The sequence below is a fragment of the Bactrocera tryoni genome, chromosome 2 (assembly GCF_016617805.1).
Source record: "Bactrocera tryoni isolate S06 chromosome 2, CSIRO_BtryS06_freeze2, whole genome shotgun sequence".
NCBI classification, from domain to species: Eukaryota; Metazoa; Arthropoda; class Insecta; order Diptera; family Tephritidae; genus Bactrocera; species Bactrocera tryoni.
The window spans coordinates 44,010,311-44,082,399 of NC_052500.1; the positions used below are offsets into that span (position 1 = coordinate 44,010,311).

The following is a 72,089-nucleotide window of genomic DNA, read 5'->3' on the forward strand; positions in this document are numbered from 1 at the left end:
CCAAAAGTAAAAGTTTTTTTTAAATTTGAAGTAAGCGGAAAAGATATCTCGAGGACCATATTGCTTAGTACAGTCAGTTAAACAGTATTGTAAAATTGTCTCCGTATATATTTCCAAACAAATCAACGAATTCTTCCAAGATTTGTTGGGCAACATCGGCTTCAGTGCTATAAGACTTCTTGCAAGATATTTAGTAGCCTTATACCTGCGTGCAATAAGAGAGAGAATGATAGTAATGGTCACCACAAATGCGATTCTTTAGGACAAATGTACCTATGTAAAATAAGAACTGCCTAATTAAAAACTAATTTGGAGGGAAATATTATTTCTTCGTTAACTTTGCTTATGTTTATATTGCCATTTCTAATCAACAATTGAAGCAACTTTTTACATACACCAAGATCTACAAGGTGCATAGGATATAAAGGAAAGTGAGAAACTATTTTGAAATTTCCTGACTCTAAAATGCTTTCTCTAAATTTAAAAGGATTAATGTGAAGTGATCTGTGATTTCTATTTTTAAAACACTGGTCAGTCCTTAAATGTTTTATTTGTTTTGAAAAACAAACTCTCAGAAAAGCATCCAATGGCAACTGCAATTCGTTTGGAAAATCAACTATGAATGCTAAAATAGGCCACAATATTCCACTCGAATTCTTGAATAATTTTAGGCCATCTATTCTCACATCAACCACAATATTATTTTCATGTTTCAGCCACCGACTAAACCTCGTACTGAGCAATTGAGTTAGCGTCTTCCTCTGAGTTTATAGTTATTCATATAGCTCTCTTTTGGTGTTCTTTTTTTTGCACTACGGTCTGCTTACTTAAGTAACGCGATTAATACCTATTTTAAGTGAGAAATATAATCCAATACTTATATCAGTGTATTATAATTTTTCCACTATGCCCCCGGCGGGCTTCCAGTTCGGGGACAACAGGTTTGCTGCGCTGGCCCAAGGTCCCCAACCAAAACGTAAAAAATCGTATCAAAAACTGCAAGATGCTTTTCCTAACTTACCGCCAATAAAAAGTGATGACCCAAAGTATATTGTGATTAAATCCGACAAGAATTCTACACCTCTTTCGAAGGTTTCTTGTTTTCGTGTTCACAATGCCTTACTTACCGTGACCAAAGATATAAACAAAATTAGTGAATTACGCGACGGCAGCCTATTACTGCTAGTGAAAAATAAGCAAGTAGCAGAAAAGTTTATAAAAACGAAATGTCTTTTCAACATTGGCGCTGTTAGCGCTAGCTATCATCAACATCTTAATTGTAACAAAGGCACCATTTATGCACCGTTTTTAAACGATGTGCCTGAAAGCGAAATAATAGAAGGACTGAGTTCTTACGAAGTTTCCGCGGTTTATAAGTTCACTCGCAAAGTTGAAGGTGTTATAAAGCCTACTGGTGTTATGCTAATATCATTCAACAGTTATTCCCTTCCAAATAAAATAAACATCGCATGGAGGATGACCTCTGTGCGACCGTACGTGCCTAATCCAATGCGCTGCAGGTCGTGCCAAAAATTGGGTCATACGCAAAAACATTGTAAAGGTTCCCCAACATGCGAAATTTGCAATTTCCCTTCTCCACACGATAATGACTGCATCCGAGTTATGTGTGCGAATTGTTCTGGCGAGCATCGTTCTTCGGACTATAATGCCCGGTTTCACAGTCCAAACTTAAGTTGTGCCTAAATAAAATCTTAGCTAAGTATTGTTGCAAACTGAGTGGTCGTTTGCGTTTCACAGTCAATGCTCAATTTCTATAAAATTTTATTATGATATATGGCAACGTTATGGGCAACATATGTTTTACAAATGTCATTCATAAAAATATGTTTGAAATATTTAAATTATAACAGACAATACATAAATTTGCGAGGAAAATTATATCAAAAATTGATGAAAACAACAAAAGAACCCCAAATTTCATCACTAGCGAGTCGGAGCACCTATGGGAACTGAAGGAAAAGTATAAGCTGTTATTGAGTGCAAACGAACGGACACTTGCCCTACGCTACGAAAGATGTCGCTGAAAATTCAAAGCAAATTCAAAACAAAAATCAGCTGTTATTTAAGCACTGCTTAAGTCTCCCCTTTTCAGTACTTAAGCATTACATAAGTATGAACTGTAAAACAATATTTTCCTGTTTTATCTTAAGTACAACATAAGTATGGACTGTGAAACCGGGCCTAAGTGTCCAAAGTATATGCAAGCCAAAGAAATTTTAAAAATAAAGACACTAGAAAAGTGCAGTATGCACGAAGCCCTTAAAAAGTATAAAGAAAATACTTCCCTCCTTTCCCTCACTGCTAGCTTTGCACATGTGCTTCAACCTACAAAAGAGGTATCCTCTGTATCCACCACACCAACAAAAATTTCAGCCATCAACAATTCCACAAAATCTAAAAATACTCATAGAATTGCCGACAATGACTTGCCTAGTACATCAAAACAAAACGCAGAGGTCACCTCTGCACCCAACTCATCAATAAACTCTTTAACTAGAAAAAATCACTCATCAAACGCTAACAACAAACATATTTCCATCAACAAGCCTGCATCGATCAGTTCAGACTACAACAACGTCTCACATTCAGCTAAAAATATCAGCGACAACTGTACCCAACAAGCCTCTTTCTTAAATCCCAAACTTTTCAGTCCAACAACAGCCTCTCTCATTTCTAACTTAAACAACTCCTTAAACTCGCTTAATAAGTATACTGACTTCAACAACACTACTACCAACACTACCGTGCAGTCTAATCCACCTAATCACGAAAATCTCTTTCCAACAACAAGCAATTCCAACGATAATCAATACTCTACTCAACATACTGAACAAATAGAAATTGACTCTGAATAAATACGCTTAGCTTTTACTCTCTTTTGAACTAGTACTCAATTGGTGACACTCAGCTTCAACTGACTGCTCATACGAGTTGATATTCTAGCTCTTTTCTGTTTCCCTTTTTCTTTTTTTCCTACATAGATCTTATGATTCCATTATTACAATGGAATCTAAACGGCTACACTAATAATTACAATGAGCTTCAATTATTAATACAAGATCATGCCTCAGCTACTAACTCTTAAATGAAACTCACATCTCTTTCAACTTGTCGGCTTTTACTCCTAAGCAGTACATTGGCATGTTTCACAATCTTCCACATATTAGCACAGGTAAAAGAGGTATTGCGATTCTCATAAGAAGAGATATTCCACACAAAATTAATGCCATTCAATCCAACTTGCTGGCTGTGTCGATCGAAATTATCTTAGTTAAAAAAATCACCATTATCTGCACCTATATTGCACCAGATGAACATTTTACCAGTACAGACATCCTGCAATTAATCAACCAAGCTTCTACTCCTTTAATTTTCGCTGGTGATTTTAATACATGGAGTCCACTATGGGGCTCTCCAATAGCCAACAAGAGGGGCAAATGCATTGAAGACGCTTTACTTTCCTCTAACCTAATGTGTTTGAATAACGGATCCGCGACACACTTTTCCACTCACTCCACTTTTTCCCATGTAGATCTTACAATGTGCACCGACACACTTGCCACAGAGTGCGAATGGAGTATACTCGATCACCTGCATGGAAGCGATCACTTCCCCATTGTACTAAAATTGCACCTAGGTTCAACAACTAAAAACCACAAAATAAATAAGGTATTCAAAACTGATTACGCTGATTGGGAGAAGTTTCAGACACATTGCGAGATAAATGCCAATAATACCCCAATATCTGACAACCCTAACAAAGAAAGTGCGAGGTTAACAAAAACTATCCGTTCAGCAGCGAATGTTAGCATTCCTCATACAAAGCCAACAGCAAGTTCAAAGAGTGTTCCTTGGTGGAATAAAGAAATCGCTGAATTGCAGGCAAAAAAACAGACAGCTTAGTATGAATACAAACGCGCTCGATCACTAGTCAACTTAATATCTTTCAGGAAAGCCAATGCTCTTTTCCGTCGTTCCGCGAAACAGGCCAAGCGTAAATGCTTTCAGGATTTCACAAGCAAAATAAATCCTTCGTCTAGTCTTAAGTTAATATGGAACGCTTTAAAAAAAACTTTCTAGAGTGCCTAGAAATCTAACCATTCAATGCGTAAAGGGGCCAACAGGTTTGGTAACCAATCCATCCGATATTTCCGGTTATTTGCAAACCACTATTCTGAAACAAGCTCAGATATTTCATTCAGCACACAGTTTCAAACCTCTAAAACCACCACACTGTCCGACACTTCCTACTCTGTCTTCCCTCTTTCTTTTTCTGCTAAACAAATAGAAACCAGCATTTCACTATCTGAATTCGAGTTCGTTGCATCTACCGCTAAGGGTAAGTCCCCGGGGCAAGATAAAATTTCTTATCCAATTATCAGACATATGCCAAAAAGTCTCAAGCTCCGATTGGTAAAGCTTTATAACAAAATTTTCATTACTGGTGTCTACCCCCAATTTTGGAAAACGTCCTGTGTTATACCAATACTTAAACCACACAAATCCTCCGATGAACTTGCTAACTATAGGCCGATTTCCCTCCTTCCATGTATGGGCAAAATTTTGGAAAAGATCGTGGCTAACCGCTTGATGTGGTATGCTCAGCGAAACAAGTTCATATCACCGAATCAAGTCGCCTACAAAAAAGGTCAAGGCACGTTAGATGCTTTAATCCAACTAGACTACTTCATTACTAACGCTTTGTCCAGCAAAAACCACGTGTCCGTACTATCTCTGGACATTCACAGAGCTTTCGACAAAATTGGAGCCCATATTATTATTCGACAACTTAGAAAATGGAAAATAGGCCAGAATATGAAACGTTTTATTACTAACTTCCTCACAAACAGAAAACTCAAAGTCAACGTAAATGGTTTTCTATCTTCAACACTCCCGCTTTCTAATGGTACGCCGCAGGGCTCACCTCTTTCAGCCCTCCTTTTTATCATTGCTTTCGATGATATTAGTAGGATGATAAAAAATTACATAGGAGTTGAGCACCAGATCTATGCTGACGATGTCCTAATCTACACAAAAGTCTCTGACGTTAATTTAGCTCAATCCTTATTTCACTAATATACTCGCCAGCAATTGAGACTTGGTCACTGGAGTCTGGTGCTTCACTTTCCTTAGACAAAACACATATCCTTCATGTATGTAGGAAGCAAAATTGCAAAGGTATTTCACTAACCACAACCAAACTAACATCGAATGTAAAACACAGCTGAAAATACTAGGATTAATTTTTGACTCTAATTATAATTTTAATGCTCACTGTAAATATGTCAGAAACTCGTTAATGTCACGATTAAATATTGTTAAATATCTCTCGTCTAAGCATTAATTTATTCATCCGAACACACTAGTCAATGTTGTCAGAGCTTTGCTAACTTCAAAAATAGATTATGGGCTCCCCATCTATGGCAATTGCTCCAAAAGCAATATCAACCTTTTAAATGCACCTTACCATTGCGCAATACGGCGAAGTCTCCGGGCCTTTCCAACCTCGCCAATAAAAACGATAATGGCTGAATCTGGTTTACCAACTATTCAAAATAAAATTATAGATTCTTCGCTTCAAATTCTTGCGAAAACGGCTTAGAATACCAACCCAATACTAAATACAACTATCACCCATGCCACGAAAAAAAGAAAAATTCCAAGAATACAATCGGCTATTTCGAGGTGCTTAAGTTTCGCTGCAGAAAATAATATTTTACGTAACGCAACACGCAAATTCACCACTCGACATCCTCCCTGTCTGATCAATGATAAAATACTACAGAATAAGCTTATGTTTTTGTCCAAGCAAAACACACCAAACGAAGTCTTTCAACAAACCTTTGCTGAACTGGAATCTAATTACACAAATAATGGCTGGAAGTTATTGTTTACGGATGGCTCCAAGTCCATCGATTTCACTTCGTTAGCAGTTGTCACTGCCACAGGAGAAATTATTTGCAATTGGCTTCTTCCCTCAACGAGCTCTGTATTTACCGCTGAAGGATCTGCTATCCTTCATGCAGTTAATTACGCAAAAAAGACTAAAGGAAAGTTCCTCATCTGTACAGACAGCAAATCGTGTATGTCTGCAATAACGTCTCCTTCCAATCGCAATCCCATAATAGAAATTATCAGGGACGCGGTCATTGGTGCCCCTCAGAAAATCCAAGTAATGTGGATCCCTGGCCATCCCTGGCCATGCTTACAGGCAACCACTTTGCAGACCTCGCTGCGAAAAATGTAGCCAGGACTCCTGCCTTAACATACTACGTCTTCTCCAAGCAAGACATTCTTAAACTTATTAAGCACAAAAGGCATCAAAAAAACGCAAGCGAATGGAAAACATTTAAACATCACTACGCGGTCATAAACCCAGCCAGAAATCGTACAATCTACTCGTCAACAGTTCCAACTAGCGCAATGAAGACATATACTCGATTAAGGATTGGACACACTATCATAACAAACGCCCACTTACTATCGGGTAAAAGCCTATCCATTTGCCCCCTTTGTGATGACACCGCTTCTATCAAACACTTACTCACACTCTGTCCGATGCTTCACCCAACAGCCCACAACTCTGGCAACATTGACCTCATAAAACTACTAAGTGAACCTTCAGAAAAAAACGTTATGATTGTATATAGATTCTTAAAAACCAACGATTTGTTAAAATATATTTAAGCAACTTACATCTTTACTAACCCTTAGCAAATAGAATTTTTCACCTAGTTATAATTACAAGACGGCTGAAGGCCTCGTAGCCAGTGCTGCGTTTATGTATTTATATAATAAAACTCTTTTTGTTATATGAATTATTATAAACTAGCTGACCCCGCAGCCGTTGCCCTGCGTGAAATTATGTGTTTTGAAATGAAAAAAAGTTGAAATTATATTCTGTCGAAAATGATTTATTTACGATTTTTCTACATTTTTTTTATGTAGCGCAACTTAATAAACATAATTTTTTGATTTCTGTTCTGGTGCGTAAATATATAGAGAAGATGGGTTTCCAACTCGTCAACACACCACATATATCTGGCCGTGTGAAAAACATAGCATTTCCCGATTTCCTTGTGTCCTGTTGATTGTCAACGCAAGGCCAATTTTCCCTGGAAATTGAATACGTTTGAACTGAAATGGCTGCCCTTGTATTCGATAACTACGTCATAATCATTCGGGTTCCATTACAAAGTTTCGGCGCATGAAGATGGTGAAACATAATAATGACAGATCCAACTTTAAGACGCAAATGATGCTGGGGTAGACTTGGTATGGTATTTGGAAATTCCACTGGATAATTTACGGTTTCGTCTTCCTTGCCAAGACGATCGATCGATTTATATGAGCGCAAACCTCCCGGAACTTGACTTTGAAGATTCCAGTTTAAATCACTAACATCGGTAATTTTGGCAGCTAAAATTGCTCGTGCACTCAAGCTGTCGCAGTTACGATAATTTGGCCAATGTTCGGATAAACATTCGTGATGAGTTCATCTTCTGTTGAAGTGAATTGACAAAAGGGAGGTGAAATTGATATCAAACCACTGGAAGTATCAACCGAAATTTGCCCATTTCCAATTCTTAGCGAATACAATGTAAAATGTCATCGGCAATGTCATTTTTTCGAATCCCATAATTAACGCGAATTTAAAGGCTGATATGTCGAAATGATCTTCGCGAAAAGTATGCGAACTTCAGTGGCATGCGAAGTACTATCGCATTGTCCTTCGTCTGTTTCCAGTGATTATCATGTTCCAGCAAATGCAACTGCTGGCATGCTTTTCAAAAAGTTGCACACACTGTACCATTCACAATACGCGATGACTTAAATGAAGTTGAACCGCGAGACGCTAAACAGTCGAAAAACTTTCATGAATTGCAAAAGTAAATATCCTACAAAGCGCTTTATTGCAGTTCACATATCGACCCATTTGATACTGCTGATCTCATATCGTTCAAGGCCAATAACCGCTATGTTGCTTTCTTTGGTGACGTACTTGCAAACGTATTTAATCGATTACACCAATCTGCAATATTCAACATTGACATGAGTTTTGAAAGTGAATTAAACAAAAGGGGCGAATATGGTACGACCCATGTGTTGTCAACTTCGATGTGTTGTTAACGTCGATATTCACGCCTCTAAATGCTAAATATTCTGCCATTGTCGTCTGGTGAGTGACGCCGATACAGTTAATATCCATCATTTCCCATTCCCGTTTCCGAAAGAAAAGCACATGAGTAGTGTTTCGTGCATTTATTGTCAAACATACAAACCAAAGTGGGATTGTAAGGTTCGCAAGGTCCATGAATTATATTGGTTTTCACCACTTCGTATAATTCTGGATCTATCTCTGAATCAGGAATTTCCGCTGAAATGATTTCATCAATTTGATCTGGTGTAATCACCATCCGCATCCAAAGAAGAATGTGTGCGTGCGGCAAACCTCTTTTTTGCTACTCAACAGAACACATTCAGCATCTAGCAGCATTATATATACCATAGGTTGCTTCAAGATAAAGACCATCAAACATCGCAGCTATTGTTTAAAAAGTCGTGCTGTGATATCGTTACGATCGCTAGCTGATTGACCGCGATCCATAATTCCGCACGTATGTCATCGCATTTTGGGAGTACTTCTTGCCTTTCTTTGGGCTGCCATACGTTGATGGCAAAAAGAACGCCGACCAATATTAGCGCCACCTCTTCGTGGCTTCGTAACAAATTTCAATCTGTAATTGATCACATCGTCTCAAACATACATAAAGTTTTCACTGAATAATTTTCAATAATTTTTCCTTTGGATAGCCGGAATAAAAAAGTAAGCGACCGCAATTGAACGATTCAAATAATTTACAAATCAAAATATTGAAAAACAAAACAAACAAAAATTGAAAAAAATGTGTATGGAAAATGTTACATTTTGGAATTGTCCAATTTTCCGACTTCTCCTCATGAAAAGTATAAAGTATTTTGTTTCTAAACCTTTCCCGATCCACAACAAACAACCTTTAAAAATTTCATTAAGATTGGTTCAACCGTTCTCTTAGTGTTACTAACAAACAAACATTCATATTTATTGTAACGTGTGTATGGGGAAAAGAAAAGGGCTGTTTTCAGGGGTTTTCCGGAAACTATTCGAATTTTTCTCGCCGTAAAAACCATCCTTGAACTTCAACAAACATTTAAGAAAAAGAATTGGCAAATTGGTCCAGGCGTTATTGAGTTATGCGCGTACATACATTTTTGGTATTCATTTTTATTTATATAGATAAATGAAAAATAAATAAATAAATATTTTCATTTTCAAGTTGAGGAAATTAATTTTTCTCAAAATGATTTTGAATTCCTCTATATAAATAAGATCCACTTGGAATCGTTTGAATATTTATCTTTTTTTCGGGTGGTGCCTAGAAGACTTTTAGCCGTTAAATGTAAATTTTTCGCAACGTTTGCAGAAGATCGGTTACTGTATTGTGGAATACCCCATTTCTTAAACTCAAGCTTTTAACTCTGGTCGAGACCAACGGTCTGATACACTTAGTCGAGACCAATGGTGCTTGGCTAGGCCAAGTGGTGTTTACATACGTTTGTATGGAAATACGTGTTGTATTTACGCTCATATATGTACAATATATACATTTTTGAAATTTCTTACCTCTCGATTTGGTTGAAATCAATTTGACTGCCTTGTTCACGCTTGGCGTGGCAATAGCGTTCACAAAACATGTAACATTTTGAGAAAAATTACATTTTTTCTTAACCTTTTAAAACGCTCTAGCGGCTAAAGTATTTGACCTAGATAAACATACAAACAAATTTGGACATGTAACGAACATGAAAACAGATAAATCAACCGTGCGAAGAGAAAGAAACATACCAAAGACCTAGGTGGGTCAAATAAATTGCACCGATTAGGTAATTTAAAGAGCTTTCAGGAAATGTATAATTCGCCCCCAAGGCCCCACCGGGGGCGTGGCAATAGGCGAAAATAGGTTCTCACCATGTCCCCCCTTTTGTTTCACTACAGTTGGGAGGTATGGGGCCGGTGGGGATCAAAACCATTTTGCGAGTTAGTTCACCCCTTGAATTTTTTTCTGAATTCTATAGACAATAAAATTCTAGGAAGCTACCTGGAAGCGCAAGTCGTTTGCTACACTCTAAATATATTTAAATAACATTTAAAAACAAAATATGCCTGGCCAGACCCAAGGGTCTGGATGAGGGTTAATTATGAACTAAGTGTATTACACTAGTTTACAGTATTGAACTTTTTGTCTGTTGCCGCGAATTCTGCGATTAATATTGTTCACTTATTACTTGTTTTTGTCAAATCTACCCTCAAAAATTTTTGAGCATCTCGAGTTACTTTGTTTTTCATTTTTATCATTTAAGCATATATATTAATCGCAAACAGGCGTATTTTACTGTGTTAAGATTAGTTTCTCAAGTTTTTGCGTCATGAGTAGTTCAAGAAGACGTTGTTTAAATAAACTAGATCATTTTTGCTACATATGCGGAGAATTTGTGTTTAAAAATTGTAGAAAAGTTATATCAGAGTTGGTGAAAAATACCTATTTTGAGTAATCCTGTGGTGCTCTTGGATAAAAATAAGAATTCTTGGGCTCCCAATTGTGTTTGTAAATCTTGTGTGGAATATTTAAGATTATGGAAAAGTGGTAAAAGAAGTGCCTTTAAATTTGGAACACCGACTATTTGGCGAGAACCACGAAATCATCTCGTAGACTGTTATTTTTGTAGTGTGAACATAAACGGTTTAAACACTACAAATCGAGCTAAATGGCAATACCCAAGTACTAGTTGTGTTCAACGTCCAGTGCAGCGTTCACCTAACTCTTTAGAGCCTAAAAATATATCTGAACCATTAGAGCAAGACATTGAAGGACCAAGCTCGTCACAAAATGATGCTGATTTTGAAGGTATGTCTAATGAGCCAAAACGCTATTCCCAAAATGAGTTGAATGATCTTGTAAGAGATTTAAATCTTTCTAAACAAACTTCAGAATTGTTAGCATCAAGACTAAGAGAAAAAACTTGTTATCCTCGGATACTAAAATAAAGAAAACGGCATTACTTTTTGTTCAGATTTCAAAAACTTGTTGATAAAAATGGGCTTGAAGCGATACGAACCAAACGACTGGCGTTTATTCATTGACAGCTCAAAACGTAGCCTTAAATGTATTCTATTACATAATGGAAATAAATACGCTGGGGTACCTATTGCCCACAGTACAAAGTTAAAAGAGGAATATTGTAACATTTCGCTACTCTTGAACAAAATAAAATACATTGACCATGAGCGTCAAATTTGTGTCGATTTAAAAATGATCAACATACTTCTCGGTCAACAAAGTGGTTATACCAAGTTTCACTGTTTTATATGTCTTTGGGAGAGTAGAGCTAAACAAGAGCATTGGGTGAGAAAAACTGGCCCTTGAGAGAAAAAATGGAGCCAGGAAAGCACAATATAGTCCACAATTCATTACTAGCTCGTAACAAAATTATCCTTCCACTATTACATATAAAACTGGGCATCATGAAACAGTTTGTAAATTTATTAACAACTAATATAGCTACCGCTGCAATTTGAGAAAAAATCAAGAGAGCTTTCTTAACTGTATCCCTGCGCACCGGGATAAAATGAAAACTTTACATCTCTTGTGTAAAATATTATTATTTAAACAAATTGACCGTGAAAAATATGTATAATATAGAACGCGCATTTTTCTTTGAAAACACAAAATTTCATCGATTTATCTGCAGTTTATGAGAAAATAACTATCCTTCTTTACAGGCGTAGACACCGCTTATGCGATTATAGCCGAATTAACAACAACTCGCCAAGCGCTTCTTCTTTTCGCTAAGTGGCGCCAATTGGAGACCCCAAGGGAAGCCAGGTCCTTCACCTGGTCCTTCCAACGGAGTGGAGGTCTTCCTCTTCCTCTGCTTCCCCCGACTAGGGATGCAAACGATGCATCGATGTTTCTGAAACATCGATGTTTTTGTCAAAAAGCATCGATGTTTGCCATCGACTGCATGTAGTGAATCGTCTCCTAGTACATGTACTCCATCAGTACTGTAAAATAAATCGGATCAGTTGCCTGCGCTGATCCAACCTAATGTGAAAGACTTTTTTGAGCAGGTCAAAAGTATTTCTTACCAAGATGACCCTAAATCAAGGAAAATTACTGAAGCAATTGTAAAATATATTATAATGGACAACAAGCCATTTTCCACTGTAGAAGGAACAGGTTTTCTGCAGATGATAAAAGAACTGGTTCCGCTTTTTAAAGTTCCAAGTAGGGAAACAATAAAATTACGAGTGGATGAAAAATATGAAGCGCTGTCTTCAATTTTCAAAGAGTATATTCGTAAGTGCGACAGTTATTGCCTAACGTATGACATATGGACGGAGACAATGAAAAATCAGTCGTTCCTTGGGGTAACAATTCATTTTTTGGACAATTTACTTTTGTTGAGTGGGACGTTAAGAGTAATCGAACTGTACGAAAGTCATACAGCAGCTTATTTAGAAGAAACTATGTTTAAACATTTCAACGAGTGGAACGTTTGCATAAATAAAGCTTCTGCTTGTGTAACAGAACAACCATGATGAAATTAAATAGAAGCTTGTTTGGCGAAAAAAAATAACACCCTTCCAAATTTCATAAAGGATGCAAATAATGGCGTTAGTACGTCGGAATCTTCAGATGAGTGTGCAACAGAAAACCGGTTTGATATTTGGAGCCTTCATAAACAGTTGGCCCACCAAAATATGAAATGTAAGTTTTCCAATTTATCTGCTATAACAACAACGGAAGTTGAAGTGCAAATGTATCTTGGATTAGCTGTTGCTTCTATCAATCAGAATCCACCAGAAATGCGGGATGATATGAAAAATGTATTTCCTGTATAAACAAGCTTCCAAATATTTATCCATTGTGGCCACTTCAGTCCCTAGTGAACGAGTATTTTCTAAAGCTGGAGCAACGATCACACAGCAAAGAAATCGCTTGACAGGGAAAAAACTTTCCAAATTGTTATTTTAAAATTCTGTTTAAAATAAATAATTTGTTGTTTGTTCAAAAACTAATTATATCTTTTATTTATTGAGAAAAGGTTTTAATAAGTAGGTAAAATATATATCAATTAAAGGCGTACTACTGTATTTCACTTACTTATGGTTATTAAAATACACACGTTCTAATGGACACAGTTATTTAGATAGCTGCACGACTACACGACTGCAGGCCGGCAGTTGTCGCTCTCGCTTAATTCAAAATATTCTTATATTTGACAACGACAGTAGGACGACAGTAGAGTTGACAGTAGAGAGGAGTGATGCCACTAATTTGTAAAATGTAAAATTGTTCAAAGCTCTAACAAACCTGACGTTATTTTACAAATAAAAGCATAAAATAGCTCTGTTATACCATTTGTAATAACAATTTATAATTTAAAACAAATAAATTGACCTATTTACTTATTTTTTGCATACAAACTTTCACTTTGAACAAAATATTAAAATTTCATGGAACTAAAAGGTATTAGTATGGCCACAACGAAATTGTGTACATGCAAAATGGACAGCTGTGTTGTCTTGTGTACATGCCGGCCATTGTTATGTCGCTGCCTTCTTACAAATGTTCATGTAGAATGATTTACGACGCGTTTTACAGTTCACTGTCGCGCTGCCATGTCGTGTCGCTCTCTATGTGTTCAGCACTTCATATAGCTCATCGTTCCATCGAATGCGACATTCGCCGTGGCCAACGCGTAAAGGACCATAATCTTTCGCAGAACCTTTATCTCAAAAGCTCGGTTTTTGTTCGACGAGAGAGGACTTTACTTCTCAATTGCTTACTCAGTCCGTGTGACCATAATCCACAAAAAGACTTCGAGTAAAAGAGACTTCGAGTTATGGAAGTTTTCATTAACACTTTTCAAAAACTGTAAAATATAGAAATATACACAGTTTTATTTATTTACTTCGCATAAAGTTTTTTGTTCACCTACATAAAACATTTGTGCTCTTTGTTTCAATGAAAAGAGATTTTAAAAGGCTTAGTGCTTTGTAGTGATCGCGAGTTGTATTAATATTTGTGTTTAATTAGGAATTTAAAAGAAATGCGTTACACATTTCTGGATGATGGTTGAATAACTTCGTTGAGTTTAAAATATAAATATTCAATTCTTCAATATCATCTGCTACAGATCCGGCTAAAAAAAATATCATTTTCCACCTCAATATAACTTATAATAGTAACGTTTGAAGGGATAATATGCGCGGCGACTACTACGTGTGCAGCTGCTTACAAGGTGAGATTTCCCTGAAAAACGCGACTTTTAAAATCATGTGTCAATTTAAAAGTTCGATTTATGGAAGGAAGTTTGTATGTAATTTGACTTCTATTGCCAATTCAAGAGTTCGAGTTAAGAAGAATTATAAAAGTTCAACCTTTCTTACATACTTGCATCATTATGTCACTACTTAAAGATATGAACGACTCTTTTGAGAATATTTTTGCCTTAATCCTCTTATTATATCTGAGGATATCATAAAAATCTCCTCGAGCCCTTTAAAAAAAATGTTTAAATTTAAACTTTTCTGCAAAATTAAATTTTTTATGTATTAAAGATTACATTCTATATACCTATTTCAAACTTTTTTAATGATATTTTCCATTCTAAATGAGACCTTACTAATAATTGTCCAAAAAAACCCACACCTTTAACTTTTCACCAAGAGTTACAAAAATAAAAATTATAAGCCGTAGTTTTATAGGCGTTTTATAGCGGGCCATGCTTCTTCAGTGAGACTTGTAGCATATCCAAACCTTGATCACTGTACTTTTTTTTAATCTAAATAAAACTAGCTCTGGCATTTTCATATACATTCCTTATAAAAATTAGCCTCTTTATATGATTCTTTTAAATAAAATGCAAATAACACTATTATCACACTATTAATGAAATTTTATTAGTTAATAACATTAAATGTTATAATTAAATTCCTCTCTTCGTGAATGCATATCTGTATACATTTTTATAAGCTGTCTTTCGAATTCAACACCCAAAATTTTCCAGATTTCACTTTTATATGCCAGAATTTTATTTTTTCTAAAGTAATATTGTACATATACCATTCGTGGTGAGGCTTTATGCCAAACAGTAACTCCCGAGGTAGGTAAAATTTTGCCAACTTATAAGTATTTATACAAAGCTTTCATGAATAAACGTATTAGGGGTATTCTCTTTCTCTTGCAAAACACTTGCCAATATTTCCTCTTGGTGCACCGGCACAACAACAAATATACGCAGAAAATTATTTGCAATGGCTGTAAAATATGTCAGACCAAAACCTATGTATATTTGCATGCAATGTCACGTAAAATATAATTGCAACCCTGTTTAGCTGTCATTTTACATAAAGACATATTATGTCGTTAAATTGTTGAGGAAGTAAGTTTTAAATAGATTTTATGATTTCTATTTAAATTATAAGGATTTGTTACAGTTTTTTTTGTTAAAAATTTATTCAGAAGGTGCGCCAATTCTCAATAGCCATGCGTAATAGTCATTCACAATAAATTGACCGAATTAGCCATTCATATATCACTAGATTCTGCAATGGGTGCTCTCGTGCCCTTGTATATTTCGGTATAGTATTTTTGCAATCTGCAATCTTGCAAGAGCAAGCGAATACCCCTATTATGTTATAAGATATGTTAAAATTATACTTTACGGGGCATCTCGACAGGATAGGATTTAGAGAATACTAACTGTCAAACGTACGGTGCAGAGTCTTGGACGATGTCAACAACGGATGAGTCCACGTTGCGAGTTTTCGAGAGAAAGTTCTGCGAAAGATTTATGGTCCTTTGCGCGTTAGCCACGGCGAATTCCGCACTCGATGGAACGATGAGCTGTACGAGATATATGACGACATTGACATAGTTTAGCGAATTAAAAGACAGAGGCTACGCTGGCTAGGTCATTTGTTCGAATGGACGAAAACACTCCAGCTCTGAAAGTATTCGACGCTGTACCCGCCGGGGGAAGCAGAGGAAGAGGAAGATCTCCACTCTGTTGGAAGGACCAAGTGGAGAAGGACCTGGCTTCGCTTGGAATATCCAATTGGCGTCACGTAGCGAAAAGAAGAAACGACTGGCGCGCTGTTGTTAACTCGACTATAATCGCGTAAGCGGTATCTTCGCCAATTAACAAGAAGAAGAAACGGAATATCAATATGCTTGCAAATATATTTATTTTAGTTATTTGAGGTGTAGAATCCAAAAAAATGAGAACAAGTGTTCACATTTGTCTTAATTTTAACTTAATACTCATCCAAACAATCTGTAATTTGGTTGGTTCACATTTTCATCTGTCAAAGTGAGGTTTCTTGCTTTTTACCTTGCTATGCTGAATGAATAAAAGCGATGAATTGGCAATGCCTCTAGTTCAATATACAACCCTGGAAGACGGAGGTAACAGATTGCACAAACACATTGAAACATTTTCAGCTGTTCACTAACACTGTTACATTTTCTGGAATTCAATTGAATGGGAGATTACGTAAGTAAGATAGAGAAAAAACTATCCACATTCTAAACTTATTGTAATGTTAACTTGCTAGAATAGGAAAGACGGATACCCAATTTTTCAAGAAGAAGAAAGCGAAAAGCGCAGTTTATTTTGGACATACATAGATAACATGATACGAGACTCTTTAATTCGAGAGAGAGCTGTCAAAACTCGCATTTTTTATAACATTTGTCAATGATGCAACTGCTGAAAAACATATTGAGAATGTAATAAATTATACAAAACACTAAATAAAACACTTTGAAAATGCATACATATATAAAAGCTATAATGCAAAATCATTAATAAATTTACATAAACATTTATTTTGCCAAAATATGTTCGCACAGTTCAATTAAATTTCATTTCACACTTATATCGTCAAGTAATTATAGCGTTTTACTTCTGGCATCCCGCCTTTTCTGAAATCAACTATCAAAAATTCCCTGATCTCCTTGGCTGTCAAATAATCAGGGAACGCGTTTGAAAAATGAGAGCCAATGCGAGAGTCTCGTATCATATTATCCATGTTTTGGATTTAAAAGAGGTAAGTTTGGTATTTGATAATTTGATATTTTATAATTAATTTATTATATGTATATTATTAATTTCTTTTATATATTATAGAGAAAAGGAAAAAGCTTAAGAAGGAGAAAAAGGTAAGCATTGTGAATTGAATGTTGTGTGTATAATTAAAAATTTTAATATTACAGAAATCATTTGGACCATTTGGAAAATTCAAATCTATTGCGTATAACAAATAGGCACAATTCCGATTTCTTTGGCGCCGCGATTTGAAGGTACCGTTGGAAAGAGGAAGTCCTCCTGAAAAAAAATTCCCAAAATTCGAACATTTCAACAAGCTATTTTACCACATTAAACACACTTTACTCACATTTTCCATTTGAAATTAATTAAATTTAATTATAAACTTTTTACACATTTTACACTTTAAACGGTCATTTTACCGAAGAAATCTTTATTTTAAAAATTACATTTTACACTCGTAGTGAACATCATGTGTGTGCTAAAAATTACGATGAAATGGAGCGCTGCCATGTGAAAATAAGCAAATTCGCTGAAATGCCTTTTTTCCCAAGAATTCCTCTATCCATTCATGTGGATATGTGCTTTAATTAATTTAATAAACAAATAAGTAATATTATATAATAATATTATATATATTGTCACCTAATATACAAAAAAACGAATTATCAAAAATAAATGGAAAGCGCTGACAGATATAATAACAGAAATTTAACCATTTTATAACGAAAACTCAAATTTTGTTTCAATATCAGTGCAAGACAACCAAAAAATATAATCACTTTATAACAAAAAGTCAATATATTTTTTAATTTTTCACGCAGAAAGGAGTACTACGCGAAAGTACTTCAGTCACACCGGGTATTCGCTCGGCCAGGGTTATTTTTTTAAAGCGCGGCCGAAGGCCGCCAACGCAGTAAGGAGTACTTCGCGAAAGTACTTCAGTCACATAAATAACGTATTACACATATATGTACATATCGTCACCTAAAATGCAAAATAACGTAACAACATTCTCGGAAATTTACAGTGGCATGAATGAAACACGAAATAAAATGGAACATGAGTGAAACAAAATTTTAATATTGGTTAAAACTAGTTTATATTTGATCGGAGAACCGGAAAATGTTCAACATATGTAATATTATGTATATAATTTGAAGTAGTGAAGCGTAATCTATAAGACATTCAATTTCGAATTTTTTGATGATACGTTATTTTGCATTTCAGGTGACGATATGTAGAAAGTATTTTTTTATAGTTAATATAGAAAAAAGAATCGCGCCATAAAATAAACAAAGAAAAATTGTTAAAAATCCTACATATTTACTGTTTAAGATATGGCAAGGCTCGTTTTCCTCATAATTGTAAACAATCTAACCTTTTCAACCATGAGTGTGTTAAGTGATTTTTAAACTAGTAAATTTAGGTAAAATATAGCAAAATAAAAGTGAAATGTGAACTTATTTCAATGTTTAGAGTGTATATTTAAATATGCAGAGTGAAAAACGTGAAAAAATTTAGTGAAACATAGAGAAATACCATGTGTTATTAGTGCAAATTTTTGAACTTTTATTCGTGGATATTTTAAAAAATAAAAGTTATTTTTATACTATTTTTCGATATTTCTTCTCTGGAGAAGCTTCCCTATCTGTACATACCCCATTTATACGGAAACTCAGTTTTTTTACCCCTCCACCAAAGTAATCGGAATCGTGTCAACAAACAAATAAGAGAGTAAGTTTTAAATTATTAAAGTTAAATAGTGCATATTTAATCCAAATAGTTGTTATTGATAGTGAATTTTTGTGAAATATGTAATTTGTGCGTTATATCTACATATACATATATGTAAATGTAAAAATTTTAAAATCTAAATTGAAACGAATTGTGCGGTTACAATTATAATTGTGTAGAATTTAGAATACCGTCCCAGGATTTCGGGACTAAAATGGGTATGGTGGGATAGAGGAGGTTCTTCAGATCAATAGTGCAATCCTTTAATTGATGTTAAATAAATATAATTGAACAATAAGTTAATATTAAAAAAATGCACACGAATTAGTGAAGTGTTAGTGGACATAAAACTGCAAAATATTTTACACTTATATTATTAATTTTAAGTCGAAAAATACGTTCTTCGAATAGTGGTGAAATAATTTTCAGCTTTAAACGCAAATATCTCGAATATTCCCGCGAGTATAAGTATATATACTCTTGAACTGAAGAACCTTCTCTATAATTAAAAATGTTCACTTGTTCGTTTAAGATATCTGATCGTATGCAGAATATCCAAATTTGTTTAAAATAAAAGCAACATTAGTGTTTCATAATGAATAAAAGTGAACATAGTTCGAATATACATATACGCAAATTAAAATATCACTAATCATCGCCTTTTTTATGATTTTTCATAGAATGAATTTCGATGACCTCGTGGAAGAAAGGGATTCCGAAGTTGAATGCTCACAACCGTTGAGCCCCAATAGAGGTTGTATTGAACATAAATATTTTTCATTTTTTAATAATAATTTTTTACAAACAGAGTGTTTAAAAAAATATCTTACAACCTCGTTTGCGCTCCTCGAGTTGAACCATCACATCACCGTCACCATCTTCTGGCGGCCATGCAGGTATAATGTGTTATTATATAAATGTATAAGTATTTGCTTTATAAAAATACATTTATGCTTTTCAGATATAATCCAGAAGCTGGATGCAATTGAAACCCGACTCACTGCCATTAAAAAGTCCCTAACAGACAAAGTATAAGGAAGTAAGAAGGATGGGGTCATGTTGGAGGATGGGGTCATGTGTAGAAGTTCACGCAAGTGAGGAAAGTTCTCTGATCGCCATTCACTTGGGAGTGGCCAGAAACGATTCTTTTACATATGACTCAAGCAGCTCACGACTTCCGGTCTTTGACCAAGTATCCTCTGGGTAGCCTAAGAACATCCGTTCGAAGGTGAGCTAAAGTGAGAAGGCGAAACATCCCCTGCATAGGGTTGTGCGCTGGGTTTGGGACCCGCCACGTAAAAAGCCTACCCCGATGAACAGTAACAACCAGCCTCGGATGAGAGACCCCCCTTTTGATGACGACCACGGCAAACGAAATAAGGACTACGATTTAAGGGCATGCACCTGGAATGTCCGGTCCCTTCATTGGGAAGGTGCCGCTGCCCAGCTGGTTGATGTCCTCGTGAAAATATAAGGGAACTGTGGGACGGCATTTCAAACTCCTTACGTACAGCTGCATCCGAAACCCTTGGTTTTCGGAAAGTGCAAAAGAACAACTGGTACGACGAGGAGTGCCGTGCCGCAGCGGAGAGAAAACAGGCTGCCTACCTCGCAACGTTACGATCGACCACAACACGTGCGGGATGGGATAGATACCGAGAATTGAAGAGGGAAGCGAGACGCATCTGCAGACAGAAAAAGAAAGAGGCCGAAATGCGTGAGTATGAAGAGCTTGATAAGCTGGCCGACAGGGGTAATGCTCGAAAATTCTACGAAAAAATGCGGCGGCTTACAGAAGGTTTCAAGACCGGAGCAAACTCTTGTAGAACCCCCAAAGGTGATCTAGTGACCGATGCCCAGAGCATACTTAAATTATGGAGGGAACACTTCTCCAGCCTGCTGAATGGCAGAGAATGCACAACGCCAGGAGAAGGCGAACCCGATTCCCCAATCGATGACGATGGAGCAGACGTCCCATTGCCCGACCATGGAGAAGTTCGAATAGCAATTACCCGCCTGAAGAACAACAAAGCGGCGGGGGCCGATGGATTACCGGCCGAGCTATTCAAACACGGCGGCGAAGAACTGATAAGGAGCATGCATCAGCTTCTTTGTAAAATATGGTCGGACGAAAGCATGCCCAACGATTGGAATTTAAGTGTGCTATGCCCAATCCATAAAAATTGAGACCCCACAATCTACGCCAACTACCGTGGGATAAGCCTCCTCAACATCGCATATAAGGTTCTATCGAGCGTATTGTGTGAAAGATTAAAGCCCACCGTCAAAAAACTGATTGGACCTTATCAGTATGGCTTTAGACCTGGAAAATCAACAACCGACCAGATATTCACCATGCGCCAAATCTTGGAAAAGACCCGTGAAAGGAGAATCGACACACACCACCTCTTCGTCGATTTCAAAGCTGCTTTCGACAGCACGAAAAGGAGCTGCCTCTATGCCGCGATGTCTGAATTTGGTATCCCCGCAAAACTAATACGGCTGTGTAAACTGACGACGCTGAGCAACACGAAGAGCTCCGTCAGAATCGGGAAGGACCTCTCCGAGCCGTTCGATACCAAACGAGGTTTCAGACAAGGCGATTCCCTATCGTGTGACTTTTTCAACCTGCTTCTGGAGAAAATAGTTCGAGCTGCAGAACTTAGTAGAGAAGGTACCATCTTTTATAAGAGTGTACAGCTGCTGGCGTATGCTGATGATATTGATATCATCGGCCTTAACACCCGCGCCGTTAGTTCTGCTTTCTCCAGACTAGATAAGGAAGCACAGAAAATGGGTCTGGCAGTGAACGAGGGCAAGACGAAATATCTCCTGTCATCAAACAAACAGTCGTCGCACTCGCGACTTGGCACTCACGTCACTGTTGACAGTCATAACTTTGAAGTTGTAGATAATTTCGTCTATTTAGGAACCAGTATTAACACCACCAACAATGTCAGCCTGGAAAGCCAACGCAGGATTGCTCTTGCCAACAGGTGCTACTTCGGACTGAGTAGGCAATTGAAAAGTAAAGTCCTCTCTCGACGAACAAAAACCAAACTCTATAAGTCGCTCATAATTCCCGTCCTGCTATATGGTGCAGAGGCTTGGACGATGTCAACAACTGATGAGTCGACGTTGCGAGTTTTCGAGAGAAAAGTTCTGCGAAAGATTTATGGTACTTTGCGCGATGGCCACGGCGAATATCGCATTCGATGGAACGATGAGCTGTACGAGATATACGACGACATTGACATAGTTTAGCGAATTAAAAGACAGCGGCTACGCTGGCTAGGTCATGTTGTCCGAATGGACGAAAACACTCCAGCTCTGAAAGTATTCGACGCTGTACCCGCCGGGGGAAGCAGAGGAAGAGGAAGACCTCCACTCCGTTGGAAGGACCAAGTGGAGAAGGACCTGGCTACGCTTGGAATATCCAATTGGCGCCACGTAGCGAAAAGGAGAAACGACTGGTGCGCTGTTGTTAACTCGGCTATAATCGCTTAAGCGGTGTCTACGCCAATTAAGAAGAAGAAGAACAGACAAAGTAAGTAACGCAGTATTACATTACCAAATTAAAACAGAAGCTAATTTTTATAATTTAATTTTCTAGATGCCAAAAAAGGCCGAGATGCAGGCACAAAGCAAATTATTGCGCGAATGCCGCGTCATAGCGGCAAAGACGCATCATTCAATTATCCGCATCACCGGTGACTTGGAGGACGAGCTGTACGTAATAGCTCGCTTCGAAACTGCCTATGTCATCGGAACAACACGTGCGCTTCGTGGAAAACAAACTTTCACAAAAGAAAAGCACGGATGCTACGGTAAATATTTCGTTTTTAAATATTATGCGATTGTAATATAATTTACTATATTTTTTTTTACAGATGCGGCTAATATTGAAGTCAAAGGGCGCAAAAGGCAGTGTGGACGGCGTACTGCGTGGTATGCTTTCTGACGATCTAATGTACCACTACAATTTAGAGAGAATTTAGGAAAAGGGATCCCTACTAAAGCTAAAGGTCGTAGGATTAATTTTTGGTAGGTTTTTTTTACTGATATATATTGGAATGTCTTAACTTATACCGTTTCATTTTAGATATATTTCCTGACAAGGAAAAGAAACCACTATCTGTGGGGAGTTCCGGAGATTTGTGGCTTTAAGTCACAATCGTTTTAAGCAAAAAAAGCATAAACTTAAGCCAAAATTAATATAATTTTTCTTATTATTATTTATATATATGTATTAGTTTTAAGTTGTAAATATTAGTTCAAAGTTGTACAAATATTAGTTTTAAGTTGCACACATTAGTTTTAAGTGGTATATATTAGTTCTAAGTGGTACATACTAGTTTTAAGTTGAAGTTTCTAGTTTTACTTTTATAAATATGAATTTTTAGAATTATAATTTTTATACTGAAATAAAGTCAATTTGTATTATATTTCTGTCGAATGTAATAATAATAGGCAGATTATTAGTTTAAGTAAATATTTAATTATTTTGATTTTATTATCAAATAAAGCGAAATAATAAAAAAACTGAATTTTTTTTTAAAGAATTGAATTTGCTAGAAGTAACAAATGGGTAACAGATAATATTGTTACTGCTTGTTCTTGCTAACATGTTTATATGTTATAGGTGACAAACTGATAACGAAAATAATAACACTAACAGATATTCGGGTAACAAATACTTTTTGTTATCCATAACACAAAGGTAAGCTATGCGCTAACAAAAAAATGTGTTACCCGTAACATACTGTGAAGAGATTTGCTAACAAATGCATGTATTCTGTTAGAACAAGGCAGCATGCGATATTTGCCATTGGTTAGAGCGAGATAACCATTGAACATCAAATAGCTATGTGTTATTTTTTTCGCACTCTCTGAACAAAAGTAACAAATATTTTAACGAATGCAAAAGTGAACAATAATAAGTCGCTTACACGTTTGCTAACAGCTACCCGTCTTGCAGGGAAGCTATGATAACTTATGACAGCTAACATTATTATGTTGGATAAGGCTTCCATACAAAATAAGCTAATAGCTTAAATTGCTGGTCAAATAAAACACGCCTAATATTATCATAGAGTGTTATAGCCCTGACAGACGAGCAAAATTAACGCGCCTAAAGCTACGCTAATGCGCATTGCAATTTTATAGTGACAGACTTGTGCATTTAGACAGCTGATAGTGAAATTTGTTTATTTATTTAAAAAAAGTGAAATAAAAATGAATAAGATAAATTTTTAATAGAAATTTTGGTATTTTTGGAAAATCAATTTAAATTTACGAAAAAATTCGTTTATTATTAACTACGTTAAAAGATAATAGCGTGAAATTAAAAGTAATAATTGATTGAAATGCGGAAAAAGTGCGCGAAAAGTTAAAATAATGGAAAAATGGATAGCACACTGTGGGTTGTTTATTTTCTGCCATCTAAATATATTAAAATGTTTTTTGTTAATATACTAGCACATAATTTAATTAGCAATAAAAAACTGCTTATTTCTGATGCTGCAAACGCAATGGAGGCGGCAGACTTCAAGCGACATCTGTCAAAAAATAGAAAAAATCGGCCATTTTTGAGCAGTGTTGCCTACTCAAATTTGGTAAATTCAGCTAAATGCACGAAATTTTTGTGCATTACGAACTTGCATTAATGCTATGTGCGGACCGACATTAAAAACATTTTGAAAACACATTTGTATGTTGTGGAATCTAAGTCATTCGGACCGACAATGTGTGTTTTCGATGAGTTTTCACCGACAACTATCAATAGCGGCATTCTCTTGTTCTTGCAAGATTGCACGATGCTACAAAATGCAAAAATCCTATACCAAAATATGCAAGGCCAAGAGAGCACCCATTGCAGAATCTAGTGATATATGACGGCACGAAAATAAACATGGGTTTTGGTCTGACATATTTTACAGCCATCGCAAATAATTTTCTGCGTGTGTTTGTTGTTGTGCCATTGCACCAAGAGGAAAATTCTGCAATTTCTGCACAGGGCACGGTTTTGCAAGAGCAAGAGATTCCTCCTAATATTAGAATATCATGTGACAGCTGTATTTGTTTATAGAATGTAAACAAATATCAAGTGACAATTTAAGGCCGGCAAAATATGTCTTCCAAAAACATCGATTAAACTAGAGCAGGCACTAATTATAATGAGTGGAATGTAAGTTTTCAAGTAGTTTTCAGCGAAAACTGTGTTTTTGTTTGACAGATTTTACATGGAATAAAACACAAGTTTATGTGCGAAAACCAGTTTTTCCCACGAAAACATGTTTTCGTTGTCTGTCCGAACATAGTATTACATGGGTCAAATGCGCAAGTAAATGTAAATTAAGCCCGCTAATGCATATTAGCGCTGTCGTCTGTCAGGGCTATTACTTATTTGTGTATATTAAATAAAAAATGTTCACAACTCAATTATAGCTTGAAAAATGCTGGAAAGTATTTTTTATTATAGTTACTATAGAAAAAAGAATCACGCAAAAAAAATTAAGATGTGGCAACGCTTGTTTTCTTCATAATTGTAAACAATCTAAACTTTTCAACGATGAGTGTGATAAGTGATTATTAAATTAATAAATTTAGCTACTAAACAACAAAGTAATAGTGAAATGTGAACTTCCTTCAATTTTTAGTGTTTATATTTAAATATACAAAGTGAAAAATTAAAAAAAAATTAGTGAAACATTGAGAAATACTATGTGTTATTAATACAAATTTTTGAATTTTGAATCGGGAATATTTTAAAAAATATAAGCGTTAGCAATATTTGTTATTTGTTAGCCTAACAGCACATACCCCATTTATACCGAAATTTGATTTTAAATTTTGATTTAATTGGAATCGTGCCTGTCTACTGAATGCATGTAGTGTCAAAGTAGTTTAGTCCGTTGCCTTGCTCTTGCAAAACCTTTGAACGGTGCACAAATTGTAGAATTTTCCACTTGGTGCAACGGCACAACAACAAACACACGCAGAAAATTATTTAGAATGGCTGTAAAATATGTCAGTCCAAAGCCCATGTTTATTTTCGTGCTTTGGCACGTAAAGAAATAATTGCAACCCTGTGCCACATTTACATAAAGACATATTTCGTCGTTAACTGGTTGAGGATGGTAAGTTTTAAATAGATTTTATAATTTTTACTTAAATTATAAAGAATGAATGCAGAAGGTGCGCTAATTCACAATAGTCAATGGGTGCTCTCTTGGCCTTGCTTATTCCGGTATAGGATTTTTGCATTTTGTGTCATCGTGCAATCTTCCAAGATCAAGAGAATCCTAAACCCTAATGATATTTTTTTGGCAAGAATTATATTTAATTCGTATTACGAATATATATTTTTAATAACATGGAAAACATTCAAACGAAGCCACTGTGTTTGTATATAACTGCAACTGTCAAAATTTTACTTTCCATTTGGCACACAGTCAGTTTGACAAAAAGTTCTTGCTGATTATTTAAGTGTTGACACTATATAAGTAAAAATCGGTTAAAAACTGAGTTTCATCGAAAACCAAAATATGTACCATCATAAAGATTTACCGTGTATGTATTGCTTATGGTATTTTACAAACATTTTGTAATTTAGGGGAACGAGTATTCTACATATTTGTGCAATGTCTTACTTATTAACTGAAATAGCTCTCGAAATGCTTGGATATAAGTTTTATGATATTGATGGGAGTTTCGGTCCTACTAATTTTCAACAAAATACTGCTGGACAACAGAGTCAGACGAAAGAAATATATACTGAATCTTTGCAAAATGTTATGGTGTTAGATACGGAAAATGAAAATAATACTACTACCTCCAATGAAAGGAAGTGTGATGAAAATACAAAATCGGATGATTCCTCTGATATAGCAGAAAGAAATTATGGGCAAATAAGGACGTTCTCAGCAGGCTTAAAGAAGCTTTTGGATCTCGAATATGACCGACTTCGAAGTCAGGTAGAACAGACAATGCAATGTGAAGCTGTTCGTATTGTTGATGCAAACCTGAATGGGTTACAAGAAAAAAATGGCTCTGACGATGGGTTGAAAATATTTATACGCAAAGAGAAAGAAAAATTAAAAACCGAAGCTCATACTCTTAAATCTTTTCGAAATTTGGTGGAAAAAAGCACATTCAAAATGAACCCGGATGTTTTCAGACAGTATGAGAGAGTATTTGTTGGTAGTAATAAATAAGTCAGCAGTCAGCTGTAGTTTTAAGTGATTTAATCAGTTTAATATAAGTTTGATGTATTATATTGTTTGCAGAATACATGCCCTAACCCATATACATACATATCTACTTGTATAATTGCATACGTCTACCTCCGCGTATAAATACGCATTTGAAAAACTTTAATCTGACTAAGCTCTAGAGAAGGAGAAAGAGTACAGTATGTGTGTATACTTGTTAGGCACGATTCCGATTACTTTGGCGGAGGGGTAAAAAAAACGAATTTCCGTATAAATGGGGTATCTACGGATAGGGAAGCTCCTCCAGAGGAGGAATATCCAAAAATAATGTAAAAATTACTAATATTTTTTAAAATATTCACGATTAAAAGTTCAAAAATTTGCACTAAGAAAACATAATATTTCTCTATGTTTCACAAAATTTTTTCACATTTTTTACTTTGTATATTTAAATACACACTATAAGCTTTGAAATAAGCTCACATTTCACATTAATTTTTCAATTTTTAAGCTAAATTTTGTAATTTAAAAATCACTTAGCACACTCATCGTTGAAAAGGTCAGATTGTTTACAATTATGAGGAAAACGAGCCTTGCCACATCTTAAACAGTAAATATGTAGGATTTTTAACAATTTTTCTTTGTTTGTTTTTTCGCGTGATTCTTTTTTCTGTATTAACTATACCGAAATACTTTCGCGTAGTACTCCTTTCTGCGTTGGCGGCCTTCGGCCGCGCTTTAAAGAATTAACCCTGATCGAGCGAATACCCGGTGTGACTGAAGTACTTTCGCGTAGTACTCCTTTCTGCGTTAAAATAAAAAAAATATATTGAGTTTCGTTTTAAAATGGTTATATTTTTTGGTTATCTTGCACTGATATTGAAACAAAATTTGAGTTTTCGTTATAAAATGGTTAAATGTTAGCGCTTTCCATTTATTTTTGATAATACGTTGTTTTGTATATTAGGTGACAATATAAGTATATAATATTACTATATACATAATATTACTTACAGTGAAACTTCTCTAACTCGAACTTCCGCAGCTCGAAATATTCTCTATATCGAATTTCCTTAAGAACAAAATACGTTTTTATAAAATCACTATGTAATTTTTTCCCTATAAGTCGAATTTCTGTTACCCGAATATTTCTAAAACACGAACTAAAATGTCACAGAAACTGCGACGGTAACCAAGCGTAACTCGAACTTTTCGGTGAAACACCTACCGCAATTTCGGGAATTACCGAGCTGCGAGTCGGCGACAGATAACGACTTGTATTTTAAATTTCTTAGCAAGCGTCGCACGCACTTACATACATAAGATTGTATCAGTTGTTGTTAGAACGGTGGTGAAAATTGTCAATTTTTGTAGTGATATTGGAAAATGTTTAACGCTTAAGGAAAAGTTAAAACTAATTGCCGAGGTAGAAAAGGGCGAAAACAAAAAAAAAAACATTGCACAAATATTTGGCATTCCTCCTAATACGTTATCAACCATTTTGAAAAACAAAGACAAACTTTTAGAACAAAAAGGTGACTATAATTTTAACTCCAAACGAAAAAGGATTACAATTTGCGTCAATAATGATGTTGATCAAGCTATGCTTAAGTGGGTTACTACCGCACGTGAGAAAAATCTTCCTCTCTCGGGAACCTTAATCAGAGAAAAAGGTAAAGAATTTGCGGTTGCTTTGGGTCGCGAAAATTTTTCTGCTAGTGTAGGGTGGTTAGATAAATTTAAAAAGAGGCATAATATCGCACAAATGTCGATTTGTGGAGAAAGTGCTTCAGCCGATTTACAGTCTAGTGAAGATTGGAAAAAAACGTTTTGCCAGATTTAATCAGACAATACCACGAGAACGATATTTTTAATGCAGATGAAACGGGCATTTTTTTTTAAATGTTTACCCAATAAAACATTAGCCTTTAAAGGTCAAAAATGCTTTGGTGGCAAAAACAGCAAGGAAAGAATTACCGTTATGGTTGCAAGCAATATGAGAGGTTCAGAAAAGTTGAAATTGCTAGTTATCGGCAAGTCAAAAAACCCACGTTGTTTTTAGGGTATAAAATCACTTGATGTGGACTATGAGTACAACAAAAAAGCGTGGATGACAAGTGAAATTTATGATAAGTGGCTAAAAAATCTAGATAAAGTCTTTGTTGCCCAAAATAGGAAAATACTACTGTTCATTGACAATTGTCCCGCACATCCTAAAAATGTACAAGCAAATTTAAAAAAGATTAAACTGCAATATTTTCCTCCTAATTTGACGTCTGTTCTACAACTAATGGACCAAGGGATTATTCAAAATCTCAAGAAAACGAATTGTGATGAAAGTTTTGGCCCATATGGAAGAACCAACTCCTATGACTGTGTCGTTACTTGATGCAATCAGGGATCTAAACAAAACCTGGAATTCGGGTGTAAAACCACAAACAATCAGCAATTGTTTTAGAAAGGCTGGTTTTGCTAAAGGTGAGTTAATGCAGAATGCTACTACGGATGACTGGGATGAAGAAGACGATCTTCCATTGTCTGAATTGAAACAAATTTGGATCACATATCGAACGGCAACGGGAACCGATAATGTGTCTTTTGATGATTACGTCGATATTGACGATGGTGTGCAAACAATGGGATTCCCAACAGATGAAGACATTTTAGATAGCGTCATGGAAAATCTAGTTCCTTCTGGAAAAGGTAAGTCTAAAGTAAAATTTGTAAAATGTAGCATTGTTCAACACAAATAATCTATTGTTTCAGACTTAGAGGAGGATGTCTCTAGTGAAAGCGAGGTTGAAACAACAACTGAAACTATACCCACATTTAATCAAGCGTATTCTGCTATCCAGACCCTAAGAAATTTTACTTCGACAAAAGAAAATGTTCCCAATGCAGTACATGCGTCAATAAATGTAGTGGAACATTTTATAGAGAAAGAGAAATGGTCCGTATTTAAACAAAAAAAAAATTACCATTTTTTCCAATAAGAATTTATATACATTTACTAGCTGACCCGGCAAACGTTGTTTTGCCATTTATATTATTTCTAGGAAACATTTTTTTTAGTTCAATAAAAATAACTATCTACTACTAAGTGTGCTGGGAGGTACTTATAATCGAAAGCATTATAAACAATTAAAGTATGCTTTATTTAAGTTAATAAATTAATCCTTATTAAAGTATTGAATATATTTTAAATTACAATTTTTGATAGCTTTCTAAATATCAAAAATAATTATTCATATTATCCTATCAATTATGGCAACTGAAAAAAAAATTAATCTCTTAGTGCAATAGATTGTACAATATTCTTGGTTAGTCCGTCTTTAGCCAACACAAACAAACTGGAGGGTTTTCCCACGCGAGAACATGCCACATATAGTTGTCCGTGGGAAAAGCATGGTGTTTCCAAATCTAAGCCACATACAGACAATGTCTGGCCTTAGTGACTTATTGATCGTCATAGCGAATGCCAATCTAATAGGGAATTGAGTGCGTTTGAATTTAATTGGCACATCTGTAGTAATCGTTCAAGATGATGGCTTCAATGACGTTTTTCATTAATTTTTTAATGACTAACCGTGTGCCATTACACAGCTCTGGTGGGTTTAAATTGCAGAAGCAGAATAATCGGAGATCCAACCTTCAATTGTAAATGATTTGGTGGCATGCCTGGCAAATCCAATGAATTTAAAAACTCAAATCAACTCACAGTCTCGTTGGTATCGCAAACTGCATCGATAAATTTGTATGACACCAAGTCCCCAGGCAACAACTGTTGAATCTTTAAATTTAACCCATTGACGTCCACATTTTTAGCTGCCAAAATCGCTCTTTCTGCCAGCCACTTACGATTTGCATATTGTGTGTGTACGTCGGGAAATATGTGATCGACGAGAGTATTTTGCGAGTCGATGATTGTGCAGAAGTCCGTCTGTAATTTGATGCATCCAGTATTTTCATGTACATCAACTTTCCCATCACCTATATCTAACAGTTGTTTAGAGAAATTTTCGGCGGATGGATCCTGAAGCATTTGAACGCGCATGTTCACCGCCAGTTGTGCTTCATTGTACATTGCATCACTGAATGATATCGTTAGATCATTGCACCTTGTACGATGTCGATACAATATATCATCAGTCATTGAATCTTTGTGATTATCCCACAACATTTGTGCTCGGGCCGGGAAACATGTAGTCAGTACTATAGCAAATAGTAGACGAATTTGTGATCCTGTGCAATTTAATGTTGCTTCAGCAAGCGTACTGTCCCAGTGATTGTCGTCTTCTAGCAACCCTAGAGCAAGGCATGCATCTTTATACGTAGGATACTGTTGTCCATCTACCTTACGTATATCTTGAAATGACAATGGCCCGGTGACATTAACCAACAATAGTCGCAGGTAAAAGCACTCAGTCTGCCTTGGATTGACTGTATATACACGACCCAAAGTATTTGATTTAAATAAACATCAACTGGTGTCCCTTGCTTGCGGGGTATCCATTTCCTTTTTTGAGCCCATGTAAAATACCGTGGAACTTCAGAGTAGAGAAGTGTTTGTGCGAAGGCACCAAAAGCATCCACATGATTGCAAAATTCAAAAAATTCGGTCAGCGTAGTTTTTGGTGGATTTATAGCACGATCAAGCACTGTATCGTTCGTGAAATATACGCGCTGACCGTTTTCAAGGTGGACAGCTAAATGGATAACTGCTGGATCCCGTTAATGAATTGGGAAACCGAAAATACGCCAGACAGCTTCATTGGAACTGACATACCGGTCAATTTGGTAATTCGTAATTTCATCATTTTGATTCAACGGAGGAGAATGTACATTAGTATTTTCAATTCTAAATACAGCCATATCACTCCCTTTATTCACATATTTGCAAATATATTTGATACTCTTCACCGAACTGCATGACTCAACATTAATATGAGCATTGAACCAACGATTGTCAATGTCGATGTCTGCGTAGCTGATAGTTTTAATGAAAGTTTGTCCGCCATTTTCGGTACTTCTTCGACGATATATTGGATATCCGTCAACATGTGTGACCGTATCGTTAGTAAAATCTTTAGGAAAACGTTTTGTACATTTTCCGTCTACCATGCAAGGTGATGAACGATTCAGATTTCGGCACGGACCATGAATTATGTTTGCAGTAACAATATCAAACAGTAATTGATCAGTAGACGGATCTGGAATCTCTGCAGAAATCAAACTGTCAACGTTTTCAGCACGTATTTTGTCGACCAACCAAATTAAAATGAAAGCATGAGGTAATCCACGCTTTTGCCACTCAACTGAATACATCCAACAACGTGTGGAGCCAAATACATGCAATTTTGTAATAAAGTTGATTAAAGACTTTAATTTTTGTTTAAACACACGTGCTGTAATATCATGACGATGTATTGTATTTTGTCCTGGTAATAGCAACGATGTAATTTCCTTCCATTTTGGATTACATGTAAAAGTGATGAAAAGACACGGTCGTCCATATTCACGCACGAAAGTCATGGCATCCTGAATGTATTCTTGCATGTGATGTGGACTATCTACGTACGATGATGGTAAGATAACAGAGTTACCGATTTCGGCAGTGTCAGCATTGTTCGCAACAGCATCTCGTAAGTGAATATATTCTTCCGTACGCAGCTTCTGTTGATTATATCGCAAGTATCGTAGTCTTTCACTTTCTATCTTCACATACATGTCGACTATAAATTGTTGGCGAAGCTCACGACATCGTAAAATGATGTTGTTTTGACCGCGTCTAATCATCAAATGATATGAATAAAAATCCTTTGAGCTAACGTTCTTATTTGTTTCAGCTCCTGTAATAAGATATATTTAAATTAATTGAAGATTTATTCTTTAATAACCAAATAATTATGTTCTTAATAATAAAAGAATTACCTGTTACGGGATGTCGTTGTTTAATATTTACGCAATATCTGTCTTGTCCCTTCTAGAAAATTAGTGGATATTGGAGAGCGTCCTATGAACGATGGGTATCGATCTTCGAATCACAATTTGTCGCGTAGATGTACGGTCGCCAACCATGATTCCAGCAACGTCGCCAACAACAGGTGCGTTGAATCTACGTATATGCTCTCCAGCTGGTGTCTATCAGGGTTGATGACAATTGCGTGATTGTCACTTTGTAGCGTGGTCATTTGTGATTTGAATAACTTTAATAATTCATTTTGCTCATTTAACAGAGCGTCCAGCTCGCTGACGATACGCCTGGCAAAAGCTGAATTGAGATTATGGTAGTCGCAACGTGCATCCACACGATTGGCGAGTGCACGTTCGGAGTTCTCGCCTCCCATGAAGTAGATTTGTAAAAATTTATGAGATTCGTTTGGCATTGGCAGCAATGAGCCCACTTTGTGATATACTTGGCCTTTGATTTTGAACGTTGAATTAAATTGTTGACCGTTTGCAGCAATATTATTAACTATTACTGTTGCACCACCGATGTCATTTGGAAACATGAATTAAATATGCGAATTGACTTCAAGAACAGGCTAGAATCTGGATCTGTACCGATAAGTAAACCGTGCAATGGTTCAGGTGGTGTTTCAATTTCAGTTAGTTGTACTTTTCCTGATGAGCAACACATCCCAACTGGTTCATTTTTAAATTTAAGTGCATGACAATGCGAGCATTCCTTTTCCAAAGTACCAATAACCACTTTGAAATGAGCGTAATATTCAACATCAGGCTCATACTGGAATGCTAGTCGAAGAAATGAATCTGATGTTAATGCTCGATAAACTTGTTTGCGTTGTTGGTCAATTCCTCTACGTCTGTCGACTATGAATCTGCGAGTTTCTCTTCGTTCTAATTGTCTCTGTTGATTTCTTTCATCTCGTGTCTCTTGTGATTGTGATTCACGTAACTGCCTCACTCTCATACGCGTATCTGCATTATTTTCTTGAACTTGGTCGCTTGATCTTCGTGCTCTTATATCTCCCATGGCTCTAGAAATGGTCGTTCGACGACTCAAATTGGCCCCTTTGGTTTTTTTGGCATTGCTGACTGGCAATAATTATTAATAGGCAATAAATCCTTCTATCAGTGTATTGATGAAAAACAGTGACATAATATGGTATTCATTTGCTTATTGTTTGACTTACCTTTTACAATATTAAAACCGGTATATTTATTAATCACCTGGGCACAATTCCGATTTCTTTGGCGCCGCGATTTGAAGGTACCGTTGGAAAGAGGAAGTCCTCCTGATTAAAAAATATATAGAGTTATAGGTACCGCAAACGCTTAGTTTACGAGATATTCGACCTTAAAGTTCAAAAATTCCCAAAATTCGAGCATTTCAACAAGCTATTTTACCGCATTAAACACACTTTACTCACATTTTTCACTTCAAATTAATTAATTTAAACTATAAACTTTTTAATAAATCCACATTTTACACTTTTAACAGTTTTTTTACCGAAGAAATCTTTATTTTAAAAATTACATTTTACACTCGTAGTGAACATCATGTGTGTGCTAAAATTACGACGAAATGGAGCGCTGCCATGTGATAATAAGGAAATTCGCTGAAATACCTTTTTTCCCAAAAATTCCTCTATCCATTCATATGGATATGTTCTTTATTTAATTTAATAAACAAATATGTAATATTATATACTAATATTATATAATAATATTATATGATAATATTTAACCATTTTATAATGAAAACTTAAACTTTGTTTGAATATTAGTGCAAGATAACCAAAAAATATAACCACTTTATAACGAAACTCAATATATTTTTTTTATTTTAACGCAGAAAGGAGTACTATGCGAAAGTACTTCAGTGACCCCGGGTATTCGCTCGACCAGGGTTATTTTTTTAAAGCGCGGCCGAAGGCCGCCAACGCAGAAAGGAGTACTACGCGAAAGTATTTCAGTCACCCCGGGTATTTGCTCGACCAGGGTTATTTTTTTAAAGCGCGGCCGAAGGCCGCCAACGCAGAAAGGAGTACTACGCAAAAGTACTTCAGTCACCCCGGGTATTCGCTCGACCAGGGATATTTTTTTAAAGCGCGGCCGAAGGCCGCCAACGCAGAAAGGAGTATTACGCGAAAGTATTTCAGTCACCCCGGGTATTTGCTCGACCAGGGTTATTTTTTTAAAGCGCGGCCGAAGGCCGCCAACGCAGAAAGGAGTACTACGCAAAAGTACTTCAGTCACCCCGGGTATTCGCTCGACCAGGGATATTTTTTTAAAGCGCGGCCGAAGGCCGCCAACGCAAAAGGAGTACTACGCGAAAGTATTTCAGTCACCCCGATATGATATAAATTTTACAATATTATTATAGATTTTTACTTCTTTATTTTTATTAAACATAAATCGCATATTATACATATACATACATATGTATAGTATATATGTATACATATGTATATATACATGTGTATATGGAACAAGTTTACACAACTCAATATTATAACTTGAAAACTGTTGGAAAGTATTTTTTATTATAATTAATATAGAAAAAAGAATCACGCAAAAGAACAAACAAAGAAAAATCGTTAAGAATCCTACAAATTTGGTGTTTGAGATGTGGCAACGCTCGTTTTCCTCATAATTGTAAACAATCTAGCCTTTGCAACGATGAGTGTTCTAAGTGATTTTTAAATTAATAAATATAGGTAAAATATTACAAAATAAAAGTGAAATGTGAACTTATTTCAATCTTTAAAGTGTATATTTAAATATAACAAGAGGAAAATGTGAAAAAATTTAGAGAAACATAGAGAATTAACATGTTTTCTTAGTGCATATTTTTGAATTTTTAAACGTGAATATTTCAAAAAATATTAGTTATTTTTACATTATTTTTGGATATTCCTCCTCTGGAGAAGCTACCCTATCCGCACATACCCCATTTATATGGAAATTCGTTTTTTTTACCCCGCCGCCAAAGTAATCGGAATCGTGCCATCACCTGCACTTTTTCGTTTTGATTTCAAACTATTTCAAAAAATAGTTAAGAACAATATATACAGGTACGATAATGGCCGTTGTTGACGGGAGCTTACAACACGTGTTTATTTACATGATATCACTTAATAAACTGAGAGTTAAAACTGTCTTTGTCAGATTAATAAATTGTGAATAAATAATTATTGCAGTGGAAATGAATGATAAATTTATGATGACAGTAAAATTAACATGAGAGTTGCACAAAAAAAACTGCTACGATTGATACACAAATAAAACCAAAAAAAATTGCTGACAAATGTATAGTGAGTAAGACAGAAGACCGGCATCGCCCTCGTCCCTATTCTCATAATTAATGGAACTTGAAATTATGAACTATGAATAAGAATTTATCGTACTACAATTGTAATATTCGATTGCCATCTTGCAACCCTATTGCGGATATGCGGATAGAATTTCGTCAACGATATCTCACGAACAAATCAACCGATTTTGACACGGTTTGCGGCCATCGACGTGATTTTTCAGAGTCGAAAGCTGATAAGTCTTCAGAATTAATCGGTCGAGTCGTTTCAGAGTTATTTCAAAAAAATATATTTTTGCGATTTCTTTCGTCAACGATTTCTCGCAAGAAAATTGATCGATTTTGACCCGGTTTGCGGTAATCGGCGTAGTATTGTGAGGTTGAGTGCTGATTAGTTTATGGAATTGATCGATATAGCCGTTTAGAAGTTATTCCCAAAAAACCACTTTTGAAAAATTTTTTTTTGCTGTTTTTTTTTGAGTTTTCTCGAAATCTAGCTATCCGAATCGGGTCAAAATTTTAGAAAATCTAAGTTAAGTGAAACTCTTTGAAATGCCGTTGGGTAGGGTTGAATCGCTTGATTCGTTCAAAAGTTATAAGCGGGTCCAATAACTTTAACAACCAATAACTTCCCGATTTTAGAAAATTTTTAATTTTCTTCGCGGAAAGTTAAAATAATTTATGGGAGTACCACCCTTAACATTTAGGATGACTTTTTTTTGCTACTCAAAAAATACATCCAGCATCTAACAGCACCATATATACATATGTATGTATCATATGTTGCTTCAAGATAAAGTACATCAAACATCGCTGCTGTTGTTTGAAAAGTCGTGCTGTGACATCGTGACGATCGCTTGCTGATTGACCGCGTTCCATAATTCCACATGTATGTCATTGCATCCTGGGAGTAGTCGTTCATTTGTCTTGGGCTGTCATACGTTGATGGCAAAAGGAACGCCGACCGATATTAGCGCGACCTCTTCGTGGCTTCGTAAGAAATTTCAATTTGTAATTGATAACTTTATGTGAAACATTACGTTTTCACTGAATAATTTTCAATAATTTTTCTTTTGAACAGCCGGAATAAAAAAAGCATGCGACCGAAATTGAATGATTCAAATATTTGACAAACAAAAATTTTGAAAAACAAAACAAACAAAAATTGAACAAAAAAATTGTATGGAAAAATGTTACTTTTTGGGAATTTTCCAATTTCCCTTAACATTTAGGAGGATGAAAAATAGATGTTGTCCGATTCTCCACCCTAGCCGATATGCACGCTAAGATTCACGAAAATCGGTCGAGCGGTTTCAGAGGAGTTCAATAACGTACACCGGGACACGAGAATTTTATATATTAGATTTATATACTACATATTTATTACAAACTGTCTTTTTAAATAAACATGTACATACATACATATGTAAATAAATTTGAACTCAACTTAGTGTATTTTCCTTAATTCGAATTTTCCGTAACTCGAACTCTACTTTCTGTCCCTTGGACATTCGAGTTAGGAAGTTCCACTGTATTTGTTTAATAAATTAAATAAAGAACATATCCATATGAATGGGTATAGGAATTTTTGGGAAAAAAGGAATTTCAGCGAATTTCCTTATTATCACATGGCAGCGTCATTTCGTCGTAATTTGTAGCACACACATGATGTTCACTGAGTGTGAAATGTAATTTTTAAACTAAAGATTTCTTCGGTAAAAAAACTGTTAAAAGTGTGAAATGTGGATTTATTTAAAAGTTTATAGTTTAATTAATTTGAAGTGAAAAATGTGAGTAAAATGTGTTTAATGTGGTAAAATAGCTTGTTGAAATGTTCGAATTTTGGGAATTTTTGAACTTTACCGGTACCGGAACGGTACCTATAACCTTAATCAGGAGGACTTTCTCTCTCCATCGGTACCTTCAAATCGCGGCGCCAAAGAAATCGAATTGTGCCCTTGTTGAAATTAATGCCCCTATTGCGGTTTTCAACCCAACTGCATTTCAGTCGAAGTTTAAAAATTCGGTATTGCCAACTTCAACTCAATCCGTCAAAAAAAATTGCGGTTGAAGTATGATCGAACTTCAACTTTTTTTGGTATTGCGGTTTTCAACTCTGTACAAGTGGGGTTGACTGGTATATAAACAACAACATTCGTGCAGTGAAATACAAAATAATATTAAAGAAAAATGGAGGACGGGTAAAATAACTATTTTAATTAATGTTAAATTAATTTTAATTAACATTTTTTATAAACTTTTTAAAAAAAATAAAGTTGCAACAAAAAAACAATTCGAAAAATTGGTGGAGTTAATGGAGAAGTTTCCAGAAGTAGGAAGAGGAAAGCCACAATTTGGAAACAATAAATTCAAATTGAGGTGCATCGCCTCAAAATTGCTAAATTAAAATCTTCGCAAAGATTTTTTTTGGTTATTTAAGACACAAAGTAATATTTTTTTTAATTTTATTTTTGATTATTCTGGAATGAAGTGATATGTTATATGTTTGTACCATAGTTTAAGTTTACATTAAAAAATTAAGTGATATTGTTATTTAATGAATTTATTTAAAAAAAATTTAAATATATGCCTGAATAAATAGCACATTAGAAAGAATAAATGAAATTTAATATTTTAATTATTTAGAGGGAAGTCATAATATTATTGCGAATTATTCGAGCCGTATCCTCTTCTTCTCTTTCTATGTCCAAAACATCATTGGTCATTGTAGTATTTGAAGTAGATGGTATTTCTTCCGGAGATTCCACTTGAAAGTGTTGGCAAATATTGTGCAATGCGCAACAAGCATTCACAATTTGCGTAGCCTTTTCAGGAGTGTAATGTAAACCTCGTACAGATAAAAGACATCGAAATCTACTCTTGAGTACACCAATTGTCCGCTCTACAATATTCCGGACCTTTGAGTGTACTGTATTGTAGCGTGCTTGGGGTGAAGAAGCTTCCGCCATGCGATAAGGCGTCATTAAAAATTTGTGGAGAGGATAGCCAGCGTCGCCTCAGAAATTACATTACTCCACTTATTTAGCAATAAATACGATAAAGTCTTACCCAAGATCCAAGTGTTATTCTGTATGTTATTCTGTAAATGCACTTTCAAATCGCTAACATTGAAAACAAAAGAGTCATGATTTGCGCCTGCATGCCTAGCATCCACATACCGAATAGACATTTTATAATCACAAAGCTAAACATTTTAAGAAATTATACCATTTTGTTTCTAATATAATTCAGATTTTATACATACAATCATCACGTTTAAACTGTAGTAGCCCTTTCTGTTAAGATAAAGATGTTGCACTTCTTTTCTTGGTGAAATTATGCGAACATGAGTTCCGTCGATGCAACTACTCCCGGGAAAGCACTTTTTGAATAAAATGAATCTTTTGAAGCGTTTTGCTCCTCCTCAGTCATTTGAATTTTAATCCATTGGGCACAAATATGTACGTTGTTCAATTATATTTATAACCTCTTTAATTACTAAAGATATCGTAGGTTGCGCCAACCCAATGTTAAAATCATTTCCACTGCATTTTTGATAACCACTGTCATCAAGGAAACGCAGAGTTGCGCATAATTTTAATATAGGAGGTATGGCCGTTCCTCGCAGACGTTATTTAATCGAAAATAACTTATTAATCTGCAACAAATATTATTAAAAAGCAACTCAATTGTGAAAAAACTATGGCTTACTTTGCATTTGGAAGCTCCAATGGATTTGAGTGATCACGAAGGCTTTTTCGTATACGTAGCACATCAATTTTGCCCCCAGTATTTTCGTCATTGTAATATAAATCAAAACTTATATCGATTTTTTATTTATTGTTTATTAAACATGTTTACTCACTTTTTCGCGAGCGACAACTGAATTCAATTGTTTAAATATGTCGTTTACAAAATTTTAGCTGTTTCACTATCTGTCAAGTTTCACTTTCTTAGGTTGGCAACGCCAATCATACTTCGACTGAACTTAGTTGAAGTTCGCAATACCGAAAAAGTGTTTGGTTGATCTGAAGTTGAGTTGCCTTAACTTCAATTCGACCAAGTCGGGTTGAAAACCACAATAGGGGCATAAATTAACATAAATTAAAAAAGCTTGATCGTTACTTAATATAAGTGTAGAAAATAGCACTCAATGAACTAAATCATTAAATTAGTCGATTACTCGGCACAATTCCGATTTCTTTGGCGCCGCGATTTGAAGGTACCGTTTGAAAGAGGAAGTCCTCCTGATTGAAAAATATATAGAGTTATAGGTACCGCAAACGGTTAGTTTACGAGATATTCGACCTTAAAGTTCAAAAATTCGCAAAATTCGAACATTTCAAGAAGCTATTTCACCACGTTAAACCCACTTTATTCACATTTTTCTCTTCAAATTAATTAAATTACACTATAATCTTTTAAATAAATCCACACTTAACACTTTTAGCAGGTTTTTTATTTAAAAAATCTTTATTTTAAAAATTACATTTTACACTCGTTTGAACCTCATTTGTTTACCAAAAATTACGAAGAAATGGAGCGCTGCCATCTGATGACAAGGCAATTCGCTGAAATTCCTCTTTTTCGCAAAAATTCCTCTATTCATGCATATGGATATTTTCTTTTTTAAATTTGTTAAGCAAATAAGTAATATTATATACATGTATTAGTTATATTATATAATAATATTATATATACATATGTATAAGTAATATTATATAATAAGGTTACGTAATAAAGTGTAAGGTTACAGTACATTACGAAAACTCAAATTTTGTTTCAATATGAGTGCATGATACCCATAAAATATAACCACTTTATATCCAAAACGATATGTAGAAAGTATTTTTTTTTTGTAGTTAATATAGAAAAAAGAATCACGCGATAAAACAAACAAAGAAAAAATTTTAAAAATCCTACATATTTACTGTTTAAGATGTGGCAAGGCTCGTTTTCCTCATAATTGTAAACAATCTAACCTTTTCAACGATGGGTGTGCTAAGTGATTTTTAAATTAATAAATTTAGGTAAAATATACCAAAACAAAAGTGAAATGTAAGCTAATTTCAAAGCTTAGAGTGTGTATTTAAATATACAAAGTAAAAAATGTGAAAAAATTTTGTGAAACATAGAAAAATAAGATGTTTTCTTAGCGCAAATTTTTGAACTTTTAATCGTGAATATTTTAAAAAATATTAGTAATTTTTACATTATTTTTGGATATTCCTCCTCTGGAGAAGCTACCCTATCCGTACATACCCCATTTATACGGAAATTCGGTTTTTTTATCCCTCCGCCAAAGTAATCGGAATCGTGCCGATTACTCCCATTACTTTCAATTTCAAGGTAAATATTATGGTCTTGATTTTATCCTCAACTTGCTGAACGGAAATATACAATAGTGGGTAGGGGGAAACTTTAGTATACCATCCCACGATTTCAGGGTTAAAAGTGGTATGGTTGGATAGGGCTGATGCTTCAGATTAAGAAAATATATGATTAAACAAACTTTTAGTTATCGAGATATTTGCATTTTAAGTTGAAAATTTCGCTAATTTCAATTTACAATTTCTCGATTTATAGTAACTTTTTCTTTCATATTATGCACTTTTTATACACTTACTCTTCACTGCAATACTTCTACTTATTAATTATTTAGATATTTCCTTAATAAGTCCTCAATAAGTGTTCCGTGTCGTCAAATAATAAGTGTTACCATATCCCAAACGATTGAAAACAATAAAAATAAATAAAAAAAACTCAAATGCAGTAAAAAAATTACCCTGGGCGATCCAACACCGGGGTGTGTCAGGTTTTGTACGATTAAAACTCTTTATTGCGTTGGCGATGTTGTTGTTGTTTTAACGGAAATCTATCGTCGATGTCATCTAACGGTAGGCCCAAGAAACGTGCTGTTTTGACGAGGTCGGACCAAAGGGAGGAGGGTGTTAGATGGGTAGGGTTTGTAGGGCATGCAAAGAGGTGGTCAGTGTCATGCGGAGACTAGTTGCATGCAGGACATACATTGGGTATGTCAGGGTCTATTCTGGATAAGTAGGAGTTTAACCTGCTAAAGTATCCAGAACGAAGTTGCGCAAGGGTCACACGCGTTTCTCGCGGCAGCTGGAGCTCTTCGTCTGCGATGGGTGGTGGTTTAACTCCAAGAACGCCATTCACGGGAAGGGAGTCGGTGAAGGTGTTGATGGCTCCGCTGTGAATGGCGGTCAGTACCTGTCGAAAGTTAGTTGCGTCCGAAGTCCGGTCGGCGTACTGTACGACGTCGTCGACGTAATCCAGGTATGACCTTTTGATGCTCCTAGGAGGCGGTTCCGCTCCAAGCAGATGACTGCAGGGGTGATTTCTGCGAAAGCATCCCAGCAGGACCTGCTTGGAGAGGAGTTCATTATGCTCCTTAACAGGGAGCATAAGCGCCTCGCTGTGGAGGTGTTCAATGGGAGACATCAAAAGGCATCCCGTCGTGGTCCGAAGTGCAGTGTTCTGGCAGGTCTGCAGTTTCCTCATCTGCGTGCCGCTGCATCCAGGCGACCACATAGGAGCTGCGTAATTAAGGACCGGCCGGTCAATTGCCTTGTATGTTGCCAACAACGTTTCTTTGTCTTTTCCCCATGTGCTGCCGGCTAGCGACTTTAGGATTTTGTTGCGGCTCTGTACCTTGGCGATAATCGCGGTCGTATGAGGAGAGAAGGAGCATAGACTGTCGAATGTTACACCTAAAATCTTAGGATTATTGACAGTCGGAATTTTGACGCCGTCGACTGCAATGTTAAGCTCAAATCTATACTCCTTCGTCCAGTTTGTGAATATGGCCGCTGTGGATTTGGCGGGGGAAAGTGTGAGATTTCATGCTGTGAGGAAACGAGAAAGGTCGAAGAGGTATCTGTTTACCTTCGAACACATGCCATCGATTCCATTGCCCGACGCCAATATCATGCAGTCATGAGCGTACGAGGTTATGGAAACTCCTTCTGGTGGTTGTGGGAGTTTCGAGATGTAGAAGTTAAACAGTAGTGGGGAGAGGACACCATCCTGCGGAACCCCCTGTTTAATTCTTCTCAGTTTAGAAGTTTTACCTCGAAATAGTACGGATGACTGGCGACCGCTCAGATAGTTCATGGTCCACCTTTTTAAACCCTGGAGGGAGCGTAGTTGTTTCGATGTCCTGCAGTAGCGTTGTGTGATTGACCGTGTCAAAAGCTTTTCACAGGTCCAACGCTACGAGGATCGTTCTTTCGCAGGGTGGTTTCTGGTTGAGGCCAGGAACTATCTGGGCGTTTATGACGCTAAGTGCTGTGGTGGTGCTGTGCACTTTTCGGAATCCATGCTGGTGGCTGGCTAGGCTCAGGTGGTGAGTGAAGGTCGGGAGTAGCAAGGCCTCAAGTGTCTTCACTACTGGGGAGAAGAGAGTTATCGGTCGATAAGATTCCCCTTTGTTGGCGGGTTTCCCAGGTTTCAGTAGTGTGACCACTCTTCCGACTTTACCCGATGTGTTATTTGAAGAGTGGTCAGCGACAGATTGAGGACCTTGGGGAAATATCCTACTCCCGTCGAGCCTAGATGCTTTAGCATTAGCATGTTGATTCCATCAGGGCCAATGGATTTGGATGATTTTGCTTTGCTGATGACACCCTGAACCTCTTCATCGGTGAAAGTAAGTGGCGCGCCGTCGTTTGGCATTTTGCGCAGCCGTCGGTTAACACATCGTTTAGCTTTGTCTACCGAAGGGTGCAGTGTGAACTGCCGGCTGAAATAGCTCGTGCACTTCTTCGGGTCCGAAGAGGCATGACCATTGAATTGAACTTCAACTCGGTCGTCATGTCTCTTCGGGTTAGACAGAGCTCTGACAGTAGCCCAAAGCTTACTCACACCGGTGGAGAGGTTACAGGACTTCAGGTGCTCTATCCATTTCGTCCGCTTATGTTGGTTTACCATACGCCGAATCTCCAAATTGAGATCCCATATTCGGGGATCCCCGGGATCGGCATGGCGTAAGGTGTCGCGCTCATTAGCCGGGATGAAGCAAGCGGTAGCTGCCGTGATCACCTTGCGAAATTGACGCTCGCCAACGCATACGTCCATAGGAATAGGTAGAGCGTTGAAGGTGCTCTCAGTAAATTCTGTGAAGCCGACCCAATTAGCTTTGTTAAAGTTAATGTAGGTGCGGTTGTCCACAGAAACAAAATCAGGAGGCTTCTCGATAGAAATAATTATAGCATAGGTCGCCAGGTTAGGCTGTTTATCAGACCACCGCTAGCAATGGTAATATCCGGCGAGCTATTACAGGTACCCATAACTCTGGTGGGGGCTTCGTCATTCATTGTGCATAATGTCGAATCGTCAATCTGTTCCGCAAGCTCCATCCCCCTACGATCGTTTGACAGGCAGGAATGCCAAAGATCGTGGTGCTCGTTAAAGTCGCCTAATACCAAACGGTTTTCACCACGAAGTAGCGCACCTATTATCAGGTGATATCTTGTAGCGCAACATGTAACTGGGGCGGATGTATATATTAAATATTTCGAGCTCGACATGGTCTGACCGGATAGCTATACCCTGACATTCTAGGGTAGTATCCCTGCGGTCGATGTCTTCATCGATTGGGCGATACTGCACGGTGTTGTGCAATATGAGGCTAGGCCACCACCATTATCTCGCTCGCGAACTTTACGTATAACGTTGAAACCGGCACAACTCAGAAGATCTGAGCGGCTGTTTAACTTGGTTTCTTGGACCGCAGCTATCGATACACGTTCCCGATGCATGAGTGTAACTATCTCCTCGATCTTGCTCTGGAGTCCGTTGAAGTTAAATTGAAGTAGCCGGGTTTGTCGCGGGTGTCCGTGGGTGATCCAGCTGTTGTAGCTGTAGAACCCGCAGGGGCGGTTGTCGCACTGGGGTGTTGGAAGGCGACGCCACTGTTGTTAGTTGCGGGGCAGACTCCTGCAGCATGGGGCAACGTACGAATCACTCCACTCACGTGTGGTGCGCAGGCCGGAACACGCCGAAAAGTGACACCAGCCAGTACAGGAATTGCACTTGACGGATGTCCCATTCCGACGTATGACGGCCTGACACACGGAACAAACTGTGCGAGAGACCAAGAACTGCTGGTTGGTTCTCGCACGAGGATTGGAGCGGGATGAAGGTTGGGGGGGGGACAAGTCAGAAGGGGAGCCTGGTTGAGCTCCTGGGGACCGTAGAGGTCCTCTGTTGGCCACTCGGATTGAGTGGCGGCGCGGCGCGGAGTGTGCGGATTGCAGTATTGCGCAGGCAACATGGGGCCACGTAACGCGTGGTCCACTCCCTATGAGTCTTAAGGCCTGAGCAGGTCTTAAGATGGCTCCATCCATTGCATGTGTTACACCTGACCGAGGTGGAGTTTGGATGGAGCCGTTTTGCGCATACGCAGCATAAAAATTCCTCCGGGCCCGGGTTGGACTCAATGCCAGCGCGAGTCAGGAGGATACGCAGCAAACCTCCTGCAAGGCATTGCTCCAGTGACGACAGACACAAATTAACACTCACCGATCCAAACGGGGTTAGATCGCCGAAAAACAGCCCTTGGTCGAATGAAATCCGAGTCAATTCCGGTGCGTAGAACCGGCTGTCGTGGGAATTGCGTTGGCGGTCTTCGGCCGCGCTTCAAAAAAAATAACCATGGTCGATCCAACACCGGGCTGTGCCAACACCGGGATGTGTCAGGTTTTTTTTCGAGTAAAACTCCTTTTGGACCCTGACCGATCCAACACCAGGGTGTGTCAGGTTTTTTCCCAGTGAAACTCCTTTTTGCGATGTCGACCTTCGGCCGCGCTTCAAAAAAATAACCCTGGCCGATCCAACACCGGGGTGTGCCAACACCGGGGTGTGCCAACACCAGGGTGTGTCAGGTTTTTTATCGAGTAAAACTCCTTTTTTGCTTTTTACTCATGATATAGCAAGAAAAGGGATAATGATTTATGTATTTTGTGTATAAACCTATTTTTTATTTGTTTGATAAATGTGTAGATATGGCAATACTTATTATTTAACCACACCGAACACTTATTGTTATTGTGCGTGTAATAATATTTATGTAAAATGTGAAATGCTTATTTTAAGCAAATATCTAAAATATTAATAAAAAATAAACATGTAGAAATATTGTAGTGAAGTGTAAGTGTATAAAAAGTGCATAATATGAAAGAAAAAGTTACTATAAATTAAGAAATTGCAAAATTAAATTTGCGAAATTTTCAACTTTAAATGCATATATCTCGAAAACTATAAGTTTGCGGCAGCTTTAATTATATATTTTCTTAATCTGGGGCATCAGCCCTATCCAACCATACCACTTTAAACCCTGAAATCGTGGGATGGTGTACTAAAGCCGACCCGCGGATAGTGAAAAAAAATGTCGATAAAACCAGGTCTCTTAGGAGAAAAACTGGCTCTGGAGCAAAGATGAAAGCAAGTTCTAGGGAAGATCGGGTGAGACGTTCTATCAGCTTGAGGGATCGCTTCAGAACTGCTGAGGACATTAAAGTGGAGTTATTTGAAGATGTCGGTATGGAAGTTAGCTCAAGAACTGATCGTCGAAGGCTGCAAGAGGTTGGTTTGAACGCTCGTCGGGCCGCCAAAAAACCTCTTTTAACCTCAAAAATGCGTCAAACCCGTTAACGATGGGCAAAAGAACATCAAAATTAGACTCCACTTGATTGGCGAAATGTAATCTTCTCAGATGAGTCCGAATTTAATTTTTTTTTGCAGCGACGGTATGTCCTACGTGGGAAGGAGAACTGGTGAGCGGTTCAAGGACGAATGTGTTCAAAAAATGTTAAGCAGGGAGGCAGTCGAATGTTCTATGGTTGCTTTTCTTACTATGGCCTTGGGCAACTAGCCCAAATAGAAGGAACCGTTATTGGGAATAAGTATCAGGAGGTTCTTGAAACCAATTTAATACCTTCAATGAAAAAACACTTTTCACGAGCGGATGTAATTATTTTTCAGGATGACTTTGCGGCCTGTCATCGTGCCAAAATAGTAAGTATCCATTTTTTTGTACAACTAGAGTTTATTGCTATAATTTTAATTACAAATTTTATAATTATCTTTTTGTATGATGAAGAATTATTTATCAGAAATTGGGGTCTCGACTTTGGAGTGGCCAGGTAACAGTCCGGATCTCAATTCCATTGAGAAGCTTTGGTTTATAACGAAGGCTCAGGTAGCACAGAAGAGACCAAAGAATTTAGCAGAGCTGAATGGAATTCTCGAAGAAGCGTGGTATAACGGTATTGGAACAGAATCAATAAAAAACCTCATAAATTCAATGCCCGAGCGTATAAAGGCCGTTATAAAAAGCAAAGGAGGTTTGACAAAATGCTAAAAAGAGTGCTTTTGTATAGATTAATATTTCCTCTAACTAAAACTATAAAATAATTTTTCTAATGTAAATAAAAAAAAATTATCACTGTTTATATTGCTAGTTACCAAAATGATACAATATGTGGCAACCCCAAAGTAATGTGGCAACCCCAAATGCAACTCTGCAAAAAGCATAGATATGGAAACCCAAAAACTGGATAAGCTGTCAGCTTGACGAACCGCCATCTTTCCTTCTTCTTGACGCATCATCCCGACTGCTAGCACGCTTCATCATTTTCGCTCTCCATTTCATTTTCAATCATCAACTTTATAATAAAACTAAAATTATTGTGGACATCCCACATATTGGTGACCCCGACGTGATCGAAAAATGACGGAAGAAGAAGCGGTAAACCAGGTAATACAAAATTTGCAGCATCGGGGCCAATTGGCAGAGGACATCCAAACCCGCAACGTGGATGTGGCCAAAGTTTCCATCAGGATCCCACCATTCTAGCACGCAAAGCCAGAACTGTGAATGGCGCAGGTCGAGTCACAATTCATCGCTGCAGGTATAACGAGCGACAAAACAAAGTACCACACCGTCGTGGCCGCGATCGAAAGCAACGTGCTAGCACAAATAAGCGACATAATTCTTAATCTACCGAACAGTGAACTGTACACCACGCTAAAAAATCGAATAATAACACAATTCGCGGACTCGGAGCAAAAACGTGTAAAAAAGCTACTGCAGGAACAAGAACTCGGTGATATGCGTCCATCACAGTTCTTGCGCGAAATGCGAAGTCTAGCCGGCAGCGAGATCAACGATAATATACTAAAGTCCATTTGAATGAGTCGGTTACCTTCCAACATGCGACTAATAATTTCCATTAGCAACGAACCGCTCGACAAAGTTGCCCTGCTCGCGGACAAAATATATGAGGTTAGCGACACCCCGCACGTACACGTGGTCGAAACTCCAGAGACAGCAACACGCAATCAATCCTGGGGCCCTATTCTGTAACTCAATTCGAAAAAAAGTTTACTCGAATTCAGATTTTTTATATTCTGTAACTCGATTTTCGGATTTTCAAGCCAATTTTCGAATAAAATATTCGTTAGCTTTTGAGTTGTAGAAAGCAAAAACGAAAATTGTACGTATTTATTCTGGCACAGGGTGGTCCAACTTTCGCATAGTTATAAAGTGGATCCGAATTTCGAATAGAATACATTTACGAATCGAGATACAGAATAGGGCCCCAGCATCGAGCAGCAGCTAGCCGAAATCACGAAAGAGATAGCATCAATAAAGGCGAACATAAATCGTCGGCCTAGAAGTCGCAGCAGAAGCCGTCCTCCGTCACGTTCCGGTATGCAAAACAACAATTCGAATGGTTTGTGCTGGTACCATCACAAATTTGGTAACGACGCCAAAAAATGTCGTAGCCTTGCGTGAAAAAGATAAACTAACTATTCTGTCGTCAATGGCGGTCGACGACAGGCTCAACGATAAAAACCGCCGCTTAATCGTCCAGGACAAAAAATCCGCAATAAACTTCCTTATTGACACGGGAGCTGAAGTCAGCGTAATTTCACCGACGCAACAACAACGTAGATGACCGGACAAAAACAACTACCTCTACGCAGCAAACAAGTCCACCATAAAAACTTACGGCGAAAAGACTATGTTCCTCAATCTGGGTCTTCGCCGCCAATATTCCTGGAAGTTCATCATTGCTGACGTGTCACAAGCCATCATCGGAGCTGATTTTCTATCACATTTCAACTTAGCAGTCAACCTACGACAACGCAAACTCATCGACGACGTCACAAACACCAGCAAACTGTGTTCAATATCAACAAATAAAAAGGTAGTTTCCAATTTATCTTACACCAAAGATTATCAGCCGTTCTACGATTTATTGAGGGAATTCGAAGACATCACGATGGAAAAGTCTTCAGTCAAAAAACCACAACACTTTGTCACGCACCATATCGTCACCAAAGGACCACCAGTCTTCTCTAAACCGAGGCGCTTATTTCCCGAGAAGTTAGAAGCCGCAAAAGCCGAGATACAACTCTTGCTGAACGCAGGCATCTGTCGTCCATCGCGCAGCCCATGGGCAAGCCCGCTGCACATGACAAAGAAGAAAAACGGCGAATGGAGGCCTTGTGGGGATTTCAGGCGACTAAACGTCGTCATCGAGCCTGACAGGTAGCCCCTGCCACACCTGCATGATTTCACTCATTCCCTGCTTGGTTGCAAAATTTTTTCCACACTTGATCTGCGTCGGGCCTACCACCAGATTCCTGTGGAGCCGAACGACATACCAAAGACTGCAATTACAATGCCATTCGGCATGTTTGAATTTCCGTTCATGTGCTTTGGTTTGAGGAATGCCAGTCAAACGTTTCAAGGATTCATGGATCACATCTTCGGTGATACGACTTCGCCTGGCCATACCTCGAAGATATTTTGATATCATCGAAGGATATGAATCAACCGTCATCATCTACAGTTAGTATTTAAAAAACTACGCGAGTACGGCCTTGTTATCAACCGTTCGAAATGCACACTTGGCCAGCCGCAAGTAGATTTTTTAGGTTTCAAAATAAAGAGCAGTGGAATTTCACCCCCAGAAGAACGAGTACGGGCAATTCAAAATTTCAACCTACCTCCGAGAGTATGTGATTTGCGACGCTATGGTAAACTTTTTTCGCAGATTCTTGCCTTGCGCCGCAGAAAGGCACATGAACACCATTCAACCTCATAAAAGGGAACAAGAAAAACGACACATCACCAGCTGATTGGACAGTTGAAGCAGAGGAGGCATTTCAGCAATGCAAAAACGACTTATGCAAAGCAACTGTACTCGCTTACCCAAAACACAGGGCGCAACTCAGTTTGACGGTTGATGCATCTGGAGCTACGGTAGGAGCTGTACTACAACAACTCGACAGCGACCAGTGGCAACCACTAGGTTTTTATTCCGAACGCCTTACTGAAACACAAACAAGATACAGCACTTACGATCGTGAACTTTTAGCGGCATACAAAGCAGTCAAATATTTTCAACATATGCTAGAAGGAAGAGAATTTTTCATCTTCACCGACCACAAGCCATTGCGGTATGTGTTCCAGCAAAAGCTTGAAAAGGCATCTCCGCGTCAAATGCGTCATTCGGAATTCATCGCACAATTCACAACAGACATTCGGTACATCCCCGGAAGAGAAAACGTAGTAGCTGATGCAATGTCACGTATTGACGCCATTCATGGCCAAGAACTATCGACTTCGCCAAACTTGCGGAGAGTCAAAAGTCTGATTCAGAGCTCAAAGACTTACAAAACTCGAATACCAGCCTATCAAACCTTTCACGATTCCAGGCACCGCTGTAGACATTTTTTGTGACGTAAGCACCAGCCAAGTCCGACCGTACTTAACTCCTTCGTTTCGACTCCATACATAACATGGCACACACCGGCGCTGCTAAAACAACTAAATTGATTGCAGAAAAATTTGTATGGCCGAGTCTAAGAAAAGATTGTCGCTTATGGTCCAGGCAGTGCATCCCGTGCCAAAGAGCTAAAGTTCAGCGCCACAACAGAGCACCGTTATCGACATTCACGTTACCAGAGCAACGATTTGACCACATAAATATGGATATCGTCCGACCACTACCACCTTGCAAAGGTTATCGATACTGTTTGACAATAGTCGATCGTTATTCCCGATGGTTAGAGGCACTCCCGCTCGAAGACATGACGACAGAGACCATTGCTTTCAATTTCTACACGCACAGGATTTGGAGTACCGAGTAGAGTAACAACGGATGAAGGTAGACAATTTGAATCTACACTATTCCGAGAACTATCCAGACTTTTAGGCATCAAGCACTTACGTACCACTGCGTATCACCTCGCGTCAAACGGAATTATAGAGCGATGGCACAGATCATTAAAAGCAGCGATAAAATGCTACATGACAGACAACTGGGTCGAAGTTTTCCCACTCATCCTCCAAGGTTTTCGTTCCTCATGGAGAAATGATTTAAAGGCAACACCCGCAGAGATGGTTTATGGAAATATACTTCGATTACCTGCCCAATTCTTTGCCGAAAAACATACGCACAACGAAGGTGAATTTGTCGAAAATTTACGCAAACGCATGCAGTCATTAAAGCCGTCACCAACTACAAACAACTCAGCGCACGTACCATTCATAGAAAAGAACTTACACTCAACACCATCAGTCTTCGTGCGAAACGACTCAATTCGTCCACCTCTTCAACCACCATAAGAGGGACCATTTCCCGTAGTCGAACGCGGCGACAAATTTTTCAAAGTCAAAATCCGAGGGAAGGACGTAAACATTACCATCGACCGGTTAAAAGCAGCTTTCGTCGCCGAAGATTACCAAACCCTGTCGAATCAAACAGTTCAACACAAAGAGTACCAAACTAAATCTGGTCGTCGAGTACGCTTTCGTCTTCCCGATAGGGGGGAGTGATGTGGCAACCCTAAATGCAACTCTGCAAAAAGCATAGATATGGCAACCCAAAAACTGGATAAGCTGTCAGCTTTACGAACCGCCATCTTTCCTTCTTCTTGGCGCATCGTCCCGACTTCTTGCACGCTTCATCATTTTCACTCTCCATTTCATTTTCATTTTCAATCATCAACTTTGTATTAGTATTTTATATTTTAATAAATCTAAAATTATTGTGGACATCCCACAAATATCTAAAATGAATAAAAAAAAAAAATTATAAGTGCAGTCCACTACAATGACTTTTTTACTAACGTATTAAATATATTACATATTATTGTTTTAAAATAAAAAGAAATGTGTCGTGGGACACCAGGTAGGAACCAAGTTCCTTCGGATAATGTAGAATCCATACAATTTGCAAAAAAAATTGTGCTTAATTTTATGTAGGTTGTATTGATTTTTCTCTCAAATTTCGCTGATTAGTTTTTATTTAAGTACAGATAAGTATTAAGAAAATTTAGTATTTTAAGAAATACAGCCCTATTCTGCATTTCGATTACGTTCCCGCTCTACGCTCCGTCTGAATCGAAAATAGGTATTCTGAGTTACGATTGGATTGAAAGAAGAAGAGGAAGATCTGTAGCTCTTTCGAAGTCAGCTGTTTGCCTTGAAACGTGTAAAAATGAAACATAACAAAGCAAAAATACACAAATTATTGTTGGTTTATTAAAATAAAGAAATTATATCGCGTTTTTTTTTTTAACACTAACATGGAATCAGTAGCGGCAGCGATATTACTTGAGGAGGAGAGCAATGCATTATTCAAAATATGCCCTACATTACTCTATTAAATAAAAACAATTGCATTCAGTGCATTTTACAGCTCCTATATTAAAAAAGTAAATGCTTTTATTACATTTCACAGCTCGTTATATAAATTAATAATAGTAAAATAAATTAAAGGCTAACAATTAAAAAATGACTACTTTGAATCCGGCTTATAATTTGGACCTAATCTTAGCATTTGCATTTTTATTTCTACTTTTTCCTTCACCAGCTCTTCCTTAATTCTATTGTGTCGCTTCTGTTCTTCAGGTTGCTTCACTGCAGTCTCCACCAAAGTTTCTAGAGAACGATTCATGTGTCGTAAATATGAAGTAACTTCTTCCATTTTACCAAAGGCAGCTTCATTGAATTTTTTCGTCTCTGCATAAAATTCTTTTTGATTTGTATCTGTTGCTTAAGTAATGAAGAAGTGCTCTGCTTGTCTGCTCTCGCCTCTCTATTTTGGCTGCTAGCTCTACTGGTTGAAGGGATATCATCCGTTTCCAAACCCGTCAAAGCTATCACCTTTTCATCAAGTGGGCTTATGATATGTAAACGGCAAGGACCTCCACCGGTGCTCATCCTTTCTTTTTTGTTATGCGATAATTTTCGTTTCATGTAGCATTTCCAGTCAATCCAGACCTTCACGAAAACGTTAGATTTAACTTAATTTTTTAAAATTAATTGTAGGTAATACCTTACCTTTCTCCATGTATTGGAATCTTTTGTTGGTGGGCCAAGTGCATTTAAATTCCTTGCAACCTCCTCCCAAAACTCCTGTACTTCTTCCTTCGGTCGCTTTTGGAAGCCCTGCGCAATATCTCTTTTCGTGGCCATCATATCACACAATTTTTCGTATTGCTCTGCCGTTGTTACTTTTGACCTGCAAACATATCAAAATATATCATTTAAGCACAAACAACCAAGGACACCACCATTATGTCTTTTACAACTATAATCTTAAATTTTTACTTACATATTTGAGGAAATTATTTTATCCAAGTGCACGAAAATGAATATATAACGGCTTTCCGCCAACAAAACGTCAACGTACAAAAACGTAATTACGATCGCAATGCAGAATACATAGAATTGGAATTTTCGAAGTTGAATCGAAACGCAGAATACCAAAGTTGCCAATCGCAGAAAATTTCGATTCGAGTAGAAATGCAGAATAGGGCTGATAATGAATTACGTAAAATAAAAAAAATAATTCAAATTATAACTAAAATAACAAAAAATATGTCTCTTTATTTTTGTTTGACACCATAAAATTGCATAGGAAAAATAGAAATAATTGCAAATTACAAAAAAAGTTTATTATTAATATTATCATTATAAGTAATACTTATTAATCAGTTTCGTCATTAAATTCTATTGCTGAAACTATTGGCTTGTGGTAACTTAAATATGATACATATGTTTGTGATTCTATTTTAAGCAAATACCCCGAAAAAACAGCATCAATAGCAGTACCGTATCTCGTTGGCGATTCTTTTGGATTGTTATTTATAAGTAATTTAAATTGTTCTAAAAGAAATGTTCTTAGTGGTTCTGATTTTTCATCTGCAAAATTTACATTGAAATCTCCAGATAAAACCATTGGAAGCTGATGGAAGTTTCCACCAAGTATTTCAGAAACCTCATCAGTATATTCTATAAGCGCTCGATGGATGAAATGTTTTACATTTTCAATTTTTGTATTTGGTGAAATGTAGACTATTACCATGACAGTTTCAACTCCGTTGTTCATTTTACATATAGCTGTACAAATGTCTCCAACTTCTGTACGTCTAACATTCACATCGCTAGTTTTTAAGATTATGTCCATATTTGGTGTTAAAATATTAGTAGTGTCATTGCTATTTTGATAGATAGCAACTCCACCTGTACGTACGTAATCTCGCTTGAAATGGACAATGCAGTTGAAATTAGGAATATCAATCTGTTGGTCATTGCTCATCCACGTTTCGGAAAGAAGTAAGAAATTAGTTTTTTGAATTACAGAATCCGACAAATCCAATCTATGGCGTTGTAGACTTTGACAATTTAATGTGGTTACGGAAATGGCATTTTTAGTTTGAAGAAAATCCAAGATCGTTTGGGCTTTAGTGTGTAAAGGATTTAGCGACAATCTCTGAAATTCTTGCAGCAAACTTTTCGTTAATGATGCCTGCACTCGATTATGGTGAAATCTGAAGTTATTTGGATTGTTATTGGGTGTTACAATAAACAAACCTTCGATGTTTGTTACACGAGATAGCGCAACATAGACAAGCTCTTGTGGATTCCCCTTATTGTATTCGTAAACAATTTCATCGAATGTTCCACCTTGTGATTTGTGGATGGTCATCGCAGCAGCCGAAACTAAAGGAAAATGCTTCCGTTTTGCAATAACTTTTTTATCTGATGTCAATGGAATGTTTGCTGTACGTAATTCAATTGGTACCGCATGATTACTGATACCACATTGAATTGCCAGTCGAGCAGCTTTCTTTCTTTTTTTTTTTGACCTATATGTTTCGAACCACAAAATTCTAACCAAACTCTGCATACAGTGTTGTTTTCATCAAAATCCATATGTACTAACTTTCCCACTGAACCATTATATAAGCCATCAGTTATATCGATGTTAGTGGTAATAAGGTAATACATAGATTTAACAAAAGTAATTTGATACGGTAACTCACCAACTTCATTGAGATTCTTTTTATGCAGTTTCTCGCGACAATTAGTATCTTTTGAACCAGTGATCACATCGTCAGCTGTCGAAATTATTTTTTCTTCAAAGTTTTGCAAAACATAATTGTTGTAAGCGTCAACACGAACGTTTTCATGAAACAAACGAACATGAGAACACAATCTTTCGGCATTTTCCTTGGTAAAAAATCTGGATTCAATAATTTGAAATTCATCCTCATCCAATGGATCTCCGTTGCCTATCTTAGTTAGAATATTCGAAAATTGAACATTATTCTGTCTCACTACTTCAGTCAGTTGATAAAATTTTAATGTTCTCCACAAATAAGGTCCAAAAATATTTGTTTTAACTGGGTTATATATGGCTGTTTCCCTTACTGGTGGTGCTTGTCGTAAATCCCCAATTAAAATCACATCTATGCCACCAAAGTCAGCTTTACCTCTTCCGGTAATCTGTTTTAAACGCATGTCAATTTTGCCTAATAGTTCTGCACTAATCATGCTTATTTCATCGATGATTAATACTTTAACATATCTAAAAAGTGATCTGTACAAATGTAATGTTTCAAATGATAAAGGTAACATTTTGGAAATTGGAATTTTAAGAGCTGTATGAACTGTTGTACCATTAATTGCCACAGCAGCTTTGCCAGTTGAAGCGCAAGTTATGTAAGCATTGCAGTAACCATCATTGTCAGTAAATCTGTTGTAAATTTCCATTATAAGTTTAATAACAAAAGTCTTACCACTACCAGCTGAAGAAAAAGACCAGTGAAGAAAACTTGAAACGGCACTTGATTTGGAGTTAGCAAATGATGAATAATGTTCATTAATAGATATTTTTGTTTTGTATTTGCCGATCTCATCAATTCGCAAAAGTGTTGAGTGTCCATCAAGTTTTCTCTTTGTTTTGCAACAGCACAAAGTTTGCTAAGTGTTGCATTTTGCAAATGAGTATTGATTGTAGAATCTGGATATTGCGCTATCAATGCATAAGGATCATTTTCGAAGACAATATTGGCATGTTCTTGTTCATCTTCACCATCTTCACCATCAGCATCTTCGTCTTCTTTTTCTCTACACAACTGTCTACAAATTTTAAGAGTTTTTTCCATATCTAAGTTGGACTCAAACTCTTTTCTGCGTTTTAAGATTAAATCTTTGTTATCTTCATATATTTGTATATATTTATTATCAGCAAGAACGTCGTTATTTTCACTTTTAAAAGGAATATGCAGCAATACCATTTCTCTTCTGTAGTCGTTGGAGTTATTAGCCATATCATAATTACGGTAACGGATCACTTTTGGAATTTTCCTTTTTACATATTCTCCTTTATTATTGTTGTAATAATTAGCTACGAACTGTGCTAATGTAACGTTGTCCAAATCATCGGGTCTTTTTTCATACTTATCAAACCAGTTTTCTTTCCATATATTTGTGCAATCATCCTGCAATACCTCTAATTCTTGCATAGTTTTCCTTATTCTGTGACGTTCAGTGGGTTATATTGTCGGTATATAAACAGTCACTACCGATGATTTTACCATAGGTTGTCGTAACAAATACCAAGCCGCTTCTTGTGCTGACATTTTAAAAGCATGAAGAACGTCAACACTCAATTTCTTTGTGATAGCCACAAGATCAAATTCTGGATTTTCGTCCATAACCTGAAGTATTTGTCGTTGTAAATTGCTGATACCTCTGTTGTGTTTGTTAACATACTCAACAACGTAAGCAGCACACGAATATTCATCTTGGATCATTTGGAAATCCATATTAGACTTTAGATGGTGAAGTACAAATGGATTCAAAGAATTATGCCACTTTTCTGATGGTGTTGTAATAATGTTCATCGGATTCAATATTATTGTCATAATAAAAGTGATCAAAATCTGTGTATTCAAAACTTTCTAAATTTGAACGAAGTAGTTTATAGTGATTTTTATATTCTTTAAATTTTTCTTCCGAAAAATTTTGATCAGTATCTTTCATAGGTAACAATGTTATTGTATTTCGAGATGGCATAAAAGGTGCACCAAATCGACAGTTTTCTTTTTTATTAGGGTCCATTTTTTTATAACACGTAAAAGTGTGTTTATGAGTTTGGAGTTTTACATTTCCAGACGCCTCTAACTCTGATACGGAAATTAATTCATGAATTATTTTTTTTGTTGTTATCTAATAAATCTCCCGGAATATTATCCAACCATAACAGAATGTGAGCGTAAGGACTTCCGCGATGTTGAAATTCGATTCTTTTAATGTAATTATTTACCCTATGTTTACCAAATGGACTTCTTTTTTTAGATTGAAAAATCTTCAATAAACAATCTACTAATTTGTTAAAGTATATGGCACAAGTAACAGCATCTTCATTAATTAGAGTTGATTTATCGATATAACCCATTTCCGCTAATAGTTCATTGGAAATATCTGCTCCATTATTCTTTAATTTATACAATAATTTGAGCAAATCGGTCCAACCCGTTTCATCAGCACTGACAGTCATAAAAGCAGTTGGTGCTCCTAATTGTCGAATCATGGCGAAAAGATCTTTTTTTCGATCGGACCAGTACCAAGCGGAATTCGGAATACAACGAAGAAAAGCGAGGTTACTTTCAATACAGTTATAAATATATTCTTCAGACTGTAAATTCTCTTTTGTTATTTTAGTGTCATAGCCAACATGTTTAAATGCAATCCTCACGCTTTGACTGACTCGCAGCCTCATAATTTTCGCAGCAAAATATAAAAGATGCTGTGGATCAGTAGCGTGTCGATCTGTACGCCGGATTTCACTAGTAGCTTGCATAAACTCAGTTACATGTATATCTTCTCTATAGATTCTAAACTGACCACCGTAGATAGTTGGAAATGAAAGCTATTCGGCATGTTCATCGAATAGTATGCTAACATCAATACTCTTCCCTTCAGGTGCCATATGCAAATGTAAATCTTTATTCCACATAAAAGTTTGTTGTTGAGCTGTGAGATTTTCTTCAATCGGCACATGCTCACTGGCATTATCAAGTACTAATTCCGGAGCTGCTTCGTTATTATTATTGTTTAAAAATGTATTGTCGATTGTGATATTATAGTAAATATAAAGCGGAGTTTTTACCAAATAAGTCAACCATTTTTTAATATTCTTTAGATTTATGACGCCATGAACAAACTGCTTTTATATACTAATTGTACATAAACGCAATGGTCATCGTTAATATTTCTAGGTAAATGGCTCACCATTGTATTAACTTCTATGGGAACATTTATAATTTGACCATCAATACCGTATTGACCGTGAACATATCTAAGTCTTCGTATTTGCAAGAAAGGAATCCTCGGTGAAATTAATCGTTGTTCTACAAGATTTAATGTTGGCAGATCGGATGGAATTACTGGGTATGAAAAACCGTTGTATGTCGCCATTAAAGGTATTTTTTCTTTGCTTAAAGCCGCTTTACACGTAGAACAAATGTCAACATTTATACCACACACATAATTCTGAAATAGCAAAAATAACATATAGTAATAAAATCATATAAAGTACCAATAAAGATAAACAATTGATTAAAGTAAAAAAAATCACCGGCAATATTTTTTGTAAAATATTCTTGTGTATACTAGATGTCTCACTTAAATCTTCCATCCACCAAAGCCAATCACAGACAGCACAAGAATGTCCAAAAGTATTATTTTTAAAGCCAGTGAAAAAATCTAGATGACTACTGCTGTGTTGGTAATAATTTGTGTAAACTGGAATTGTGACATGATTTTCTAAAAATTCCATCTCAATCACATCGTTTTTGTCATCAAATTCAATTCCACTTGCATCGGAATTTTCTTCGGCTGCTGTATTATTTTCCAAATTTGAAGGACCTTCAAAAATACAGTCTTCAGAGTGTTGACTACTAATATTGTTGTCAATTCTCATATCAAACTTACTAATTCTGTTGTTTATTATCATTTCCTGTACGTTAGGGAGGATGGAGTCATGTGTAGAAGTTCACGCAAGTGAGGAAAGTTCTCTGATCGCCATTCACTTGGGAGTGGCCAGAAACGATTCTTTTACGTATGACTCAAGCAGCACATAACTTCCGGTCTTTGACCAAGTATCCTCTGGGTAGCCTAAGAACATCCGTTCGAAGGCGAACTAAAGTGAGAAGGCGAAGCATCCCCATAGGGTTGTGCGCTGGGTTTGGGACCCGCCACGTAAAAAGCTCACTCCAATGAAAAACTACCAACAGCCTCGGATGAGAAACCCCCCTTTTGATGATGACCATGGCAAACGAAATAAGGACAATGATATTAGGGCATGCACCTGGAGTGTCCGGTCCCTTAATTGGGAAAGTGGCGCTGCCCAGCTGGTTGATGTCCTCGGAAAAATAAGGACTGACATCACCGCCGTCCAAGAAATGCGATGGACGGGACAAGGACAGAGACGAGTAGGTCCTTGTGACATTTACTACAGTGGCCATATAAAGGAGCGCAAGTTTGGTGTGGGATTCGTGGTGGGAGAGAGACTCCGTCGCCGAGTACTATCATTCATCCGGTGAATGAACGTCTAGCCACAATCCGCATCAAAGCGAGGTTCTTCAACATATCGCTGATTTGCGCCCACGCCCCGACAGAAGAGAAGGACGATGTGAAAGACGTCTTTTGGGTAAAGAAGGTATATTTGGCACTACGATCGGTAAATTCAGCCTCCACGACGAAACATCCCCAAATGGGTTGAGGCTGATCTACTTCGCCGGGGCCCGAAATATGGTTATCTGTAGTACTAGATTCCAGCATAAAAAGATTCATCAAGCTACCTGGCTGTCTCCGGATCGAAAAACTACCAACCAGATCGATCATGTTGTGATAGACGGAAGACACGTCTCCAGAGTTTTAGATGTGCGTGCGCTCCGAGGTCCTAACATCGACTCGGACCACTATCTTGGTGCAGCCAAGATTCGCACCCGCCTCTGTGCAGCAAAAAACGCACGCCACCAAACACAAGGAAGGTTCGACGTCGTGAAGCTGCAATCACAACAGACTGCCGAACGATTTTCTACTCGGCTTGCACTCCTGCTCTCTGAGAGCACTCGTCAACAACTCGGTATAAGGGAACAGTGGGACGGCATTTCAAACTCCTTACGTACATCTGCAAGCGAAACCATTGGTTTTCGGTAAGTGCAAAAGAACAGCTGGTACGACGAGGAGTGTCGTGTCGCAGCGGAGAGAAAACAGGCTGCCTACCTCGAAACGTTACGATCGACCACTACACGTGCGTGGATAGATACCGAGAGTTGAAGAGGGAAGCGAGACGCATTTGTAGACAGAAGAAGAAAGAGGCCGAAATGCGTGAGTACGAAGAGCTTGATAAGCCGACAGGGGTAATGCTCGAAATCTACGAAAAAATGCGGCGGTTTTCGGAAGGTTTAAAGACCGGAGCATACTCTTGTAGAACCCCCAAAGGTGATCAAGTCACTGATGCCCAGAGCATAGTTAAATTATGGAGGGAACACTTCTCCAGCCTGCTGAATGGCAGTGAACGCACAACACCAGGAGAAGGAGAACCCGATTCCCCAATCGATGACGATGGAGCAGACGTTCCATTACCCGACCATGAAGAAGTCCGAATAGCAATTGCCCGCCTGAAGAACAACAAAGCGGCAGGGGCCGACGGATTGCCGGCCGAGCTATTCAAACACGGCGGCGAAGAACTGATAAGGAGCATGCATCAGCTTCTTTGTAAAATATGGTCGGACGAAAACATGCCCAACGATTGGAATTTAAGTGTGCTATGCCCAATCCATAAGAAAGGTGACCCCACAATCTGCGCCAACTACCGTGGGATTAGCCTCCTCAACATCGCATATAAGGTTCTATCGAGCGTATTGTGTGAAAGATTAAAGCCCACCGTCAAAAAACTGATTGGGCCTTATCAGTGTGGCTTCAGACCTGGAAAATCAACAACCGACCAGATATTCACCATGCGCCAAATCTTGGAAAAGACCCGTGAAAGGAGAATCGACACACACCACCTCTTCGTCGATTTCAAAGCTGCTTTCGACAGCACGAAAAGAAGCTGCCTTTATGCCGCGATGTCTGAATTTGGTATCCCCGCAAAACTAGTACGGCTGTGTAAACTGACGCTGAGCAACACGAAAAGCTCCGTCAGAATCGGGAAGGACCTCTCCGAGCTGTTCGATACCAAACGAGGTTTCAGACAAGGCGATTCCCTATCGTGTGACTTTTTCAACCTGCTTCTGGAGAAAATAGTTCGAGCTGCAGCACTTAATAGAGGAGGTAACATCTTTTATAAGAGTGTACAGCTGCTGGCGTATGCCGATGATATTGATAACATCGGCCTTAACACCCGCGCTTCTCCAGACTGGACAAGGAAGCAAAACAAGCGGGTCTGGCAGTGAACGAGGGCAAAACGAAATATCTCCTGTCATCAAACAAACAGTCGTCGCACTCGCGACTTGGCACTCACGTCGCTGTTGACAGTCATAACTTTGAAGTTGTAGATAATTTCTATCTTGGAACCAGCGTAAACACCACCAACAATGTCAGCCTAGAAATCCAACGCAGGATAACTCTTGCCAACAGGTGCTACTTCGGACTGAGTAGGCAATTGAGAAGCAAAGTCCTCTCTCGACAAACAAAAACCAAACTCTATAAGTCACTCATAATTCCCGAACTGTTATATGGTGCAGAGGACAACAACTGATGAGTCGACGTTGCGAGTTTTCGAAAGAAAAGTTCTGCGAAAGGTTTATAGTCCTTTACGCGTTGTCCACGGCGAATATCGCATCCGATGGAACGATGAGCGGTACGAGATATACGACGACATTGACATAGTTCAGCGAATTAAAAGACAGCGGCTACGCTGGCTAGGTCATGTTGTCCGATGGACGAAAACACTACAGCTCTGAAAGTATTCGACGCAGTACCCGCCGGGGGAAGCAGAGGAAGAGGAAGACCTCCACTCCGTTGCAAGGACCAAGTGGAGAAGGACCTGGCTTCGCTTGGAATATCCAATTGGCGCCACGTAGCGAAAAGAAGAAACGACTGGCGCTGTTGTTAACTCGGCTATAATCGCGTAAGCGGTGTCTACGCCAATTAAGAAGAAGAAATACGTCAATATACGGAGTAAAATTTCGTTGTGTCTCATAACAAATTTTTTGTTTTTTACATTCTGTGTATCAATGAGCTTGATTTTTTTTTCTGAAATTGGAATATTAAACATTGAAATAAGTTTCTTTGCATAGTAAATGTGAATTACAAAAATGAATATCTTACAATTGTGTAGCTCCACTCTTTTCAAAAAGTAAAGCATTAAGTTGAACACGCTGCTTTTTCAATCTAGATTTCTGCTTATACTCTGTATAGTGTTCAGATTGAGTTTTTTCAGTTTTAGATGGTGCATTACATGCAGCGTTACTAAAATAATAAATATATTTAACATGAAATAAAAAAAATTCTATATGTACATTTGAGTGATTCTTTTTTCTTTGAATTTATATATTTTTACTCTACACACGAATTATTTCTCTAAATTCAGAAAGTAATAATAATAATAATAAAAATAAAATAATAAAAATAATAATAATAATAATAATAATAAAATAATAATAACACTTTTTCGTAGATGAGGCTAAAACTAAAGTTCGAAAAAAGGAGCACCCTCGTATGCATACATACACATCGATAATTTTGTATTGTACCTTTCTCGTTTATTTTCAATTTTCTTAATTTTTTTGCGTTCTCTATATGCTTTTTGATATTCTGCATTCGTTTTTGGTGGTATTGCGGTACTGAAAATGATTGGAAATAGATTTTTGGTTAAATTTAAATTAACAAAAAAAAAATTTTCTTTGAATTTATATTTTTCCTTCCACACACGAATTATTCCTCTAAATTCAGAAAGTATTTTGTAATTACAATAATACTTTTTCGTAGATGAGGCTAAAAATAAAATTCAAAAAAAGGAGCACCCTAGTATGCATACATACACATCGATACTTTTGAATTGTACCTTTCTCCTTTATTTTGAATTTTCTTCATTTTTGACGTTCCCTATATGCCTTTTGAAATTCTGCATTCGTATTTGGTGAGTTTTCGGTTCTGAAAATGATTGAAAAATATAAATAAATAGAATTATTAATAATAAATTAATAACATATATGTATATATACTTACGTACTTAATTGTTTTGTACTAAATAATTTTCCACTATAATCATCACTTATCTGTTCACCTTCCATTGTCACTATATTTATAAATGGTATTTTTACGATTTAAAATTCTCGCGAGTGAAATATGTTTATAATTACGGGTGCTTGTTCATGAATTCATGACTATGCATTGGCAGGGTGGAGTGGTAATAGAGATAGAAGGAATGAAAGAACGAAAGAAAGAGGGAGAAAGAGAAAGGTATTATGCACTACTCGCTTTTTAAGAAAAACGAATTGAAAGAATATGGCAACACAATGACACATTCAAATCTCTAAAGCTTACTCACAAAAGCGCAACGTAAACTTTTTCAATGGTGAAGAAATGTGCAGGGGAGCGAACACTTAGATCCCGCTTAAAAGTATGCAATTAATACTTTTTTATTGCGGACTTTTTTTACGGATTTACTCCCACTTTTTTCAGTTAGGTCCCGCAGCAAAATCCCTATCTCCTCCAAGTCTGCCGTAAGGAACTGCCGATAATTCTTCGCTAAAATAAAAGTTAAATACTATATTTTGAGCATTAAACCAAAAAAACTCAAACCATTAACCAACCTGCGCCAAAAAATATGCAACAATTCGACTCCCCATAAACGTACTTAGTGCAAGCACAATTCTCACCCAAAACTAATTTGCATACACAATAATGTTACAGATTTGCATGCCTAATTATTTTGCAAAACCTAAAGGTAGGCTCTAACTAGCGATCTTACAGTCTTTTTCTTACGGGTTATTTCTTACGGGTTATTTCTTACGGTTTTACTATCACTTTTTTTCAGTTAGGTCCCGCAGGATCCCTATCTTCTCCAAGCCTGCCGTAAGGAACTTCGTTCCAAAAATTTTAACGTCCCACTAAAATAATAAGGAAAAACTATGATTTTTTAGTTGTCCGGTTGTTCACAAAGTGCAAGCCGAGTAGCAAATCGGTCGGCCGTCTGTTGTGATTGCAGCTTCTCGACGTCAAACCTTCCTTGTGTTTTTTGACGTGCGTTTTCTGTTGCACAGAGGCGGATCTTAGCTGCAACAAGATAGTGATCCGAGTCGATGTTAGGACCTCGGAGCGTACGCACGTCTAGAACACTGGAGACGTGTCTTCCGTCTATCACAACTGATCGATCTGGTTGGTGGTATTTCGATCCGGAGACTGCCAGGTAGCTTGATGTATCTTCTTGTGCTAGAATCTAGTACCACAGATAACCATATTTCGGGCCCCGGCGAAGTCGATCAGCCTCAACCCATTTGGGGATGTTTCGTGGTGGAGGCTGAATTTACCGACCGTAGTGCAAAATATACCTTCTTTGCCCACCCTGGCGTTAAAGTCGCCAAGCACGATTTTGACATCGTGGCGAGGGTAGCTCTCATAAACGCGCTCCAAGCGCTCATAGAAGGCATATTTGGTCACATCGTCCTTCTCTTCCGTGGAGGCGTGGGCGCAAACCAGCGATATATTGAAGAACTTCGCTTTGATGCGGATTGTGGCTAGACGTTCATTCACCGGATGAATGATAGTACTCGGCGACGGAGTCTCTCTCCCACCACGAATCCAACACCAAACTTGCGCTTCTTTATATGGCCACTGTAGTAAATGTCACAAGGACCTACTCGTCTCTGTCCTTGTCCCGTCCATCGCATTTCTTGGACGGCGGTGATGTCAGCCTTTATTTTCGCAAGGACATCAACCAGCTGGGCAGCGGCACCTTCCCAATTAAGGGTCCGGACATTCCAGGTGCATGCCCTGATATCGTAGTCCTTATTTCGTTTGCCATGGTCGTCGTCGCACAACCCTATGTGGGGGATGTTTCGCCTTCTCACTTTAGCTCGCCTTCGAACGGATGTTCTTAGGCTACCCAGAGAATACTTGGTCAAAGACCGGAAGTTATGAGCTGCTTGAGCCATGTGTAAAAGAATCGTTTCTGGCCACTCCCAAGTGAATGGCGATCAGAGAACTTTCCTCACTTGAGTGAACTTCTGCACATGACTCTATCCTCCATTCAATTACTTATATTTATTTAACAACAACTAAAGTATTGCAATTTGATCTGGATAACCTGCTCTATCGGACCATCCCCATTTTATTCCCGAAATCCTCGGACGGTATTATAATTGTAACCACAATTCCTTTTTATTTACATTCCAATTCTAACGCCCTTACAAAAATCACTACCCTCACTATTTTGGGGTTTTTGTTACGTGTGAGGTTTTCCGTATGCTGACGAGATTTCAAAAGCTCAAATGCTCACAATTACCTCACAAATTTGTGATGCGTGAAAGCAAACATCACAATACAAAATCGGTGGTGCTTGTTTTAATAATTCCAATATTGAAATGGAATGGAGGAACTAGTCGTCCAAAGGCGTTATCTATTGCAAATATAAGTATTTGTCTATTACAATAAATATGTAACTTACGGTGTTTGTACATTTTACTTCCTTCTAAGGATGAATAAAAAGACATATACATATTTATGCTTAAATAATTCAAATAAAATTTATAAATATATGTGTATGTATTTAATACATGTGTTGATAAAAAGATACATATGTTGAAATAATACCCTGTAATGCCGCAGCTGCTCCTGAGTTGTTCTTTCACATTTTGAGATCCCTAAAAAGAAATGAAATTATTATATATGCGCCAAATTTAGTAGTTATTTGGAGAATTACTCACCTTTTTTGGTCGTCCTTATCTTTATTTCATCTTGTTTGTTTTTGTAAAATGGCTGGTTTACAGCAAAGTGCTTTTCACCTCATGTGGTGAGCATTTAGTCCTATTTTCTTGTGACGTTTGAGCAAGAATAACCTCACATCAAACGTCCCAAGCCAGTTGTGAGGTTTTCTGAGAATAGGGCTGTTAGATTTTATTTTTTTAGATATGTACATGTATGCACTTCATGTTATATGGCACGATTCCGATTACTTTGGCGGTCGGGTAAAAAAATGAATTTCGGTATAAATGGAGTATGTGCTGATAGGCTAACAAATAACAAATATTGCTAACGCTTATATTTTTTTAAATATTCCTAATTAAAGATTCAAAAATTTGTATTAATAACACTTTTTCACTTTGGATATTTAAATATTAACACTAAACATTGAAATAAGTTCACATTTCACTATTACGTTGTTATTTATTAGCTTAATTTATTAATTTAAAATCACTTAGCACACTCATCGTTGAAAAGGTTAGATTGTTTACAATTATGAGGAAAACGAGCGTTGCTACATCTTAAACACCAAATATGAAGGTTTTTCAACGATTTTTATATGTTACGATTATCATATAATATTATATAATATTACTTATATTAATATTACTTATTTGTTTAATAAATATGGCACGATTCCGATTACTTTGGCGGAGGGGTAAAAAAACCGAATTTCCGTATAAATGGGGTATGTACGGATAGGGGAGCTTCTCCAGAGGAGGAATATCAAAAAATATCCAAAAATAATGTTTGGAGGATGGAGTCATGTGTAGAAGTTCACGCAAGTGAGGAAAGTTCTCTGATCGCCATTCACTTGGGAGTGGCCAGAAACGATTCTTTTACACATGGCTCAAGCAGCTCACTACTTCCGGTCTTTGACCAAGTATTCTCTGGGTAGCCTAAGAACATCCGTTCGAAGGCGAGCTAAAGTGAGAAGGCGAAACATCCCCCACATAGGTTTGTGCGACGACGACCATGGCAAACGAAATAAGGACTACGATATCAGGGCATGCACCTGGAATGTCCGGACCCTTAATTGGGAAGGTGCCGCTGCCCAGCTGGTTGATGTCCTTGCGAAAATAAAGGCTGACATCACCGCCGTCCAAGAAATGCGATGGACGGGACAAGGACAGAGACGAGTAGGTCCTTGTGACATTTACGACAGTGGCCATATAAAGGAGCGCAAGTTTGGTGTTGGATTCGTGGTGGGAGAGAGACTCCGTCGCCGAGTACTATCATTCACTGCGGTGAATGAACGTCTAGCCACAATCCGCATCAAAGCGAGGTTCTTCAACATATCGCTGATCTGCGTCCACGCCCCGACGGAGGAGAAGGACGATGTGACCAAAGATGCCTTCTATGAGCGCTTGGAGCGCGCCTATGAGAGCTGCCCCCGCCACGATGTCAAAATCGTGCTTGGCGACTTTAACGCCAGGGTGGGCAAAGAAGGTATATTTTGCACTACGGTCGGTAAATTCAGCCTCCACGATGAAACATCCCCAAATGGGTTGAGGCTGATTGACTTCGCCAGGGCCCGAAATATGGTTATCTGTAGTACTGGATTCCAGCATAAGAAGATTCATCAAGCTACCTGGCTGTCTCCGGATCGAAAAACTACCAACCAGATCGATCATGTTGTGATAGATGGAAGACACGTCTCCAGTGTTTTAGATGTGCGTGCGCTCCGAGGTCCTAACATCGACTCGGACCACTATGTTGGTGCAGCCAAGATTCGCACTCGCCTCTGTGCAGCAAAAAACGCACGCCAACAAATACAAGGAAGGTTCGACGTCGAAAAGCTGCAATCACAACAGACAGACGAACGATTTTCTACTCGGCTTGCACTCCTGCTCTCTGAGAGCACTCGTCAACAACTCGGTATAGGGGAGCTGTGGGACGGCATTTCAAATTCCATACGTACAGCTGCAACCGAAACCATTGGTTTTCGGAAAGAGCAAAAGAACAGCTGGTACGACGAGGAGTGTCGTGTCGCAGCGGAGAGAAAACAGGCTGCCTACCTCGCAACGTTACGATCGACCACTACACGTGCGTGGATAGATACCGAGAGTTGAAGAGGGAAGCGAGACGCATTTGTAGACAGAAGAAGAAAGAGGCCGAAATGCGTGAGTACGAAGAGCTTGATAAGCTGGCCGACAGGGGTAATGCTCGGAAATTCTACGAAAAAATGCGGCGGCTTACAGAAGGTTTCAAGACCGGAGCATACTCTTGTAGAACCCCCAAAGGTGATCAAGTCACTGATGCCCAGAGCATAGTTAAATTATGGAGGGAACACTTCTCCAGCCTGCTGAATGGCAGTGAACGCACAACACCAGGAGAAGGAGAACCCGATTCCCCAATCGATGACGATGGAGCAGACGTTCCATTACCCGACCATGAAGAAGTTCGAATAGCAATTGCCCGCCTCAAGAACAACAAAGCGGCAGGGGCCGACGGACTACCGGCCGAGCTATTCAAACACGGCCGCGAAGAACTAATAGGGAGCATTCATCAGCTTCTTTGTAAAATATGGTCGGACGAGAGCATGCCCAACGATTGGAATTTAAGTGTGCTATGCCCAATCCATAAAAAAGGAGACCCCACAATCTGCGCCAACTCCCGTGGGATTAGCCTCCTCAACATCGCATATAAGGTTCTATCGAGCGTATTGTGTGAAAGATTAAAGCCCACCGTCAACAAACTGATTGGACCTTATCAGTGTGGCTTCAGACCTGGAAAATCAACAACCGACCAGATATTCACCATGCGCCAAATCTTGGAAAAGACCCGTGAAAGGAGAATCGACACACACCACCTCTTCGTCGATTTCAAAGCTGCTTTCGACAGCACGAAAAGGAGCTGTCTTTATGCCGCGATGTCTGAATTTGGTATCCCCGCAAAACTAATACGGCTGTGTAAACTGACGTTGAACAACACGAAAAGCTCCGTCAGGATCGGGAAGGACCTCTCCGAGCCGTTCGATACCAAACGAGGTTTCAGACAAGGCGACTTCCTATCGTGCGATTTCTTCAACCTGCTCCTGGAGAAAATAGTTCGAGCGCAGAACTAAACAGAGAAGGTACCGTCTTCTATAAGAGTGTACAGCTGTTGGCGTATGCCGACGATATTGATATCATCGGCCTCAACACCCGCGCCGTTAGTTCTGCTCTCTCTAGGCTGGACAAGGAAGCACAGAAAATGGGTCTGGTAGTGAACGAGGGCAAAACGAAATATCTCCTGTCATCAAACAAACAGTCGTCGCACTCGCGACTTGGCTCTCACGTCACTGTTGACAGTCATAACTTTGAAGTTGTAGATAATTTCGTCTATTTAGGAACCAGCATTAACACCACCAATAATGTCAGCCTGGAAATCCAACGCAGGATTGCTCTTGCCAACAGGTGCTACTTCGGACTGAGTAGGCAATTGAAAAGTAAAGTCCTCTCTCGACGAACAAAAGCTAAACTCTATAAGTCGCTCATAATTCCCGTCCTGCTATATGGTGCAGAGGCTTGGGCGATGACAGCAACCGATGAGTCGACGTTACGAGTTTTCGAGAGAAAAATTCTGCGAAAGATTTATGGTCCTTTGCGCATTGGCCACGGCGAATATCGCATCCGATGGAACGATGAGCGGTACGAGATATACGACGACATTGACATAGTTCAGCGAATTAAAAGACAGCGGCTACGCTGGCTAGGTCATGTTGTCCGGATGGATGAAAACACTCCAGCTCTGAAAGTATTCGACGCAGTACCCGCCGGGGGCAGCAGAGGAAGAGGAAGACCTCCACTCCGTTGGAAGGACCAAGTGGAGAAGGATCTGGCTTCGCTTGGAATATCCAATTGGCGCCACGCAGCGAAAAGAAGAAACGACTGGCGCGCTGTTGTTAACTCGGCTATAATCGCGTAAGCGGTGTCTACGCCAATTAAGAAGAAGAAGAATGTAAAAATTACTAATATTTTTTAAAATATTCACGATTAAAAGTTCAAAAATTTGCACTAAGAAAACATGTTATTTCTCTATGTTTCACAAAATTTTTTCACATTTTTTACTTTGTTATTTAAATACACACTCTAAGCTTTGAAATAAGCTTACATTTCACTTTTATTTTGCTATATTTTACCTAAATTTAATAATTTAAAAATCACTTAGCACACTCATCGTTAAAAAGGTTACATTGTTTACAGTTATGAGGAAAACGGGCCTCGCCACATCTTAAACAGTAAATATGAAGGATTTTCAACAATTTTTCTTTGTTTGTTCTATCGCGTGATTCTTTTTTCTGTATTAATTATAAAAAAATACTTTCTACATATGTATATGTGTAATACGTAATTTATGTGACTGAAGTACTTTCGCGAAGTACTCCTTTCGGCGTTGGCGGCCTTCGGCCGCGCTCTAAAAAAATAACCCTGGCCGAGCGAATGCCCGGGGTGGCTGAAGTACTTTCGCGTAGTTCTCCTTTCTGCGTTGGAGGCCTTCGGCCGCGCTCTAAAAAAATAACCCTGGCCGAGCGAATGCCCGGGGTGACTGAAGTACTTTCGCGTAGTACTCCTTTCTGCGTTAGAAATAAAAAAATATATTGACTTTTTGTTATAAAGTGGTGAAAGTGGTTATATTCTTTCGTTATTATACGCTCATATTCAAACAAAATTTAAGTTTTCGTTATAAAATTGATAAATTTTGATTATTATTTCTGTCAGCGATTTCCATTTATATTTTATATAAAGTGGTTATATTTTACGGTTATCATTTTAAATAAATTAATATATATATCGTCACCTAAAATACAAACCAATGTATCATAAAAAATAAATGGAAATCGCTGACAGATATAATAACCAAAAAATATAACTACTTTATATCCAAAACTCAAATTTTGTTTCAATATGAGTGCATGATAACCAAAAAATATAACCACTTTATATCCAATATTCAATAAAATTTATACATTTTGGTTATTATATCTGTCAGCGATTTCAATTTATTTTTTATGATACATTGGTTTGTATTTTAGGTGACGATATATGTATTATTATATTTAAAATATGAATTTTGGATATAAAGTGGTTATATTTTATGGGTATCATGCACTCATATCGAAACAAAATTTGAGTTATCGTAATGTACTGTAACCTTACACTTTATTACGTAACCTTATTATATAATATTACTTATACATATGTATATATAATATTATTATATAATATAACTAATACATGTATATAATATTACTTATTTGCTTAACAAATTTAAAAAAGAAAATATCCATATGCATGAATAGAGGAATTTTTACGAAAAAGAGGAATTTCAGCGAATTGCCTTGTCATCAGATGGCAGCGCTCCATTTCTTCGTAATTTTTGG

At 37.6% G+C, this 72,089-nt stretch overlaps 5 protein-coding genes and 1 pseudogene across 6 annotated transcripts; 4 read left to right on the forward strand and 2 right to left on the reverse strand.

The window, feature by feature from the left end:
- Positions 1-22,438: 22,438 nt before the first annotated feature.
- Positions 22,439-23,158, forward strand: LOC120769775 (annotated as a pseudogene).
- A 3,306-nt stretch (positions 23,159-26,464) lies between these two features.
- Positions 26,465-27,231, forward strand: LOC120769773. Its single transcript, XM_040096954.1, has one exon. The coding sequence runs from the start codon at positions 26,559-26,561 to the stop codon at positions 27,129-27,131; it is 573 nt and encodes a 190-aa protein (XP_039952888.1). The 5' UTR covers positions 26,465-26,558; the 3' UTR covers positions 27,132-27,231.
- A 1,737-nt stretch (positions 27,232-28,968) lies between these two features.
- LOC120769772 (tigger transposable element-derived protein 6-like) lies at positions 28,969-30,315 on the forward strand. Its single transcript, XM_040096953.1, has 2 exons — positions 28,969-29,831; positions 29,895-30,315. The coding sequence occupies exons 1-2, from the start codon at positions 29,462-29,464 to the stop codon at positions 30,119-30,121; spliced, it is 597 nt and encodes a 198-aa protein (XP_039952887.1). The 5' UTR covers positions 28,969-29,461; the 3' UTR covers positions 30,122-30,315.
- A 1,291-nt stretch (positions 30,316-31,606) lies between these two features.
- On the reverse strand, positions 31,607-34,379 carry LOC120769771. Of its 2 annotated transcripts, none has more exons than XM_040096952.1 (3): positions 34,286-34,379; positions 33,060-34,187; positions 31,607-32,977 (listed from the first exon to the last, which is right to left on the reverse strand). In XM_040096952.1, the coding sequence occupies exon 3, from the start codon at positions 32,922-32,924 to the stop codon at positions 31,860-31,862; it is 1,065 nt and encodes a 354-aa protein (XP_039952886.1). In that variant the 5' UTR covers positions 32,925-32,977; positions 33,060-34,187; positions 34,286-34,379; the 3' UTR covers positions 31,607-31,859. The 2 variants fall into 2 exon arrangements, with proteins under 2 accessions (XP_039952886.1, XP_039952885.1); XM_040096951.1 differs by having other exon boundaries at positions 33,060-34,220.
- A 15,081-nt stretch (positions 34,380-49,460) lies between these two features.
- On the forward strand, positions 49,461-49,994 carry LOC120768714. The gene has a single exon (XM_040095484.1). It carries the CDS (start codon positions 49,461-49,463, stop codon positions 49,992-49,994), a length of 534 nt encoding a protein of 177 aa, XP_039951418.1.
- Positions 49,995-53,180: 3,186 nt separating this feature from the next.
- Positions 53,181-54,250, reverse strand: LOC120769774. The gene is made up of 3 exons (XM_040096956.1): positions 54,069-54,250; positions 53,795-53,975; positions 53,181-53,734 (listed from the first exon to the last, which is right to left on the reverse strand). Coding segments are annotated over exons 1-3 (513 nt in total). The 5' UTR covers positions 54,071-54,250; the 3' UTR covers positions 53,181-53,404.
- Positions 54,251-72,089: the final 17,839 nt, after the last annotated feature.

What these genes read in the sequence shown, in the direction of transcription:
- LOC120769771 (XM_040096952.1), bottom strand. Translation starts at nt 32,924, where the DNA reads ATGATTAGACGCGGTCAAAACAACATCATTTTACGATGTCGTGAGCTT.
- LOC120769774 (XM_040096956.1), bottom strand. An exon ending in ATTCCAATACATGGAGAAAG is followed by an intron (nt 53,735 to 53,794) that starts GTAAGGTATTAC and finishes GTTTTCGTGAAG; the next exon opens with GTCTGGATTGACTGGAAATG.
- LOC120769773 (XM_040096954.1), top strand. Translation starts at nt 26,559, where the DNA reads ATGTCTTACTTATTAACTGAAATAGCTCTCGAAATGCTTGGATATAAG.
- LOC120768714 (XM_040095484.1), top strand. Translation starts at nt 49,461, where the DNA reads ATGTTCCTCAATCTGGGTCTTCGCCGCCAATATTCCTGGAAGTTCATC.
- LOC120769772 (XM_040096953.1), top strand. Translation starts at nt 29,462, where the DNA reads ATGAAAGTTTTGGCCCATATGGAAGAACCAACTCCTATGACTGTGTCG. An exon ending in TCTAGTTCCTTCTGGAAAAG is followed by an intron (nt 29,832 to 29,894) that starts GTAAGTCTAAAG and finishes CTATTGTTTCAG; the next exon opens with ACTTAGAGGAGGATGTCTCT.